The following is a 72,089-nucleotide window of genomic DNA, read 5'->3' as shown; positions in this document are numbered from 1 at the left end:
CCTCTAACAAGCTTAGTGGGCTTCAGTTCTATATTAAATTTGATTAACTTCGCGATCCATTTAGCCCTTCTTCCATCAGCATCAGGTTGTGTTAAGACATCTTTTATTGCAGCAGAGGGTACATATGCAACTATTTTGGAATGCAGAATATAAACTCTGAAAGCTTTCAAAGACTTGATAAGAGCGTATGCTTGTTTCTCAATAATATCATACCTCAGCGCAGCATCCCTTAAGGTTTTACTGAAAAATGCCACTGGATGCTCTGAGCCTTCTTCATCTGCTTGCAATAAGACTGCTGCAAGGGTGTCGTCAGAGGCAAAAGAAAATATGTGGAACTCCTTGTTGTAATTTGGACTGATTAAAGTGGGAGCCTCCATAATTGCCTTTTTAATGGACTCAAATGATTTTCTTGCTACACCATTCAATTTGATCTCTGACCCCTTCTTCAACATCGAGGTAGTATGCTTCACAAGTTCTGCAAAATTTGGGACAAACCTCCTTACAAAATTAATCTTGACCAGAAAGGACTGGATGTCCTTCTTCGATCTCGGGACAGACAAGGTTTGTATTACTTTTACTCTTTTTGGGTCAATTCGGACACCTGCAGCAGAAACAATATGTCCCAACAACTTGCCTTCTTCTAAAGCAAACTGTGACTTCTTAGGATTTACTGAAATCCCAAACCTTCTGCACCGCAAAAACACTTTCTTCGAATGTTGCACATGGTCTTGGGGGTTGCTGGAGTATATTGTTATATCATCAAGGTAGATAGGGATGAATTTATCCTTCTCTCCCACAAATGCTATATCCATAGCTCTCTAAAAGGTGGCTCCAGCATTCATCAACCCAAAAGGCATCTTGGAATACATAAAGGTGCCCCAAGGAGTGGTAAATGTAGTCTTCTCCTAATCATCTGGATGCACAGCAACCTGATTATACTCTGAAAATCCATCCAGGAAAGACATCACTTCGGCTCCTGAGACCTTCTGCAGCAACTGCTCCATCTTGGGTAGAGGATAATTGTCTTTCTTGGAGTATTTATTTATGTTTCTGAAATCAACACAAAGTCTGATTTCTCCACTTTTCTTCCTCACCACTACTAGGTTGGCTACCCACTTGGAATATCTGAGAGGGACTATGATTTTGGCAGCTAGAAACTTTTTTATTTCTCTTTCAATCAGAGGGAGGAGCATAGGATTTATTGGTCTCAGCTTCTGTTTGAAAGGTTTGGTGTCTTTCTCTATAGGGATTTTATGTTGGATGATCTTCTTGTCATATGTTTTCAGGTCACCATATTCCCAGGCAAAGACATCAGCAAATTGCTTCATTAAATTGCAATACTCAGCACTTTGGTCAGCAGATAGATGGGCGGACAGATTTATGTATCTTGGCTGACCTGGACTCCCTACATCATGCTTACAGACTGCAGACTGATCTTCATTTTGGGCAGCCTTATAGGGTACATCATTTTGGTCAAACAGTGTTTCTATAGGAATTAGACCCTTAGGAATATGATTGTTGGGAAGCTGGACAATGCTATCTTTTCCAATTTTGTTTCTAAGCTGGGATTGGGGGGTCTCTTGCAAGGCTTCATTTTCTTGGTCAATTTGCATTTCAGAAAATTCGTCAATGACTTGCAAAAACCTATTTATCTCATCATCATCATCAAAAACTTTCCAATTCTGGACATTATCAGGCACGGATGGTCTATATTTCATTTGGACTTCATAAACTAGTCTGGGAGGCATGGGAGGGATAAATAGATTAGCAGACACACCAAGGGAATCAACAAGCTGATTTTGGGCTCCAAGAATATATGAAATACAGAAATAATCAAAAGAATCTTTGACCCTCCATACCTCATCTCTGTATGCTTTCAGCCTTGGGTGCTTTTCTTGAAATGTTTTATTTACTTACTGAATCATCAAATCAGCATCTCTAAATACCTTCAGATTCTGGATTCCTCTTTCTTTTGTTGCATTAAGGCCTAGTATCAGAGCTTCATACTCTACTATATTATTGGTGACTTGGAAGGCTAGCTTAAAAGACAGTTGTGTGCTTTCTTGTTTTGGAGATATCAGCACCACCCCTGCTCCTGCAGTCTCCCTGGAACATGATCCATCAAATAACATCTCCCAAACACGATTTTCTTGCTCCCCCTCAGCCTGAACAATTGGTTTCTTGAGCTGCAACGAGGCCTTCTGAGATTCTTCAATTTGGAGGATCCATGCTCCAAAATCAGTGTCCACCGCATAAATGGGATGATTAGAAGGATTCTTTTCATCACTGATGATATATGCTAGCTGTGCTTCTCTATACAATCTCCTGATTTCTCCTCCGAAAACTGGGACAGTGGCATAAGATAGGTCATTCTGCAATGTCCCACCTAGTCTCTTAATCCACCCTCTGGACAATAGCATGCCAAACTTAGGAGGGACATCTGCCACCACAATATCCATCATTATGCTCTTCATGGGTAGCTGGGTTAGGGTAATGGCAAAATCTTTAATCAATCCTAGACATTTCACCTTTCTTCAATCAAATGAGAATAGGTCATGATATGGTCTGGTGATGTCAAGGCCTAACTCTTCCATGACAGTTTTAGGCATCAGATTGTGACTGGCACCTGTATCTAGGAGGCAGTTGTGGAGAATTTTTTCATGAATGGTCAAGGAGACATAAAAAGATGGAGAATTATCATTGGCAGGTTCATTCATTGGGCTTAGCACAACTTCAAGCCTATCGTCTTGCAAATTGACAAAGTCAGTGGAGGTTTGTGTGGTTTTCAACTCAAGAGCTTCAAGGATAGGCTTTATAAACACTTCACTCTTCACCAGTTCTATCAAAGGCACAGATATTTTTATCTTCTGAAATTTTGATTCAAAGCTGAAAGAGAGAGGTAACTTGTCATAACCTCTCACCTCTTGAGCTGGTGCTTTGAGGATGACTGGATCAGCTACTGGTCTTCTCTGTCTGCTATTCTGGGTCTTTGCTTGGACGGCAGCATTTTGGGCAGGATTCTCCTTGACATTATTTGCATTTGACCTTAGATTATATCTTTGCTACTCCTCAGTTTGTGGAATAGCCTCTCTGTCCCACCTTTGACTGTCTTTCTCCTGTAGCAAAGACTCTTCATATGCAGCCAATGTCAAAAAGGCATCACTGCCTTTATCTTCTATACAGTGAATTTCATCCTCATCTTCAATTTGTTCCTCCTCCATGAATACATTTTGGAAAGGAGCTTTAACTCTTTGATCCTTGTTAGTTTCTTTACCCCTCTGAATGATTTGCAATTGTTCGTTTGTTCTTCTAAATGGATTCGGATTTCTTGGAGGAAATGTGCCTGAGAGCCTTGTCTTCCCAGAGTTCTTCTCAACCTCCAACTTAGATATTTTAGCAGCTAATGACTCGATCATTCTAGTCATTTTATCAAGTTTGGTATCTGAAGATGAAGCAGAGGAAGAAGAATCCTCACCTCTCTGCCTCCTTCTATCAACATGACTTTTGAGCTTTTCTGCAGCCATAATGTTAGATTCTACCTCTAGTGGTGCATCCTGCATTTCAGCTAGGGTAGCGCATCTTCTTTCTCTCAGCAGCAAACAGAAATCAGAGTCAAAGGCACTGGCGTAGGCAATTTTGGCAGAGGTGGTGGTAGGCTTTACCTCAACTGGTATCTTACTATACATACTATTGAATATTTTATTAAAATCAGGCAAGGATTCCCCATTTTCCCTTTTCAGGTTCCCAAACTCCGTATGATAGTATAGAAAGTCCTTTTTATCTCCCCAATGTTTTAGGAATGTATCATCTAAAGCTTCGATAGCCACTATAGATCTTGTGGCTTGTTCTTTGAACCATTTCCTACCCTCCCCATCTAGGCTTTGGACAAAGACTCTCATCCACACATCATCTTCACTAATATCCAGATTATCAGCATAGCTATGAAATGATCCAAGGTGTTCTTCAGCAGTGACACCTTCAGTCCCAGTGAACTTAGGCATATACTTCTGATATTCTCCAGTGGGCATAGCATTCAAAGGAATGGGCAGCATTAGAGGTCCATACCTAGCGGCTATGATTCTTTCCATTTTTTTGGATGCTTGCGGACCTGCCATAAATGTGGTGATTAAAAGAGTACTAGAAGTCTGAATGACAGAAGGCAGAGGAGTGATTGACGATGCCAAAGGAGTATGGTTAATAGGAGGTGAGGTTCCCTTTGGGCTAACAACGAAAGGAGAAACTAAAGAATAAGGAGCTTTATGAATTTCTGGGGGTTTTTCTTCACTGCTAGTATTAGAATCTGTACTCTCAACATGTATTTGTTCTATTCAAGGACCTTCTTGAAGGGATATAGAATATTCTTTAGGTTTACCTGAACCTGATGCTCCTTTCTGCGATACTTTCTTCTCATTGATGGTCTTTTCTGGGTCAGGTACTAGGTCAGCTTGCAATTTCTGAGGATTTCTCCGAGTATACCTCACAAACTGAGCCAGAATTATGAAGTGGAGTCGCCAAGAGGTTCGGCCTCTAGTAGAGTCACCATATAGATGATTACAACCAAAAATGTGCCTGGACTTTGTCTATCATCAAAGTTGGGTCTATGTCGTTTCCCAGGGAAGCTGAGCTTCAGTTTCCATTCCCCAGCAACGACGCCAATTATGTTATCACTCCAAGAAACTCTCTGAGGTTGTAAATCAAAGATGCTTAGTAACATATGATCTTTAATATTGTTTTCTGAAATATTGAATAAATGATGGTTTGGATCAAGCTAGATAACCATTTCAACTATTTTTTTACCCAAGACATGCATGAACACCCCCAATAACACAAGGCTTTAGACTGCTAATGTTCAATAGTTTGTAGATTTAATGGATAGATGGAGAACACTGACTATGCTAGCAGATTGCATACATGAACCTATATGAATGGCTAGCTACAGGCAGCAAATGAACTTACTAACTATACTGGCAGATGCATATATAATCACACATATAAATGGCTAGCCATAGGCAGCAGAGAAGCTTGCAAATCTAATGTATCAAAGCAGAGATAAGATGACAGTTATCTGGCCTTAAACACACAGAAAACCTGAACAAATTGTTCAAGTGAAAGCATAGAATAGGAAAGAAATGGACATTAAACATGTAACAGAAAAATAAGCTTGTATTGCTAAAAATGAAGATGAGAAGCTTGAGTAGCAAAGCCTCATGAGTTTCCAGAAGTTGAACCCTTGTTACATGTAATTTTCTACATTTTATAGGCCCTTTACAATGCTCCTGAGCTTTCTAGAAGGCTCAGAGTCTTAGACTTGTCTGATGTGTCCCTTAATTGTTTGATTCCCTCAATAGGCAGGCATGGCTCAGAGGTTTTCCTCTTCTCACAGAGGAATGACCATACTCAGATATTTTGGGCAGCCTGCTATGATGCGTGGGAGCTCTCTCATGCCAAAGATGCCCCATTATGTTCCATCATTTCGTTTAATTTGGGTTGAGGCATGCAGTGGCCCTTCTCCTTCCCTTTCCGAGCTCTATTTGTCGGTCGTCGTCTTTCTACCGAATTGTTCTTCTAGTATGTAACATGACTTCAAGACTCCTCTAAGGATGGCTTGCCACCTGAACCAGCAATGGAGTGGCTATCGTGCCTATGAAATACCTGTACCGGTCCCTTTCAAATGACAGTCGTGAATGTTTTTCTGTTGTTGTGGTTGTTCGGGTCATAAATAGCGAAAATGATGCAGTACTGCTGAATCCCGCCCATCGTTGTCCTTTTCAGACTTCAAAGGTCCATAAACATGACCAATTCCTTTATCAGGTTTGCCCTTCACGTCGCTGTCACATGTCGCACTGCCCCAAGGTTCCTTCGTATTTTGTTTATACAATGAAAATGCACTGAAAACCATTGAAAACGGCTTTAGCGCGGACCTGAAATAACATGCAATAGAGTGTTATATAACTGTCAGGTCTAGCTATCGCGTCGCAAATACATATGTGCCCTCTAGCCCTTGGTGAAGCGTCACATGCGATCCGTCGATTTGCGATCATGCGATGTGAAGTGGGAGCTTCGATAGTGGTCCTTCATCATGATCGCACTTGATCCATGTTTACCCCGCCAGCTTACCTCTGACAATGCAATACTGCGATGCGATCTAATCGCAATTGCATATTGCTATATGTAAAGGCCCTGCCCCCTGGCCTTCCTGATCTGCGATCCACCGATTAGATCTGGGCCATTGATCGGTGAGATCGAACGACTGTCGTGCATCCATTGTTTAAGCCTGCGCCTATGGGTTTTTTTGTGGTTTTAGAGTGTTTTAGGCCTCCCGATAGTGTATTTCCACCCTTTCAAGGGCTCTCCTCTTGCGATGGTTTTTACTTTGAATGATCCTCAAGAGGATTTTGAAGACTTTTGGGGCATACTTGGATCCTTTTTTATCCCTTTGTCAGTGGAGCTAACATACCTATACTTCCTTCTTGAGTAGGTGGAACTTTCCCATCTATTCAGTCGATGCCTCACGGTTTGTGGAATTTTAGAGACATTGTTGATCCTCTACCACTTCCCCAGTCGACGGTCATCACAACATCGTTAATGTGGAATCCCGATGTCCCGTTTGTCCCAGGTATGACAACTCACATAACACCCTCTATAAGTGGAACCAAGTAGATGCCACGTCCCACTCCTATGGTGCCACAATGATACCTTCGACTAGTGCCACATATAGTGCTCCATAAAACACTCAATGCGGCACTATGGGCGCAATTCCCATTTACCAACAATGAGGTCAACTGCCAATGTATAGTTCCAACCCCCAGATTTAGATATATGGGGGGGTTCCCAATATGCACATGCCGATGGGGAATGTCACAGTTCCCCCTCCATTCGCAGGTATACATGGACAATCGTTGATTTACATGAGTGTTCCCTCTATCAATCAAAGCCACATGGTTAGTTCTGTGTCGGTTGGGAATCCACAAGGGATACCCAACCAATCCATGGGGGCACCCTACTCACAAACTCAAATGAGTCAAGGGGGCACCGCTTATACTAGGGGCAATTTCATAACCCAATATCAAAATCCTCATGGAAATCCACTCTACAACACCATACCACAAAGCAACTGCTACACCACGCAACCCATGTAAACTATGGGAAGCCAAACAATGGGAGGAGCACAAAGCTCCTCAGGTCATCTGTCATCACCATGGTCCGAGTCGGGGGCACCCAACAATCTTCCCTTTTTGGCAACATTGGATATTCCCGACTTATACAAGTTGACAAACGACCCCATCTACCACAACTTACAATGGTCATCGATCCCACATAAAATACCCACAGACATTTCAAAGTTTGAAGGAAAACAAGGGGAGGTTCTGGGCACCCATATCACCACCTACCATCTTTGGAGTGTTTCTAACTCCATGGTGGATGATAGTGTCCGATTACGTCTTTTTCCCCGCACTCTTACTAGCAATGCAGCAAAGTGGTATATCGAGTTACCATGCATGTCAGTAAATACCTTCGATAATTTAGTGATGGAATTCTTGAAGCACTTCCAGCTACCTATCCGCTACGAGAATGGGACAGAGCTCCTTACTTCATTTCATCAGGATACCAACCCCCACATCTCCTATCATATACATGAATGGAGACGTAGGCGGAGGTTAGTCAAAGCTCCCCTCCCAAACTTTCTCTTAACGGACTGGTTCTGTAGGTCATTACTTCCACAAATCGCTAGAGATGTCGCTCTAGGTGGTGCGGTCATGGAAGACCAATCCATACGTCATTCCCAGCACTTAGATTTGATTTATTCATAGTCTGGCACTCTCTACGACATAATCCCCCATGCTCCCGGTAACCCCAATCCTCCCACCACTCAACACCCTGGAGTACACGCTGACGGGATTGTCAGCGCAACCTCTGGGGTCGCTATAAAACAACTTAGTGGTTCCATTGCCAAGTTGGCAATGGACCCCTCTACTAAAGCATCTGCTCTTCCTGCCACTGCAATAAACTCTGTGCAGTCTACACAGAAATGCAGTGGCAAGAACAAGAAGAATAAGAACAAGACCACTCCTTCTGAAGAGCAGTCATCTATGCAACCCAATCCAAAACAGAACGTCGTTGCGCCTACCAATGAGGAAAAGGACAAAGGCCCCAAATATCTATGCAAAATCTATCTTAAATACCACGTAACCTGGCATTATCCACGTCTTCAAGAATGCACAGGTTAGCTTGCCAAAAGAGATTCTGGTAAGGCACCTGTTGTCCTTAGAAATCATTTTCCTACTCAACAGCAGCAAAATCTCGTTGCTAACCAACTGCACCCCACGTTAGGGGGTAGTGATAGTTCGCAAAATCCTTCAGCTGGTGAAGGAAGCCCTACTGTTTACACATTTGAAATGGTAGAACTCACCACAAGAGCCAACTCTTATGGAGCTCCTATCACTCCGGCAGCATAACCATCCTCAGGTCAAAACCCATCACCACCCAACAACATGCATATTGAAAGGCTGGTTGAGGACTTTGTAATTCGACCCCCCAAGGGGGCACTTCGACACACAATGCACAATACATCTACACATGCCACCCAACACTACAACCTCATAGAGGATTTGCCGCAAGCGTCGTTGGCTATGTTGGTTCTTGAAGTATTACAAACATGCCCCAACCAACGGAAATCTTTGCTTTCAGCTATCAGAGGTATTGACCCTACAGATTCCATGCTTGCTATTTTCGACATGGACAAGTGTAAACCTCCCCTTTCCCACCAACTTTCATTTCAAGTGCATGTCACTTCGAAAGGTAAAGGTATACACCGAACTATTATCGACGAAAGTGCTTCAACCTACATCATGTCGGCTGCATGTTGGCTCACCCTGGGTTCTCCAACCCTAACCCTACCATCGAACTCCCTGAAAGCTTTCAATGGCCACACCTTTATCCCAAAAGGATACCTAGCTAGTTTTCCCATCACTTTGGCTGGAAAAATAGTAACGGTGGATGTAGAAGTCGTGGACAAGAAACTCGACTATAATTTGTTGTTAGGTCACAGTTGGACATATGCCATGATGTCCATCGTATCCACTACCTTTTGCATCATCATATTTCCATTGGATGGAAAGTTCATTACAGTGGATCAGTTGTCTTTCTGCACCCCAATTATTCACCATTACCAAGTGGCTCCGTACCCCTACTAGGAGGTGGAACTGACTCTTATGTCAGTTTAGGTACCGGTCTACTGAAGGCTTCTTCCCTGATGGGTTGTTTTCCTCTTCAGCCACCCCAAGTTTCACAATCAGTCAACATGCTTTCATCAATTCCTCATGAATTGACCAATCCCTGGATCCTCACGGCTCCTTCATATGTTGACACATTCAGAGACCAAATGATGCTGTCACCAGTTGAATCAGCCGACCAAGCCATTCAACCCGCATCTCCAGTCATGTTGGTTACGGCCGATGATACCACAGATCCTCCCATAACAGCTCCTCCTTTAGATCCGCTCGATCAACTCCCATCTACGGACGAAGCTATTCAAGAAATCATGAGTTTTGGAGAGCAACATTGGGAGGATTGGCATCTTTGTGTTCCGACATCTGATTTGAACATGATGCCTTTTCAAGTCTTATCCTTTGACATAAACGAAATAATTTCCCAACCCTATACAAGCAACCAAACTTTTGGGGCAGAAGGAAATATGGGCGACACTTCCAGGTCATTGCCCATAGATATTCTGGTCATGACAGGCATCGTGGAGGACACCCAGATGTGAGCAGATTACAGTCTTGAGGAAATTTCAAGCTCCACCTACCTACATGAGAAATTCCATGATAAATTTGTTTGGTCTCACGAGGAAATGCCCAACTTTAATCTGTCATTTGTCGCGCATGAGATCCAACTTTACGACGAGGCAAAACGAAATGGGTGGCCAATCCCTTCCCTAGAAATAGTCGTTGAACCCATGCCCGGCCCTACTGCCAAAAAAGAATGCCTACTATACCTTAAAAAACTGGATAAAACCCGTCGAAATGCTAATTTGGCACTTGTAGCTCACAAGGAGCGGGTACAAACCCAATTTTCGAAAGCAGTTAGGTTTTGTTCTTTCCAAGAAGGAAACTTCCTATCGCTCTATCACTCAAAAGATAACCTCTTGGAGGCATGCACGCTTCGACCCCTTTGGCTAGGTCCTTATGTCATAACGAAATTCCTCCCCATGGGGACATATGAACTGTAGGACTGGGACGGAATCCCACTCAAGGAGCCCAAATATGGGCTCTATCTGAAAAAGTATTATGCCTAGTATTGCACTGGGCATGTGCTTTGTAATTTTATGTATTCATAAGTTTTTCTTACTTTTTTTGATGTGATTGGATTGTTTATTATTCAGTGGAGTACTTGTCTCATGCATTCTTCTCGTAATGCAGATATTGTCGTTGCCCTTAGCATACGTAGGATACACAGATTGTGTCAGTGGTCACACACAGCACATTGCATCAGCTTCATGGGTCATCTATACACCCGAGTTGGAACTATTTTTCTCCGGGGGGATCTTTCTTAGTACTGCCACCAACAATATTGCCGAGTACATGTCCGTCGTTTCGCTTCTCATGGAAGCATCATCAAGGGGCATCTCCAATCTGGTGGTTAGGTTAGACTCCCAACTAGTCATTATGCAATTGACAAACCATTATCATGTTTGTAATCCAACCTTGTTACGTAACTATCTAAGGGTGCGACTCTTGGAACGTCGATTTGAAATAATCACATATGATCATGCTCCTCGAGAATTAAATACAGTCGCTGATTCGTTAGCTAACTATGTATTGGAATTGCATTTGTCTCATTCTTTATAGCAGCATACATGAGAAGTAAAACATTTACTAAAGTTAAAAATTTGTTACAAAAAATATTTAAAAACACATTTACACCACCAAAATACCAAAAATATCTGTGTATATATATAGATCATAATCCAATTTTTTACATCAAAATATTCCAAAACTTGGATGATTTAAGTACAAAATGGCTCAAAACCTAGCTACAAGCACTCATATGGCTACGCCAGAACACCTGCTAAAAAGAGCCTATTGCTCTAGAAAAGCTAAAACAGCTCTAGCTACCCTCCGAAGAGGAACCAGAAACCACTCAGGTACACCAACGGTGTGTCGCTGCATATGAGCGGGAATCTCCCTCATAGGAAGGGGGGGACACCCATAGTTAAACTCTCTAGGTTCCTCAGAACCTTGTGGAGACTATCAGCATGGCCCCTGTTACACTAAAATTTGTCACCATGACTATTTGCAGTTAGTATGGCTCCATCAACTGTCATACTATCCTCCTTGGCAAGTCTCATACCTCTGCTCTCCATGTCAAACTCCAAGAAAGAGAGAAAGTCTTTAAAAATCTATATATCTCTGGGTACGCAGTTTCTATTAGCCTTACCTGCGTGTACGCACCTCAAGTTCACAATACCTGCGTACTTGTACGCTCTGTCTGTAAAGGGCTGGGTGCGTACTCCTGTAAAGGTCAAAAGGCACAAGTTTCACTCCAAAAAAGTTACTTGTGGTCATTTCTAGAGCATTCTAGAAGCTTGTTTGACGTGTATTGAGCGCCTCCAGATGGTTCATGTATCCCTATGAAAGAGGAACTTATCCCATCAAGAGGGGAGCTATCCCATCCAAAGAGGGGCTTATCCCATTAATGGTGGACCTGATTAACTTCCTCTAGAGCACTATAAATACAGGCATTGGGCCAGAGGGAGGGGAGGTTGAAAGCTGAACATTCCTAAGGGTAGATGTTGCTGGAATTTGGACTCCCTTGTAAAGCTTGAGAGGAGAGATTCCCATCCTTTCCTAGCCTTATTTGGAAGTCGGTGAGCTGATCAAAGTAAAGGAAAACTCTTGCTAGACCCTAGGAGGGACCTGCACAACACCAAGGCTCAGGTTGTAATGGTTTCTTTTGTTTCCACTTAATACAAATGAACTCATTTTTCTCAACAGATTGTTCTTCATGATTTGTTTCATATACTCCTTGGTCTGTATGATGGATATGTGTTATTTTATAAGTTTTTCAGGTGCTATTTAATATTTTGGCTTGTTAGTGAATGCAGGTTTCGAAGAGAAGGAGGAGCTCATCCAGATCAGCGAGGCTGGACTACTACAAAGCATTGGACTAAAGGTATGTTATAATCACCTGATCACTTGTATTCTAAATGCATGTTTAGAGAAAGGTAGTGTTTATTTGTCTTGTTTGTCACTAGAAAGCCTTAGCTTCTAGGGAGGTCGGTTTTGTCCACAAAATTGACTCTTTCCGCATGACAAAATGGCGACTCCACTGGGAAATCCATTGATGTGAATGATTTTTCCTTTGTGTGAAACTTTGATCTGAGAAAAGTCATTTGTTTTCTGGTTTTTGGCTGTTTGACTGTGTATTTGGGTGGGCTAGCTTAGGGTTAAATTAGATTTTAGTTTTTCTTAGTTTTGCTAGCAGTACACACCCTCTAAGTTAAGCACAGTGCGTACCTGTACGCACTGCAGCTTTGTGCACAGAGCGTACACGCGCCTGTGCAAATAGGTTGCCTGCGTACCCTGTCAAAATTGAGAAAATTTCAATTTTCTTCTTTTTGCCTTTTAGATTTTGTTTTTAATTTTTTTTTGCTGCCCAGATCCACTGGTTATCTGCCATAAATCTTCACCTAAGCTTGTTTCGTCAGTGTCAAGAGTTTTAGTGAAATTCATAGAGATTTTGCCCTAGGGTTTGATTTTTGCACTGGTCCTGTAGTGACTTTGGCTTTAGAAGCTGAAAAACCTTGGATCTCCCTGGTCTTTTCAGTCTTCTTAGGAGTCGGACCTGTCATAGAATCCACCCTTGTGAGAAACCTACCTTTGTGTTGTCTCTTTGCCGAATCTCGAAAAAATTTGTTGATTGAACTTTGAATTTTATTATTAAGAAAAAGAACAAAAGATTTTGATTTTTGTTTTTGACTGGTTTTTGATTCTGCATTAACTAGTCCTTAGTTAAATTTTGACTGAGTAAAACATCCTGGAATCATACTTGGTAGGCTTTTGCCTCATTAGATTTACTTTTAGGTGCATTTCTCTTAGATTTGCTTTTGTGTGAAATTGAGTTGATTTGATTGCCATAGATTTTTTAACTTTGATTTCTGTTAAAGTAAGTTTTACATGCTTTATTAATATAGGGAAAAATACAAAAAAAAACTCTTTTGAAGAAAAGTTTGCTTTGGTAGCATTTGAGTCTTTGAAAAGAAAAGGAATTTTCGTGAAGTAATTAGTGGTCATGTGTTGTATGTTTTGGAAAAGATAAAGAGTTTGTTTCTTTGATTTTCATTGCCAAGAAAGTTGTCTTTATATCAATTTTGCATTCTCCAACTCTCTTAGCTAGGGAATTCATTGAAAAAGGAAAATTAGTATAAATCATCCTAAGTGCATCTTTTTAGTGGATTTGAGTCGAGTCTACACACCATCAGTTTCATCTCCACTACCTTTTGTCTTAAAGAAAAGCCATAAAAATTAACGCTTAAAGTAAAATCTACTTAGTAACTTTTTATTTACTAGGGCTCTGAAACACCAATATAGATCAGGCTAGTGTCCTGGAGTAGGAGAGTAATTAGCTCTCCAAGACAGTAAAACCAAACAAGTAGCTCATCTTGTGGTAGGATAAATCCAACTGTTTCATTTGTACTCTGGGAAAGCTCCTCTTAAAGGAGAAGCACGAGACCGTGTCCGAACCAGTGAGGGAATCAATCCTCCTTCATTGGGAAAGACGTCAGATACGCACGTACTACAAACGGTAAACCTCGGATTTTTGTCGAGGAGCCTGGGGTCACTTGTCGGTAAACCTTGGACAAGGAGCCGGCAAGGGGATTGAGCTTGTTACTCTGCCCTTGTGTGCTATCGGGTCGTAGACTGTTCCCCCAGGTATATTTGTTGTTGTTGGTAACCTTAGTGACCATTATCTTTAGGATTCTACCGAGGTGACGGTGGAGGGAAGATCCCACTGTACCTGGAGCAGACGTCAGCTAGACTCACTTGGATTTTCCGGGGGGTTCACTTCACTCGAGATGGTTAAAGTGGAGGAACTTGTGCCGGTCTATTCATTAAGCAGGTTGTCGGGGTAACTGTTCCACCCACCACTTCTGTACTGAATTCGGCGATGTTGGGTTTCATCTCCAACTAGTGTTTTCGGTCCAGAAGGCTACTGTTTGTGTATGGTTTGACGCCCTAGATTCTTTAGGCGTGTGATTCGAATTTGTTTGGTTCTTTAGAGACTTTAGGTGGTTTTCTTTGAGATTTTACTTTGTTTGCGTGTGCAGTAGTTAAAAGTTTTTAACTGTGGCTGAATTACCGAGACAGTCCCGTAGACTTCGGGGCAAGTCTCCTGAGATTGTTACCGTGGCCGATTTGTTGAGGAAGTCCCGTAGACTTCGGGGCAAACCTCCTAAAGACGTCCCGGGTCATTACAAAGGTTTGAAAGTCCTTGTAACTCCTAGTGGCAGTAAAGTAGGTTCACCTGAAGAAGGAGAGTCGTCATTGGTAGTCCATCCAGATTACCAAAGTCTAGAAACAGGTTATAATCCCGAAACTGTTGCAGTTTCTGAGCTTGCTGGTAGTTTTTCATCTACTAGTGATATAGGCGAAGAACCTGAAATATCTGAACCTGTTACTCCAACTTCTAGTGCTCCTGATTCACCTAGGGTAGAAAGAGTAATCACCGAAAATCTTCCTGCGGGTTTAATAGCTATTGAAGAACTTGCTCCAGAAGAAGAATTTGACGTCTCTATCCTTGAAGATCAACCTACTATTGATCTAAGGGAGCGTGAATCCATCTTTTACAGTCCTCCTAGAAGCACTACTTGGTATCTTTCTTTAACCAATTATTTGGACAACTCAGGGTTAAGTTTTTCTCCACCTCGTACTCCTTATCCACTTGGAGGTATTTATACTCCTGTAAATATGTCTAGTCAGTCATCCATGTTCACTCAATCTCCTGAATCTTTCTTGTATGGCAGTCCTTCTGTTCCCTCTGGGTATCAGTCACTTTCTGGTACTTTTGCGGGAGCATCTCCTCAACCCATTGAACATGGGTTATTAGCTGGAAACAATGGTAATAAACCGTTGGGTGTAGGAGACATTTACATGATGTCAGGTTCAGTTCTCGGTTCTCAACCTCAAGGTGGCCAGTTACCGCCTAGGGGGCAGCCTCAATTAACGCCTGGGGGGCAACCTCAAGGTACACAAATTGCATCTGGGGGGCAACCTCAAGGACAGTATGTACCCATAGTACAATACATTCCTCAAGGTCAACCCCAGCCTCAATATGTACCCCAAGGTCAACCTCAGTATCAATTTATAGCTCAAGGTCAACCCCAGTATCAGTACTTACCTCAAGGGTATCTACCTCAAGGTTAGTACTCGAGTCAAGGTTATCAACCACCCCAAGGTCAATCTTATGTTCAAGGTATGGGAAATGTACCTTTCAATTATCAATCCTACCCTCAATCCGGTTATGGATCTCAATATCCCCAACCTGTCATGGGTCAATACCCCGGAATGAACATAGTGTGGGATCCATCGTAAGTTCAACAGGTATTGCAGCCAAGTATACAGTTGTCATCTCAAGCTGGACAACCCTTAGTTTCTGGTTCACCCCAGCAACCAGTCCAGTCTAATGTTCAAACTTCTGTACCTTCGGTAGTTACTCAGTCACCCATTGCACCTAGTACTCCATCTCAAACGACTGCTGCAACTACCGCAACATCTGTTCCTTCCACCACACTTACTTCTGGAGTATCGACAGCTTCGGTTTCTACTGTCTCTGCAACTACTCCTCAGACATCTTTACCATTGTCTGGATCTACGATTCAAACTACGGTTCAGATGCCTGTAGGACAGCCTGGTTTAAGTACGGTTGTCACTAGTCAACCACAATTCGTTTATCAACCGTACCAGGGACAGTACCAATACGGGCGTGTTGTCCAATAGCCAGTTTACCAGTATCAACCATATCCTGGGTACACTTATCAACAACCTCAGCAACCCCAGTATGGTCCGGTTAATCCTGGTTTTCCAGGAGGATACAATATCCCGAATGCGATTCCTATTCCAAGTTATCCTGGATATCCTCCTCATGGGATTGGTCTTGTGACCCAGAGTTTTAGGGATCCTAATCGGCAATTACCGTTTATCGCAACTTTGGATTTACCAGACTTGTCGCGCCTAACGAACGATCCAATAAATTATCTTCTGTTTTGACCGCCAATGCCAAATAAGTTGCCCAGTGATATAACCAAGTTTGAGGGTAAGTCTGGAGAGGATCCGTCAAATCATGTGATGACTTACCACCTCTGGTGTGCTTCAAATTCCATCTCGGATGATTCGATCCACTTACATCTTTTCCAGCGTACGCTCATTGGTCTCGCGGCCAAGTGGTACATTGAGTTACCACGGGCCTCTTTTTACAATTTTAGTCAGTTAGCTACCTCGTTCCTAACTCATTTTCAGTTGCCGGTCAGATATGATAATGGCACGGATTTACTAACTTCATTAAAACAGTCGACGTCCACTTATATTTCTGATCATATACATGAATGGAGACGTCGAAGGTGATTAGTGAAAGTTTTTATCCCGGACCAAATCTTAGCTGAATGGTTTGTTAAATCATTATTACCGAAGATTACTGAAGACGTAGCTAAGGCCGGAGTAGTTACTGAGGAGCAAGTGATTGCTCAAGCGTAGTACCTTGACTTGGTTTACACTCAGTCAGGTACGTTACACGAAAAGATCCTAGATCTTCCAAAGTCAAATCAAATCGTTGCTGCTCCTTTGGGATCTCATGCTGCTGATGGCATGATTGGTACGGTAAATACTAAAAACAAGAAGAAGTCTTCAAAGAATTCTTCGCCCATTATAACCTTACCAGATTCCCCGACAGGAGAATATTCTCCTGAAGTTTCCGCTGATATTCACGTTGTAGAGTCATCTACGGCTAAATCAAAAAACGGTGGGAAGAAGAAAGGCAAGAAGAAGAATAAAGCAAACAAGACTCCAAAGGAGAAAACAGAAAAGTCGGAAACCAATGACGAAAAGCGCAAACCTCGATATCCTTGTCTTATTTGTGAAGAGGATCATTTTACAAGAGATTTCCCTCATCGGGCCGAGGTTGTGAAAATCGTCAAGGGTTCCCCAACTCTTGCTGTTTTGAAAGATCCATTTCCAAAGCAGGAGAGTAAGATGATAGGTTCTTCCTCGAGTGCCAGTGAAGAACCCATATTGATGATGTCTCATGTAAGGATTGCGACTCGATCGCAAGATTATGGTAGTAAAAGTCCTGTTGATGGATCGAAAGAAGCAGAATCTTCTCATTCAAATCCATCAACCTCAGCTCCCGGTTCCGATCCACTACAGATCGAGAAACCTAACCCTGACTTAGTAATCAAACCGCCCACTAAGGGTGTACTTCGAAGGTCTGCTTTTAATCCACATGCGAGAGCGGCCCAGAATTACAACATTGTTGAGGATTTAACTGTTTCACCCTCAGCAATGTCAGCTTTAGAAGTGCTGCAATCATGCCCAGCACAGCGAAAATTAGTTTTGTCGGCTATAGGAGCTGTTGATGTTCAGGACCCGAACCTAATAATCTTTGATCTAGAAAATAGTACACCGCGTTTGCCTCATCAGATGGCTTTCCAGATCCCAGTGATAGTAAAAAACAGGCCTATTCATCGGACTGTAATTGATGAGGGAGCTTCCACGTGTATTATGTCGATACAGTGTTGGAGATCGCTTGGTTCTCCTTCACTAAATCAATCCTCGACAATTCTTAAGGCCTTTGATGGCCGTGGGTTCCATCCGTTTGGCATTCTCCAGGATTTGCCTATAGGGGTTGAAGGAAAAACCGTTAGTCTTGATGTGGAGGTGGTTGATGCCCCTCTAGACTACAACCTTCTCTTGGGTCGAAGTTGGTCTTACGCTATGACAGCGGTCATTTCATCGGTCTTTAGAGTAATAACGTTTCCACATAATGGCAAGATCGTAACCATAGACCAGCTGGCTTACTTTTCATCCGACCCAGCCTCTTCAGAGAGTATCCAGCATGTCGGTAAAACGACTATCCCTTATAAGGATGTTGACGTAGGATTAGTTAAAGATGCCGGTTTATTGGGAACTTTTCCTTTTCCTCCAATCAACGTCGTGTCTTCGTTTGCATCTATTCATATGATTATTTCAGACACCATTATTTATGACGATCCTTGGATCGTTCCTTCTGAATCTGAGATAGACTCATTTGGTGATGCAATGCCTTTGAGTCCATATGAAATTGCCTATGAAGCCGTGCAGTCTTTTTCCGACCCAAGTTCAACCAAAATCGACCAAAAGAATGTGGTCCGTGAGGAATCCCTTTTCGCGTCAACCTCGGAGTTAATAACGTTTCCCGAAGTTGTGTCATCTGACGAACAACTTTGTGAAGTCCTGTGCGTAGACGATTTACCATGGGAAGATCTCCATCATAGATCTTCATTTTTACCTGAGGATGATCGTTTTGAAAACGATTTCTCATCAATATTTACAGCTGAATATGTCAAAGAAGCTCAGAGTCCAATGAAACATCCTAATTCAGAGCTGAATTTGGGAAACATTTCTCGCACTATTCCCATTGACATTTCAGTCAAGCCCGGAATTGTTGAGCACATTCATATAGGTGCCTCATGTTCAGATAACGAAATTCAGACATACAAGGCCTTATTTCAAGAATTTCGTGACGTGTTTGCCTGGTCTTACGAGGAAATGCCAGGAATTGATCCCGCAATTGTTGTCCATGAGATCAAGACTTACCCGGATGCTAAACCCATCCGGCAACATTTGCGTCAGATTCATCCACGAAAAGCGGTTGCAATTAAAGCAGAAGTTGAGAAGCTGTTGAAAGCAGGTTTCATTTATCCGATCCCGTTAACGGATTGGGTAGCGAATATTGTTTTGGTTAACAAAAAACAGGGAACAATAAGAATATGTATCGACTATAGGGATATCAATCGCGCTTGTCCCAAGGACAACTATCCAACACCCTATATCGATCAAATAATTGATGATTGTGCCGGCAGTGAAATATTTTCCTTTATGGACGGTTTTTCCGGTTACAACCAAATCAATATTCTACCTGCCGATCAACCAAAAATGGATTTCATTTGTCCATGGGGGACATTTTCTTATTGAAAATTACCTTTTGGGCTTAAGAATGCCGGAGCCACTTTTCAAAGGGCGATGTCTTATGCATTTCATGACATCAAGCACATTGTGCAACCGTATCTCGATGATTTGCCCGCTCACTCCTTACATCGAGCTGATCACCTTGTCCATTTACGAGCAATTTTTATGAGGTGTAGGCATTATCGTATACGGTTGAACCCACACAAATGTGTCTTCTGTATAGAAGTGGGATGATTGCTAGGATTTGTAGTTTCAAAAGCCGGCATCCGCGTCGATCCCTCGAAGGTAGAAGCTATCATCAAATTGCCTCCTCCTTCGAGTCTTCGCCAACTCCAAAGTTTGCAGGGGAAAGCAAACTTTTTACGCTGATTCATTCCTAACTACGCCGAGATTACCAAGGGTTTGACCTGGTTGTTAAAACAGAACGCTCAATTCTCTTGGGATGAGATAGCTCAGAAATCTTTTGATGCACTCAAGCACGCGTTGACCCATGCACCGTTGCTGCATCCTCCCAACTACAACCAGGATTACTTTTTGTACCTCGTCACCGCTCATTCCACCATTGGAATGGTCTTAGTCCAGGAAGATGAATTCGGAACAGAACATGTGATCTATTACCTTAGTCAGACGTTAAATCCCACTGAGCTCAAATATTCACATGTGGAGAAATTGGCCTTGGCAGCCGTTCAAGCTGTCCAATGTTTTCGTCACTACATTCTTCTCCGTAAAACTACAGTCATTTCAGATTGTAACCCTATGATCTACATTTTGACTAAACAATTGCTAGGGGGCAAGTACTCTAAATGGATCGTTTTCCTGTAAGAGTTCGACTTGGAGTTTGAAAAATCTAAGTCTAAGAAATCTTTAGTTTTTGCAGAGTTGATGTGTGACTTCCCGCGTGCTGACACAGAAACTGTGGCAGAGGAACCCATTGCAGACGAATCTTTGTTTCTCATCAGCACTTTAGATCCGTGGTATGGAGATATAATTGTCTATCTCCAGACCTAATCCTTTCGGCCCGCAATTTCAAAGTCGGAACGTCGGAAAATTCGATTCCAGTCCCAACAGTACAAAATTATTGGAGATACTCTTTATCACCGTGGGGCAGACTTGGTTTTTCGTCGTTGCTTAACTCATGAGGAAGCTGAAAGGGTTTTGAATAACTGTCACTCTGGAGCATGTGGTGGTCATATGTCTGGGTATGCCACAACCCAAAAGATATTGCGCGCTGGCTACTTCTGGTCGTCCTTGTTTAAAGACTGTATTATTGATCGCAAGATGTCAAGTGTTTGATCACAAGATGCGCGCACCACCTGCTCCTCTCCACCCTATAATTGCCGTTGGTCCTTTTGCTAAATGGGGTATCGATTTTATTACATGTAACCCTCACTCGGCCGGGGGGCATGCGTATATCATCCTTGCGGTTGATTATTTTACTAAGTGGGCCGAGGAGATGCCTACATTCGAGGCAAACGGCAAGACAGCTGCAATTTTCGTATTCAATCACATTATTGCTAGGTTTGGTGTCCCACAAGCGATAATCACTAACCATGGGCGCCATTTTCGAAACGTTATGATGACAGAACTTACAGGCCAGCTTGGTTTGCGTCACGATAGCTCAACTCCTTATTATCCACAAGCCAATGGCCTGGTTGAGTCTATCAACAAAGTTTTAGTTATCATGATCCGACGAATCATTGGTATTCATCGGTCGAATTGGCACAACATGTTATTTTCCGCGCTGTGGGCGTACCGAACCTCAGTGAAAACATCAACAGGGTTCACTCCTTTCCAACTAGTTTATGGTTTGGAAGCAGTGCTGCCCATTGAATGCGAAATCCCGTCACTTCAAATGGCTATCGAATTACTTCCAGCTACTTCCGAAGAGGAGAAGCGTCTATTATACTTAGCTCAATTAGATGAGACTCGACGTGACGCTGCATTGGCAATCGAGACTCACGCAAAACGGATAAAAGCTCAGTATGATCGCAACGTGACCCCTCGAAATTTTTCGGAAGGAAACCTAGTGCTATTATATGATCAAGCTAACGATAAATTAGGTGCTGGAAAATTCGTTCCTATGTGGCATGGGCCCTACATTGTCAAGCGAAAGCTAGCAAAAGGGGCTTATGAGCTGGTAGATTTTGATGGGGACTCTTTGGGTAAGCCCAGGAATGGACTTTACCTAAATAGGTATTATGCTTAAATGATGGGTATGGAGATTTAGTTAGGTTAGTTTTTTCTTTCTAGCTGGTGTGTTTGTTAATATAGACAGTGTGATTAGCTTAGAGAGTGTGTTTTTCGTCGTTATTCTGGCTTATCTTGGTTTTACTCTTGATATTGCAGATGTCAACGCCTCTCGAAACGTACATTGGATTCGCTGATGGTGCTTGTCGTAGTACACGAAATATCTCTTCCGCAGCTTGGGTTATCTATTCGCCCTCTGACGAGTTAGTTTCTATGCATGGGGTGAGCCTCGGTCAAACAAAAAACAACATTGCAGAATACAGTGCAGTGATTGAGTTATTGTCTGAATCTATTTCGTTTGGGATTCGGAGTTTGATAGTGAGGTTAGATTCTGAACTCGTTGTATTACAGCTTAATAGAGTTTATACCATTAGAAATCCAGTGTTATTAAGGTTATTTTTGAGAGTGCGTCTCTTGGAACGTGAATTTGATTACATTGAATATCAGCATATTCCAAGGTCTTTAAATACATTAGCAGATGTAATTGCTTCTCGAATGTTAGACAGACAGTTGCGATAATCATACATGTAAATTTAAAAACATTTCATCACACATGTTTAACAAGATAAGCCGGTAATAATGATATATATAGATAGGAGTGTGTCAAAAAATATATCAACTTCGATCATAGGTTGAAAAACACCTTATGATCGGCAAAAATGATCAGTACAAAAAACCAAAATGTCACATGTGTCTACAAAAGTGACCATCCAATCACTGGTGGTGCTCTCTATACGACACCACTGCACGGGCTACCCTACACAAGAACCTCCTAAAAGGTCCTGGGACTGCGACCACATAACGCTGAAGTCTGATAGGAATATCATCTATAGTCGTCTTTGGTATGTCTGCCATAATACGCTCTAGGTCTTGTTCCAACTCAGCTAAGGTCTCTGCGGCCGCGTCCTGTGGGGCCGGTGCCGGTGCAACTGGTACTCTCCTCTCGAAAGGCCGAAGATTGGCCGGATGCAGTGGGCCTACATCTGCATTTTTAAAATTGTCACTGTCAGTTTTGAGACGATATAAAAACAAAAAAAGTAAATAATTTAAAAACTTGTGGAAAATGAAGTACCTGTGTCATCCCATTGTTCTCCTGGTGGAAGAATCATGTCCGGATCTCCACGAAAATCAACTCCGGCATACGGAAAATCCTGTATCGAGAAGACCTGGTTCTCTAACCAGTGAAAATACTCCGGTCTAAATCGGACAACCTCCGTGCCCTCGTCAGGATGACGGGCCATCACCGCAACCCATCGCATCAACTTAGGCTCTCGGGGAGGCCTAACCTCAACAGTGAGCTGCTGTGGGATCAGCATCGGAACCCTCTCTAGGGCAAAACTCACAACTAAAGGCCCATAACCAAAAGTCTTCAGTTGTCCGTTTTTGGTCCTAGTCAGTTGGCCCTTTAAGTTGGCCAACACAGCATCGCACCAGTTGAAAATGGTGCCCCGATAGCAATCAATCGCCATCCGCATCTGGGATCCAGTGGCAATGTGCAAAGCGGCAGCCCCGCAAAGTCTGGTAACTGTAAAGGCAATTACCATAAGTTCAGGTCGGGATATCTTTTTGATTTCTATCCCCTTATCCTGGTTTTGATTATTGCACCACTCTAGTCGGAGACTAGCAATGGACTGGCCACCCGGCCTAGTCCCAGACAGAGTCAATTGTTCGCCCCTCTTGGGCAAACCAGTGAGAAAGTAAATATAAGTGGGCTCTATCTCGAGCTGGTGCCCTCCAATGTAAAAGCACTGATCCTGAACGTTACACCTTTCAACCAGCCACTCTAGAAAGTGCACCTGGGCCCTCATGCCAGGTATGGCCCAGTATTTGTAAAGATCGCATGCCTTCAAAGCATCAATGGAAGGTTGGCGATTAATCACGGCCAAATCAACATCTTCGTGTTCTCTCTCGCGCTAATCAAGCATGCTGGGCAATCTACACACCATAAAACATCTGTTAGAGTCCATAAAATTGAAATTTTTTGGTTCATTTTGGAGAAATTGGAGTTTAAAAATCCACTCCGCGGTGTACGCAGCCCGCCTTTAGAGACAGGGCGTATGTACGCAGGTTCTCTTAAGGCAAGATGCATATGCCCAGCATTTTCCCAACTGAGAAAATGTCGAGGTATGCGGGTCACCCATGGGGCACCTGCGTACCCCGAAAAGCGGACCTTGAAACCCCCAAGGCCTCCAAAAAATAAAACTAAAGCTTAAAAACAAATTCTAAACGGATGGAAATGCAAGGGAGGATGTTGTAGAATACCTGATGAGACGGCGTTCGATTCTGACGGTCAGATTCTCCGCAATGACCACGGGATGTTTCTTGCCAAAAACCCTTTTTCTCTCCTCAATAGTAAAATGGTAAAAGCCCTTTTTATAGGTTTTTTGAGTAAATGAATGTCAAATTTGTTTATTTTCCACCATGAAAAGGTATTTTTCAAGTATTTTTATCTATTTTTAAACAGGTATGAGTAATGTGTTGGTTTTTGCGCAGGATAAAAGGATTTTCAGGGAAAATGTCATTTTTCACAAACAAAAACATCAGAGTCATCTTTTAAGCCCTTTTCTGACTCCTAAAACATGAAAAGATTGCCGAGTGTTTCTTTTACACTCGTTAAAACGGAATTAAAAGACGGTCCTCTTATAGCCCTTTTCTGACCGTAAAAACAGGAAAAGATTGCCAGATTTTTGTCATTTCAAATTCGATACTGGAAATAAAACGACGTGTCCTTGATCGCTTTTTACTTTTCAGGTCAAAGACACTAATCATGAAAGTACTCCTTGGTCGCAAGATCAAGCAGTTCTCTCAAGTATTATTTTATACTTTTTCGGGCTTGGGAGACACAAATTTACGAAAAAGTTCAACCTGGAGTCTTCTTAACTTTTTCAGACTATCTAAAATTGAAAAACACCGAGTTTCTCCTATACTGGACTTGTTAAAATTTCACAGTAAAGGACCTGTTCGATTACAAACAGGAACGGACCAGTCCTTCTTACGGTTCGAATCAAAACTAAGTTGGACTCATCCGAAGGATGAGCTTATAATCAATCATATGTTATCCTCCTCAAGCTTGTAAAAAATAAAGAGGTACTTGCCAGAAATGGTGGGGGAAAAGAGAGAAAAATGAGCCTATTTGTTATCCTTTGTCTCAGAAGAAGCCTTATCACCGCTCTTGAACACGACACTTTTCATTCACCTGGGTTGGGAAATCCTTTGCCTCACAGTTGATCAAACCACATTGAAAGTCTTCAGCCGGGTATTAACTTTGGGTCAAATGTCACCAAGCCATCTGTTGTGTCGTTATGTGTTCAAGAGGTCACTGCAAATAAACCATTCATCTGCAAAATACCCGTCATCCATCTCGACCATCCCTGAGTCAGTCCTTACAGCTACATTTCTTCAACTTGATCTATGATTTCGTGTTGTGGGCTTGCCTGCAACGGGTCGCTTTCTATCGACATCAACACATTATCTAGAAAGATGACCTAGAAATCGTCAGTACCTTGAAATCTGCATGCATCAATGGCAGGTTTCTCGCCTTTGATGACAGTTTACATCATTGACTTTCGATCAAAGGATTCCGTGAAATGTTCGACATCAACTCATTCATTCACATCTCATGGATTGTACTGGGTACTTTGAGAACCATTGACATCACTGGTGGTCTCTCTCACGCTTGTTAACAGTTTACATCATTGACTGGTAATCAAGTGGTTTCTACCATGTTCGACATCAACTCATTTATTCGCATGGATAGAATCGTACCTGTTCGGGAAGTAGAAATGAAGACCCTGGATCTAGTTTCCACCATCCAGGCTGCGAGGAGTTTTGTATTCATTATACAGTAGACCAACTATAAACATATGGTTGCGTCCATACTGTGTCTACACAAGTCTATGATTATGATGTATTGCAAAATCATTCCTGTATCAAAGCAGTAGTTAGTTTCTTAGTTAAAGTTTTCAATCTGAGTATGGGAATGCCTACCTCAGCGATGATATGATCTTATATATGTATTTTGTGTTGAATACTTGCAGGTTCCGACTGGGCTCTCCACAAGATAATCCTTGAAATGATAAAGTACTTCACCCTTCCTAGATGATATGAAACCCTAATCTACTACAGGCTTCGCACTTTAGGGGGCAATCTGTTACACTAAAATTTGTCACCATGACTATTTGCAGTTAGTATGGCTCCATCAACTGTCATACTATCCTCCTTGGCAAGTCTCATACCTCTGCTCTCCATGTCAAACTCCAAGAAAGAGAGAAAGTCTTTAAAAATCTATATATCTCTGGGTACGCAGTTTCTCTTAGCCTTACCTGCGTGTACGCACCTCAAGTTCACAATACCTGCGTACTTGTACGCTCTGTCTGTAAAGGGCTGGGTGCGTACTCCTGTAAAGGTCAAAAGGCGCAAGTTTCACTCCAAAAAAGTTACTTGTGGTCATTTCTAGAGCATTCTAGAAGCTTGTTTGACGTGTATTGAGCGCCTCCAGATGGTTCATGTATCCCTATGAAAGAGGAACTTATCCCATCAAGAGGGGAGCTATCCCATCCAAAGAGGGGCTTATCCCATTGATGGTGGACCTGATTAACTTCCTCTAGAGCACTATAAATACAGGCATTGGGCCAGAGGGAGGGGAGGTTGAAAGCTGAACATTCCTAAGGGTAGATGCTGCTGGAATTAGGACTCCCTTGTAAAGCTTGAGAGGAGAGATTCCCATCCTTTCCTAGCCTTATTTGGAAGTGGGTGAGCTGATCAAAGTAAAGGAAAACTCTTGCTGGACCCTAGGAGGGACCTGCACAACACCAAGGCTCAGGTTGTAATGGTTTCTTTTGTTTCCACTTAATACAAATGAACTCATTTTTCTCAACAGATTGTTCTTCATGATTTGTTTCATATACTCCTTGGTCTGTATGATGGATATGTGTTATTTTATAGGTTTGTCAGGTGCTATTTAATCTTTTGGCTTGTTAGTGAATGTAGGTTTCAAAGAGAAGGAGGAGCTCATCCGGATCAACGAGGCTGGACTACTACAAAGCGTTGGAATAAAGGTATGTTATAATCACCTGATTACTTGTATTCTAAATGCATGTTTAGAGAAAGGTAGTGTTTATTTGTCTTGTTTGTCACTAGAAAGCCTTAGCTTCTAGGGAGGTTGGTTTTGTCCGTAAAATTGACTCTTTCCGCATGACAACCCCCTCAGCAAGTAGTTGGCCACCTCACCGCACATAACGAGGTTCGCCTATAGGTCGTACTGGTGCCACATCTGTGTTAAGCATAAAATTTTCATGTCAGATCTTATTTCACCTTTAAAAAACATTACATATACATTCAAAAGTGAAAAAATACTTAAGTACTATCAAAACTATTCTCACCTTGAGGACCCTAGTTGGTCCCGAGTGGTAGCATCAAGTCTGGGTCACTAGTAAAGTCCATGCCTTCATAGGCATAGTCATCAACAATCACAATCTAGCTACGGAGCCACTAGAAGAAGTCTTCTTCAAAGAAGTGTCGAAGTGATCCTCCACCTGTGCGAGGATCGAATGATGACCAGCGACCCTGCCTTCGCTCCCTCGGATCAAAGGGACCTAAGCTCACTCATGGGCACATGACAGGTGCACTCTCAAGGAAAAATGAGACTATGATAGTACCGTACCCAAAATTGTGTTGGGTACGGGTCTTGCGTGCTGTCAATTCCGCCTTCAACTGGAAAAGCACTGCTTCACACCAGTTGAACATCTGTGGCTAGACACAGTCAATCGCAAGTAACAGTTGAGCCTTTGTCACTACGTGGGGACTTTTTGACCCTGCCAACTATACAATCAACCATAAAACGTTCGTCATAGACTGCGATCGAATCCTCTCTATAAGGAATCTGTTGCTGACAAGTCCACTCTTAGGGATGTAGTAGATTTGTACCAACTCTGAAGTAGATCATGGATCTGACCTACCACCGGTAAGGTTTGCTTGTGCCCCACGGCATAACAAACCAGTAAAAAAGTAAATGTCATCCTAGTCAATCGCCAGCACCTAATCTCCAATCCTGAACACTTGCTCGTGTTCATCCCAGCGCTGTATGATCCATCTCAGTAAATCCTCCTATCCTTTCATCAGCTCTAGCTTTGCATACTTCAATAAACCACAGTGGTGCAATGCAAGTATGCATGCTGGATCGTTTTACATCAGCAATTCCTCATTTTCATGGGCCCGTTCTCTCGATAGGTCAGTCATTTCAGCCTGAAACCTGCACAAAATAACCCTAAAAACAGTTAAAATGAGGCAAAATCACTTAAGGAACCCATTCATAAGGGTTTTAACTGCTTCCTACAGCCCTAATGCCATGCCCAGTGCTACACAGGGAGGATTAACGCCCTCCAGTGGCTCGTACAGAGCGTTTAACGCTCCCTACTGGCCATCTAGAGGGCGTTAGTGTGCAAATAAGGCTCTAGGGCACCTTAGATCTGCAAAATTCCACCCATAAAATTGTTAAGAAAGGTTTAGTAAGGCATAGAGCAAGGTTTTAGCTCTCACTTTGGATTAACGGCACATCGAATGGTTGCTTGGATCTCCTGCAATGGTCCATGAAAAATCTGCTCCTCTTTAGCTCTAGCAAAGCTCTCACAAACTTCAAAATAGTGAAAATGATGCATGTGAAAGCTCAAAGCATCTCCTTATATAAATTTTAGAGACATGATTTTTTGAAAATCATTAAAGAGGAAGTATTCCTTACATGATTTTTTATCATGCATGAATGCAAATAATAGGAATTGCTACTTTTTTATACTTTTTACCACTTTTTGATGAAAGTAATTTCAGGAATGAAAAGCAGTAAACGCTGCATGCAATTCTAAATAGAGCACTTTTGAAGATATTTTATTGCTCTTTAAAAAATATAAACTTCTCTGAGTTTTTTTGTTGTGGGGCTCATTAAACATATACTGCGATCAATAGAGCACTTTTAGGGATATTTTATTGCGCTTTAAAAAATATAAACATCTTTGAGTTTTCAACGTTAAGCTCGTTAAATCTTTGCAACGATGGTTAGAGCACCTTTTGTGATATTTTATTTCTCTTTAAAAAATATAAACATCTCCAAGTTTTCATCATTGCAGTCGTTAAATATATGCAACGATGCTCTGAGCAACTCTTTTTTTATCTTTTTCCAGCTCATAAACTGAAAAAGGCTAAAGGAGCATTATTTTTAGGCACTTTTTTCTCTCTCTTTAAACTGAAAAAAAATCTTGAGCTATGTCTTGCAGCTTGTTAAACTTGCTAAAGATAACCCAAGAATTCTTTTAGGTACTTTTCTTGCTCATTAAAACTGAAAAATCCCGAGTTTTTGTTACTAGGCTCGTTAAAAATAGACAGCAGTAGCAAGAGCACTTTCTTTTTTGGGACAGTTTCTCGCTCTTAAATCGAAAAATCCCCAAGTTTTTCCCCTCCTTCGAGCTTGTAAAACTATGAAGAAGGGATGAGTCGTTCTTTTCCCTCTTTTTCTCGCTCATTAAACTGAAAAAGATACCCTGAGTTTTCTTCATCTAACTCATTAAAAATTTTGATGAAGGTATTGAGTTTGTCATCGCGTGACTCATTAAAAATTCACGACGAAACACGAGTTTAGTCTGTTGCCTCGTACTCGTAACAAAATGAGTTCGACATCTATTGGAAGAAGGTTTCTCTTTATTCAGGTTCAATAGATTAAAATATGGAAAAGTAATTGATTCGGGTGTACTATTAACATTTTGTCGCACTTGGTTAACAACTATGACAAAAGGACCACCATGGAGTCTCTCTTTACAATCTTTTCAGACTCTCTAAATATGAAAATACTACTGAGTTGTCTAGTCTGGACTCTTTAAATTACACAGACAAGATATGGAGTCGTTCTTTTTAAGATACTTTTTAGACTCTTAAAGCATGAAAAAATTGACAAGTTTTCCTATCTGGACTCATTAAACTTATCAGATAGGGCAAAGAGTCATTCTTTTTGTGATCCTTTTCAGACTCTTTAAACATGAAAAGATCGATGAGTTTACCAGTCTGGACTCATTAAAAAAATCAGATGGGAAAAGTGTACAATACAATTGTATTCTGTATTAGAAAGTGTGGTTTGGCAGCAATCATTCCCTTGAACATGGCACTCCCTCAGATAAACCTTCATTTTGATGGTCTCTTAATATTTACCCTACAATCCTATGAGTTTTAGCCTATATACCCTATTGTAATTTCATCTCCATATCTTAACACTCTGTAGTGTTCATGAGTCTAGTGCTGTCTGGTTAAAACCGTTGTCATGCCTTCTATTGTTCAAGGGTCTCCATTTGTTTCCTATATCAACCGCTCCTACATATCCTTTCATCATGCCCTCCGTTGTTTAGACCCAAATTCTCAAAAGATTCCTCAAAAAACAAAATCATTCTTGTCCAGTTTCGGGTTGACTGATGTAGGATACGTCATTGTCTACCTCTCGATAGGTTTCTTCCTATCGACTTCAACACTCTATCTAGGAAGATAACCCAGAAACACATTCAGTGCCTTGGTACTTGCAGACATTAGTGGTAGGTTAACTTGTGTTTTATCATGGGTTTTCATTATTGGCTCCTAGTTAAGTGATTCTACGAGTGTTAGATGACAAAGAAATTCTTCAAACTCACTAGTCTGCACTGTGCATCTTGGAGACCATCACCATTATCGGTGGCCTTCCTCACATCTGTTAACGGTCTCCATTATTGGCTGGTAATCAGATGATTTTGTGCATGTTTGACATCAACACATCTTATCACATGTACCGATCTATGTTGTTCGATGAAGCGGAAATCAAGACCTTGGGTAGAGGCTTGCATCATTCAACCTTGTTTCCTCTCCCAAGCTGCGGATATTGTTCTTTGGAGACAACTATTTCAGGATGATCTATTATGACACTAGATCCGCTCTGTGCCATATTGGCGACCAACATTGTTATATCACAGATGAGAAAATTACTCTGACATAGCTACTGAGCATGGGAATGCCCGACTCAGGACATGATTTTAGTAGTTTATATATATGTATCTATGTTGTATTAGGTTTTCCTTACCGCCCGAAACTTCTCTCTCTCTCTACAAAGATTTTGACAGCAAATTACAATTTGTTTTTCATAAAGTATTTCGGCCATCGTCTCTGCCTTTGATCTCATACTTTAGGGGGAGTCTATTATAGGAAAAATTGACCTCCTCATCAACTCAGAGGTGAAAGACAAGATGACTGAAGCAAAGACCACAATTGCAGGCTTGGAATCCACACTAACGCTCTCTATACACTATCAACCTACTTTATAAAGTTTGTTACCAAGCATAAAGGAGCGTTAGTCACCCTGCTAACTCATGTTGTTAGACTAGGGGGAGCGTTAGTGAACCTAAGGGATGGTCAAAAGATCATGCCAACGAATCTACTCATAAATATCTAGATATTAAATCCCCAAATTTTCTCAAGAAAAGCAAGGAAACTCCAAAAATCAAGATATTTGGGAAAAAACTTGTAAATAGGGCAGATTCATGGCTTTTTCCCTAATGAACTCTAGGAGGAGCTTGGCAACCCCAAATTGATTGCTATATAAGCATTGAGAGGGCCATTGCAAAGGTGTTAGAGCATTTGGAAGGATAGCCCATAGAGCTATTGTGAACTGTCATATTCTTGAAGAAGCTAGCTGAAAGAGAGAGAGAGAGAGAGAGAGGAAGGAGGGGTAAGGAAAGCTGATACAATGGATGGTTGTAATCACTCTTTCATTCGGAATATAGAACTGCAGTTTTGTTCCCTACTCCATAGTGTTGGTAATGTTGTTCATTTATTTATTCATTCTGATGCTTGTCGAGATGAGTAGTTAAGTTATACACTAATACATGTTTTTTGTGCATTCTTACATTAGTTTTCATAAGTGTATGTTGTGATTGGTTTCCCTTGTCCTTCATGTAGGAATTATCTTCTTGCCGCATAGAGATCCCCAAGAAAATCTAGAAAGAGCTAAGGGTAATCCTCTTTCCATACCCTATCAATTTATGTTTGATAGATGAACATGTGTGTAACTTGGTAGCTTTTGTAGATAATCTTACGGTCTATCAAAGGTCTCAAGAAGACCTTTGAGGGTAGTTTTTACCCCATAGCACACTGCACATGGTTTGTGGCGTCTTTGACACCACACCTGAGGACGACACTGTCACAACAGAAGCTCTCAACCCAGGCAGAGGCATTGGAAATGGCAATGAGGTTGCACGAAACACCGATACAAGATCTGGGGTTGGGAGTCCAACAAATCCACACGCAACTACAAAACCTATGCTTAGAGATGCAAAGTTTGAAGCAGGATAGGGTGCCCCGGCCAGAGGCATGTGAAGAAGTGTGGTGTATAAAATGCAAAGGCTAGGGTCATGATAAGGATCATTGTCTTGTATTCGCAAACTATTTGGCAGGAGTGGGACCGATGCCATTGAGACCAGAGGCACAAGCAGGGCCGAGTGTGCCTACTACACTCTAGTGCGCGATTTGTTAGGTGGGAGGAAAGCATGCAATGGACAACTATCACATGTTGCCAAAATATACCCAGACTCTGCAACAACTGTACTATAATTTCTGTAGATCAGTGGGTCATGATGAGCGAACATGTCGGAGCTATGAACTAATGATGGATAGGACCCCAACTTATCAAATGCAGAAAAAAATGCGAGGCCTCAATCCAGCTACAATAATAGCACGGGGTGGCTTCCAAGGGCGAGGCCGAGGTCGCAGGGGAATGCGGCCCATGAGGGGCCACGGACAGCTAATTTGTTACAATTGCGGAGAACTTGGGCACTACGCTTGTGATTGCACCAACCCGATGAGACTATATTTCCCATACTATGAATAGTTTGATCATGAAATGATAGATTGTCCAACGTTGATCGCACAAATGCATGAAAAATGGGTGCTGTAGCCCACTCCGATGCAAAATATCCAAATGATGAGGTCCGAACTACACGAAGAGGACCCCAACGTAAACATGATGCTCAGAAGTGGCATGACCATGGGGGAAGATAAGGGGAAGCAGTCTGAAGAGGATACTTGGGTACAAAAGGCTCCTGGAAAGGCACCTAAGTTTGACTTGAACCATGTAAAAGAAATGTTTATCGAAGCTAAGAAGAGCTTTGTGGAGGTCTCTACTCCAAGTAGTAGGGATCAACCAGAGATGGGCCTGGATCCCTCTATGCTAACTACCTTTTTAGATACATGTATGAAACTGCTGCATGATAACAATGCAGTTAAAAGACTACAAGAGTTGATCATTAGGTGCGCAGGGTCAGGGGAGCCACGCGTAGTTCGAAAAATGGGGAAGCATGCTCTGCGCACCAAATGGGAAATGCAGTTGAAAACACAAATTGGCAAATATGAGATGGATCAAGTAATCTTACACCTAGGTTCAGACGCAAACGTATTACCAAAGTAGACTTGGGAATGCATGGGTAGGCCCGCACTATAGTGGTCTCCTATTTAATTACGGATGGCGAACCAACAAAAGATCTTGCCAATGGGAAGATTAACAAGAGTAACAGTGGATATCGACAGTGCGAGCATGCAAACAGATTTCGAGGTAATAGAGATTGTAGATGATAGTAAGAATTACCCCGTATTACTTGGAATAGACTAAGCAATGGATATGAATGGAGTCATCAACCTAAAGAAGTGGAAAATGATTTTTGAGAAAAAGTCCCTACATGTGATAGTTCAGAAGGATCTCGCCGAAGGAGAGTGCTAAACTGAACCTATGCACGAAGATGACAACGACGATGAGCTGGACTGCATTTACCAGATAACAGTGTAAGATCAGGATAGGGTAAACCCGATTGAAGATGGGAGAATCTCATGGGAGCGTGATACTTCCTGTATGTCGGATTCCGATGAAGAAATAGAACGCTGGCAGAACAAGTTGTATGAAGTAACCACATTGAATTGCAACCTGATGATTTGCTCACTATGACACATGACAACCGAAGCAAGGGAAATGCTAACAGATGATGGGATAACAATATTGGATGAAGCCTTAGACAAAATTGAAAGTACTATACCAGAACAAACCGTTCAGACGTGCGATAGTATTACAAGCATAGGATTTAATAGGATGCAATGGCGGCTCACAGTGCCAAGTACGAAGTGGGGAGAGTTTGCCAAAATATGCAAAGTCATGAATAAGGGTTAACGATACAATATAAAAAGGGGGCTATGCACATCCCACGGGTCAGATGGGCACATCCAGTGCGCTGCACAAACATGGCCGCAAAGTTGAGGCTACAGAATGGTACCAAAACTGAGGTCTCTGAAGCACCTCTGTAGAAGGCCATGGATGTAGTAATATCAGAGAAAAGAATAGTGTGCGAAGTCTATGCTGAAGGGCTCATACAACCAAGAGAAGAGGAGTATGAATGGATTCAGGAAGCCATTCGGCAAGGAAATGTGCAACTTCATGAATTGGAAAAAAATAGAGTACTTCTCAAAAGGTAGAATATGATGATGGACGTAGAAATTAAACAGTGGGAAAAAGAACTATGTGACTACCAGGTAATTGGTTGAATATTGTGGTTAAGGTTGTGCCTCAGTCTTAAGAGAAATTAGGAGAACGCTTCGCATCCAACAATGTGCATAGCGATAATGAAAGAAACCATGTCGAGGGTTGTTCGCCAGGACGTGTAACAGTGCACCAAAAGGGTGTGACCACCTAACTAACTGAAGAGGGGACAATCTACTCCAAGCAGTTGAAAGAGAGTGCGGGACTATAAACATTCTGTTAGGAAGCTGCGCGACAACAAGAGTACACGCAGGGTCGGTATGTCCCACAGATTGCGGTCGCGCAGAATGGGCAACGCTACTACACAGATAAACAAGGAAGTTACCATTGGTGGCACTGTTCATGACAAGACATATGAGTTAAGGAAAAAAGAAGGGGGCAGTGGACATTTAAGACATAAAGTCAGAAATCGATTCGAATGATCTGCCACTAGTATAGCATTAATGAGGGGAGGGTTGAGTTGGAATTACAATGGGCCTATAAATCACAGATGACCCCCTATCAAGAAACCCTTGGCTTACAGTTATTGCATTATCAAGTGGGCATGCATCTAATGAATGAGGAGGTTGTAAGAGTGAGTCTGTGGTTTGAAGCCTTGCCGAAGGATACACAGGAGTGCCTTATCAAACTCATGTCAACAACCAAGGGAGCCCTGTAGAGTCCTACGCCACTGGGAGGGGATGCACCAAAAATCCCTAAATCACCACGGACATCGAGGCCCAAAAAGGATCCGTAGGTAGCAGGACCGGTCTGTATGTCTCCATGAAACCCACGTTTTGGTAAATTGTCGATGGAAGAAAAGGGAAAAACAGTTAATATTGAGAGCGATGATGAGGAGGAGGATCCTCCAACCTTTGTCGAAGAAATGGAACCAGAAGAAGAGACGGACGAAGACATCCAACCAATATGGGCCACAGCAAAACTGCCCAAGTATGTCCCTCCTTGGAAAGGGAGGGTAAAGGTACCTAAATATTTGGACACCATTAACAGCATGTTTAACACTCCATCCCTCCCTGAAGGGGTTTTGTTTGAAGGAACGGCTGTGGGCCACATTCCCTCTATGAAATTTGAAGACTGGGACCTTGCAGACAGCGAGAAGTTTCCCCATTTAGAAACTAGCGAGCTGATGGAACTAAGCATGGAAGGGGTCGTTACAACATTGCAACCACAGACATGGCTGCGCGAGGTGGGCGAGGCTGGGATACTCCACCTCCTATCAATTCCGCACTTTCATCGGGCACCGATCACCATATTTGTCATTAGGCAACTGCTTTGCTTAGTGCATGATGGGTACTTATGGCTGGAAGAGCCCATTCCTATCACGGCAGAGCTCATTCATCAGATTTCTCAGCTTCCCTATGCAGGAAGGGACCCCACAAAAATAGCTAGCACAAGTGGAGACTTGATGCTTGTGGAGGCCATCAAAAAGAAATATAAGTTGGAGAAAAAGCAGAGGGGTACGTTATTACTAGTATTCAGAACAAAGGGGTCCGTGTCACCACCCAGTTGTTGGCAGGAAAGGTGATGAGAAAATGTAGGGGCAACAAGGTACCAACAACGGTCATTGCACTAGCCGAGCAATGTGCAAATGGGGTACAGATCAACTGGGTGCAATTCCTTCACGATGAGTTCTTGACAAACTGTAGGGAGGCCCGAGGTTAGGGTAAGACCTTCCACTACACGTGGTTACTCTTATCCATACTACTGGTTACAAGCGAATTGCCAGAAGATAGTCAGTTTCCTCCCCTTGACCAGAATTAGCTAGAGGCAGCAAAATATGCATCGCTATGGGCGACAAAGGATGCCACGCAAATCCGTGAAACCAATATCTTCTGGACACTGATGGAGGCAAGCATACGAGTGTGGATCACTAAACGACCAGGCCTGTCCGCCATGGTCTACGACAATGTGAATAGTTTCACAGAATTTGAAGCAAATATGCACCATGTGTATATTAGGGCATGAAAGGACCAAGAGCAGAAGTGGACCACACTCCCCTTCATCGTAATAGATGACGCTGCGTTTTCAATACTCGATATGTGGCCACCAGAATGGTGCACACCATATTTGGTGGTGCGCAATGAGATAGAGATTCAAAGTCAGAAGGCTGCTGTCAAGAGTCTGGCACAAAAAAAGCGGAACGAATAGCTAGCCAAAGAAGTACGGGCGTCTCGGGAGGCAACAAAGGCCACCATGGAAAAGACAGCAACAGTAGGGGGCATTTCGACACAGGATGAAAGAGGCCCAAACTTGACTGTAGGGCAAAGGGCAGATAATACGACAAAAGGCACGAACCCGCACACCACCTCTACACCCTTAAAAACGCCACGTGTGATAGAACAAATAGGGCCTCGGAAGAAGACCAAGGCGTCCAAGTTGGATGGGGAGCCTATCACACTGACTGAGGGTGACCTATGCGACATTGGTGATACAGTTCGTGAAGTCACCTGGGAGGTTCTCCAGGAGGCAATGATGGAGCAACAGACTGTGTTGGGGGCACTCATAATGCAACTACAAGAATTTCAAGTATGACCTCCACAGTAGGGAAGGGTAGCCGCTTATGGGGATACAGGTACATCAGAGACCCAGCAGTTGTTGCAGGCCAAAATGGCTAACACTGTCACGCTACTGGAAGGAGCACTGATGGCAAATAATGTAGAGGACAGAGCCGCAATAGGCCAGCTCAAGGGACTTGGGTTAAACTTGGTTGCCCTCCCACGAGAAATACTATATCAATTATAGGATGGAGAAACGAGAGAGATCCACGCTAGGGAAGGACGTGCAATATAGATGCTCAACGAACAGCGAATCAACATTGAGCAACTAAGCCTTCAACACGACGAAGTAGTAGCATGGATTCAACAGTTGGAACAAACTGTCGAGGAAGCAAGTCGTCGCGCCCCGAGCTTGAGATTGCACTGGACTTACCAGTAGGCATATGAATCCATAAATTGGCTAGTGGATTCCGTGAGGCAAAGGAGGAAGCCACGAGGATCCAGTTGGACCTCGACTTATAGATTACAAAACTAAGGTTGAAGGCACAACCCTCTACACTGTCGGAGGTCCGCGAGCAGTGGCACCGGGCCATTCAAGCAGGGTTGGAATAAATAAAGTACGCCATACAGGAATGCACTAGTTTGCTAGACCAGTCACTTGTCACTCTTAGTTCACTACAGGAATACCCGACACTCCAATGGATAGAGGGAGAAGTGCAAGAGTTGAAATAGGCTTATGAAAACATCAGGGGGACAGTGCAGATGGTTGCCCTTACTCAACAATTGGCTAAGATGAAGGATGCCCGTGCTCTGAAAGCCCAGGTGGACGCTGTGCATCAGAAGGAAGCAGTTCTTAAAGAATGCATCTAGCCTTGGCTCGAGGAAGCATTCACGGTCACCGCCAAGATCGAGGGAAAGCTGGCACACATGTAGGCTGTATATGCACTCAGGCAGGCACTTGGGCCTCCTGACGAAATGTCTGAGATACATGTACAATGGATACAACGGACAACATAGGAATGTATTGTAGACGTAAGTGAAGTGCAGAGATTACTAGATGATATTCGCACAAAGATTACTACACTAGTGAGGTGTCTCGGGATGAGTCACGATGATTGTGTTGGGGGCCTGTTGGGCAGCGAATCCCCCGCATAAGGGTTTTTGGGGGCCTGTACACATGTTGTTCTAAGACAGTTTTTGGATAGTTAAGTCATGGATCAACAGGGTTGGTGATAATGTTGGAGGCATCATAAAGGTCAAATACATGGATTAGAAGTTGTCAAAGAATGTATTTAAGTCTTAGATAAGGTTGTTGAAACATGTTTTAGGAGTTTTACTCCTATTTGTATTAGGACTCCTAAAAGACAGTTAGCTGTAAGTTTGTAATTAAGAGTTTGTTTTATGAGTAGATAGGTGTCAATTTTAGAAATTCAAATTCTCCTAAGGATGGATCATAGAATCCAAGGTTGTAAAGACTCTATATGAAGCATGAGGTTGAATTCCTCAGGGTTGGCATTAGTATTAGCAAAAGAAAGTTGTGTTATTGTAAGAAACTGTGGTTTTTCAAACTTAATACAGAGATCAGTTTTACTACTCAAGATTCACAAGGGGTTTATGTGTTTGATGTTTTTATGGCCTTTTTCAATTACTTATTTGCATTTGTATGAGCTTTTGATACTTAGAATTCATTGGAAAATGCTCTAATTTCCTTCACATGCTTGTAAACTGTGTTGATTCATTGTGTTACTATTTTACTTATAAACCTAAACTCCAAGTGCCTTGACTTCCATGTTTTGCTGATCATGATGTTTTGTTGAAGACTATCTTGACTACATAGCCCAATAGATGTTTACTAATCTTTGATTCAACCAGTTATATATTTTTGTTCATTTTTATTCCTAGAGTTAGCCATCTAATCATTAATCAAAAATCTTAAACCTATTGAGAGAGCCCTCTCAGGTTGAGGAGGCTAAGCCTAAATCAAAAGATTGGTTTAAAAGAGTTACTCAGAGTCTACTTGATCAGCGGCATATCAGGGTTAAATTTTGTGATAAAAACTTACATTAACCAACCAACTTTCGTATCTAATCTAAAATGTCACATGATTGAAGCAGCCTTGGATAATGAAATTGAAGATCCCTTAAAAGATATCAATGACCAAACAATACAAACAACAACTGTTTATAACAACAAACCCATTGAAATTGAGCGAGGGAAATTGCTAAACATTAACGAAAACCTAATTGATGACCAACAGTAGAGGCTTATCCAACTCCTTAGAAAATATAAAGAGGCTTTCACTTGGGATTACCCATATATGAAACGGATTGACCCCCAATTATGTATGCACCACATCTACACTGAGAAATATCCGAGACCCATTAGAAAACCTCAATGAAGATTAAACCCTCACCTAAAGGATATTGTTAAAGACGAACTATAGAAACTGTTAGATGTAAATTTCATCTATCCTATATCTGATAGCAAATGGGTGTCTCCATTAGTTGTGGTTCCTAAAAAGAATGGGAAGTGGCATATATGTGTTAATTACAGAGAGCTTTATAAAGAAATGCAAAAATATCATTTTCCCCTCTCATTCATCGACCAGGTTCTAGACACATTGGCAAAGGAAAAAAATCTTCTCTTTCTTAGACGGCTTCAGTGGCAACAACCAAATCCAAATTGCCCCTGAAGACCAAGATAAGACTACCTTCACCTGCCCCTCAGGGACATTTGCTTACAGGGTATTACCTTTTGGACTGTGCAATGCACCTGCCACATTCCAGAGAGCCATACTCAGCATCTTTGCAGACTTGATAAATGAGGGACTCGAGGTGTACATGGATTATTTTACACCCTATGGAGATGACTTCGAGCCGACATTACAAACACTAGAGAAAGTCTTGGAAAGATGCATTGTTACTAGGCTCTACTTAAGCCACGAGAAATGCCACATGATGATGACCGAAGGCCTGATCCTGGGTCATTACATCTCAGCAGCTAGAATTCAGGTAGATCCAACAAAAATTCAGATAATCCTCTTAATACCTACCCCCTGCACTCAAATTGAGGTACATAGTTTTTTGGGATTCTCTAGATATTATCGAAGATTTATAAATAAATTCTCCCAAATTGTTGCACCATTATATGCTTTGACAAGAAATATCAATTTTATATGGACTGATAAATGTGACATTGCCTTTGAAGAATTGAAATGGCTAGTATCAACAGCTCCAGTATTACGAGGCCCGAACTGGGATTTACCATTCTAGATTTCATCCAATGCATCAGATATGGCCATTGGAGCAGTTCTCGACCAAGAGGAAGACAAGAAACCCTATGCGATATACTACATCAGCAAAAATTTAACTCCTGCTGAGTTGAATTACACCATGACCGAGAAAGAGTTTCTAGCTGTAATCTATGCTATTAACAAATTCAGACACTATATAACAGGATACCCTGTGGTTTTGTATACTGATCACTCTGCTATCAAATATTTAGCTAATAAACCTATTACGAATGGAAGAGTGACACGATGGTTAATCCTTTTGCAGGAATTTGACATAACAATCAAGGATCGACCAGGAAAGGAAAATTTGGTGGCAGACTTCCTCTCATGTGTGCCAAAAACAGATGATGCAATGGCAGTAGAAGATCAGTTCCCTGACAAGCACCTATTTGTTGTAACTGTGAAAGCACCTTGGTACATGGATGTTGCGAATTACCTAGCAGTGGGAAAATTACCCAAGCACCTGACACCTAGAGAAAGAAAACTAATAGTGCAACACTCGATTCTCCTAGATCGGAGGATACCTCTTTCACACATGAGCTGATATGCATATCCGCAGGTGTGTCAGGGAAGACGAAATCTACGATATCCTAAAATCCTGCCACGATGGACCTTGCGATGGACACTTTGCAGACTGTAGGACTGGACATAAAGTCTTACAGATGGGCTATTATTGGCCCACCATTTTTAAGGACGCCAAGAAATTTGTCCAGGCATGCAATAGCTACCAAGGCATGGGTTGCCTTGGCCAGTCTGACAAGATGCCCCTACATCCACAGTTAGTCATTGAACCTTTTGAACACTAGGCGTTAGATTTCATTGGCCCGATAAACCAATCATTTAATAAAAAGACATATATACTGGTTGCAATGGAATATGTAACTAAATGGGTGGAGGAAAAAGCATTACCAAGGAAAACAGAGGACACAGTAATCCATTTTATTTTCCAAATTTTCATGCTGTATGGCTTGCCCAGAGAAATAATTACGGATGGAGGGCCACAATTTATAGGCTATAATATTTCTTCTACATTAAAAAATCATCACATTTTGCACATAATTACATCTACATACCACGCGCAGGAAAATGTCCAGACAGAAAGTACCAACAAAGTAATCGAGGCCATTCTAACAAAGATAGTCGCCTCGCATAGACGTGACTAGGCTACCCGATTGCCAGAATCCCTGTGGGCATGTTGCACGACTTGGAGGAATACCACAGGATACTCCCCATATCAGCTAGTGTTTGGAAAAGAACCTATCTTCCCCATAGAATTTGAAATTCAGACATTGATAATATCCCAAGAAGTAGAGCTGGATTTGAATGAAGCACAGGTTAACACACTACATCAAATCAATGAATTGGATGAAATCCAGCTATCAACTCTTCAACATACTGCACTGATTCAACAACAAATATCAAAATGGCATGATGCCCTCATCAAGGAAAAGATATTCCATGAAGGTGACTGGGCACTTCTGTAGGATTCTAGGTTCTATGGTTTCCCAGGCAAACTCTAGACCAGATGGTTAGGACCCTACGAGATAAAGGAGGTGTGCGATAATGGCACCCTTACATTAGCCACCATTGATGGTTCTGGCTACACTTTTAAAGCAAATGGGCATCGAGTACGCCTCTACCACAAACCACTTACAACGGAATCCTTTTTCCAACAAATACGTGAAGATTCCACGATACAAATTCTCGTTGAAGAAGGCAACTCTTCGACAGCACCAGTCCAATGAAGAATTTATTTTTGAAACTTGTACATAAATTGATTTTTTGTTTTCTTTCTATTTGATTGTATTTTCTTAGAACAGTAGAGATGATTGTTTATTAGTTTTTTTCCTATTTTTATTTGTTGTTCCCTATAGGGAACAATACTTTTCCATGTGCATTTTCCTTTGTTGTTCCCTACAAGGAATAGCTTTTGTTCCCTATAGGGAACAACACTTTTTGTGTGTATTTTTCTTTGTTGTTCCCTATAGGGAACAGCTATTATTCCCTATAGGGAACAACAATTTTTGTGCGTATTTCCCTTGTTGTTCCCTATAGGGAACAGTTGTTGTTCCCTATAGGGAACAGTTGTTGTTCCCTATAAGGAATAGCAATTTTTGTGTTTATTTTGCTTTGTTGTTCCCTACAGGGAACAGCTGTTGTTTCCTATAAGGAACAACACTTTTGCGTGTATTTTTTTTTTGTTCCCTACAGGGAACAACTGTTTTTCCCTATAAGGAACAACACCTTTTTTGTGTGTTTTTATTTGTTGTTCCCTACAGGGAACAGCTGTTGTTCCCTATAGGGAACAACACTTTTTGTGTGGGTTTTCTTTTGCTATTCCCTTCAGGGGACAACACCTTGTGAGTATTTTTAGAACACCCTTTCTCCCCCTCACATGATCATCCCTAGACCATCCCAGTCCACTCTTTATGATCCTGTTTATGGCATAAAAGTACAATACATATTTAAGGACAACAAGTATGGAGTCTATTAGAACAGGAAAATATCTTGAATATTATCATCTTTAACAAGATTTCTTGTGATGTTCGAAAAACAAAGGACACAATTATCTATATCACTTCACTGTCCTCATTTTCACTATAAATCAAATTGATCGATTATATGTACCATGCTGGTTCTCCCCTGTCCCATATAACTCTCTCTGTTTATTATCAATAAGACGATGGGTATATTATTTTTTATTGATATGTTCAAACTTCTTCCGCCATCCCTACTCTTAAGGAGTACTGAGCCACCCTCTATATATAAAATGGGGAGTGTTTAATATATATATATATATATATATATTCACTAACAATTTTATGATTGTTTTCCACAGATGGAGGATAGGGGGTCTCATCACGAGCCAGCCTACCATGATCATAAGGAAGGAGCGAAGTGGCATTCCCACTATGGCCACCACACCAGGATATGATCCAATGTATGCATCAAGAAACAAAGTCCTTGGAACAGGAGGTCTCATCACGAGCTGGCCTGACCACTTTCGCTACTTCCCAGTGAATGGCAATGTGTTCATTTGGTTACCATGTCAGCACATTGGTCTCTACTATGGATATCATAATGCACTTACACAATTATACATAGAGGACCATGGTTCCCAAGGGATAGAAAGCAACTTTGTCGAGGCTATGGATGCTTGCAAGCAAAAAAAGCTCTGTTGATGGCATTGAAGTTTTATTTTCTACATCAATAATTATTATAATACCCTCTTCTTATGTTTCTATTTGCTCTATGGAGAGATTATGTCCCTAACTTACCTTGAACCTTTATGCATGAGTTAATCTTTTAAACTCAATCACAACAGTTTTAAGTGGAATAACGACAGTAAAGTGTTATTTTCTGCATATGCTATCCTTTTTATTTATCGCATCACCTCACAACATCTTATCACTTATTGATAATTCTCGTTACGTGCCTTTTTTTCATTACTCCAATATCCTTTATGATCTTTTCATTAATATATTTACCATGCCACTTTCATTACCCAATCCATCACCCCTGTACTTCGCTGCCAGCGCATCATCCTTTCATTCATTCAGACATAGGTGGCCTATCATTTCGACAGGGGGCGAGGACCTCTAGTATAATTATGCATGCGTTGTCATCTTTTTATTTGATTTTACAGAACAATACGACATCCCATGATCACAAAGCATGTGGCATTATAACAATCCTCGATAACGGTATTTATGTTTATAAAGTATCACTTGATAGAGCCATTACAACCATTTTTTGTTCCATCACTTGGTTATATTCATTGATGTGCTTTCCCCACTACACTAATCGTTTGCAGAATTCAAGCATTATGGGAGGAAGAATAGTGCACCGAGAACCTTTAACACTAGTTGTCTCCAATGAAGCCAGGGAAATTCTAGCTCACGCAGGATGGATAGCATATTTTACAAGATTTCAACCCCCCAATGAGGAAATCACCATCGAATTTTTATGGCATCTACAGAATGGAAAATCTGTGGTAAGAGGTAGACAAATCACTGTAACAGATGTTGTGATAGCAGAAGTGTCTAGGTTGCCGGCAGAAGGACCAGTATGGGTTGGCAAGTGATTAAAGCTACATGACACTATGGAGGCTTTTAGGGATGAAGGATAGGATCTAATAAATAAGGGAAAAGGAATTTGGCCATCTTCTCTTGGAGAGCCATGGGGATAATTGGCACAAACTGTCCCGAACTATATTACCTACGATGGGTGTAAAGACGTGGTAAGGCCGCAGCAACTCAAACTTTTAGCAATTTTAAAACAAAAATGCTTTGTTAATTTTCCTGAACTGTTGAATTCATTACTGCATGACACTTTCGAGAGGCTGAGATGATCCCAACACATAAAAATAGTAGTTAGCCACCATTGTGTAATCAGGTTAATAGTTAGCCATAACCTTGCTAACAACAATCAACCTAGGATGATCTAATATTGGCCCTCGAAAGAGGTGTAGCCCTGCCAGAACCTAACCCTGTTACAAAAAGAAAGAAGACTACCCTTTCAGGAAGCATACCTCACAAACGCAAACGATCCACAAGGTTGAGGTCAAAATAGGGAGCGTCTGAAAATCCTCAAGGCAGTACTAGTCAACCCATAGAACTATCCAGCACAGTAAGGGAACAATACATGTAGCTAGAGTTAGAAGGACAAGATAACCATGAATCAGAACCTGAGGAAGGAACAGGGCATTCTGAAGATGAACAAAGAAATGAATTGGTACCTCCTTCAACACCAAATATGAGTTCTCAAGACGATTTGTTGCACAATTTCGAGACAGGAATGGCCTAGGTCCTGGCCAACATGAATGTCTACATGCAGCCTGAAGGACTGCCCAATCTTAACTTAGGAGAAACCCAATCTCCTGAGAATTTTGGTGATACCAGAATTCTATCTCCCTCAAAAGATGCAAACCATGAAGCGAAAACAGATGCAGAAGCCATTCAAGAATTAGAAAACCAATTTGGTGACACACTCCTAGTGGAAAACAGCCATGAAGGTCTAGACCCAGAAAACATAGACCAAGAAGAACAAGTAGAGACAGATATTATTTGGGAAGCTGATAATCAATATGGAGACACAGTCTTATTGGAACAGAGCCAAGGTGAACAACCAGGCTCTTTACAGATAGGATCTATTAACGAGACTATTAGCAGACCAATTACTCCTCTGAAAAGGTATAGAGCCAAATTGAAGAAGCTAAGAAAAGAATAGCAGAAGCTTCGCAAGACGGTCAAAAGACTCCAAAGGAAAATAAAAGAAATCACAATGGGAAAGGTTCCGAACGATACCCCGGAGATAGTAAATGTGGCTGTGCAAACAGAATTATATGAAGAAAGGGCTACAGGAACTCAAACTGAGCCCATACCTACTCAAACAGTCATCACCCAAGAGGAACAACATGAAAATTTAGTAGACGTAGCTACTCAGACAGAGGTTTGGACCTCCCACAACAAAGAAGTACAGACAGAAGATGTATCCTCTTATAGCATGGGCACTCAGACGAAGGTTTGGACCTCCTGCAATAAAGAAACACAAACAGAAGATACCCCTTCTCATAGCATAAGCACTCAGACAGGCATACAAGCCAAAGACATCATGACACACAATGACCCCATTATACTGAATCTTCAAGAAGAATTGGCACAAGCTCGGCTCGCATTAGAACGACTTGAACAAGAAACCATTTCCCAGCAGAAATATCAAGAGATGCAGAGACAGCTTCGGGAAATGAATGCAATAGAGAGCAAGACTTTCGACAGATGTAGAAAGGCAGAAGAGAAAATAGAGAAGATCAAGCTCAAACTAGACAAAGTCATAGGTCAGACAAACACCATCTGCTCACTTTATACAGATGTCCTGCCATGCAAGTCTCTCACCACCAATTATGCCTTGTTTTTGTTAGAACGATACCTGTTGTTGAAAATTAAAGCCATGAGAGCTAGAAAACCAATTGAATTAAGAACAATTGAAGATTTTATAAATTGCTGCAAACAACATGGTGTAAAGGTCCAAAGGCTTCTTTTTTATTTTTACCTGCACAATTTTGTATTAGATAACGAGGTGGAAAAGAACCTGAACCCTTTTGAAGGAGATGTTAAATTCCAGGCCTTTATTTCATTTGCAGTTAACCAACTCAAATGGTTTAAAGCTTATAATGCATTCCAAAGATAGGAACATGGATTAGATCTGTGGGTAAGAAGTGAACCTAAGCACCCTTTTCAAATGTTTGCCAACCATAAGAGTCTGATGACATGAGAAGGGGTGATTAAAATTTTAGAGCCCATTCATAATGAGATTTTATAGAAAGGATTATCATATTTCCTCTCCATTCAAGAGAGCTCTCTGTCTGCATCCAAGCTCAGGTGGACGGTCTCCACTAGTAGTGTGCAAGATAGGGAGCCATTTAATTACAAAAATTTTAAAGCAGTTGTGGCCCGTTTGGTCATCTATAGAAATCTTATTTTTAGAGAAGGACGTTATTGGTTAGGATGTTGGTTTCGGAGCCCCATTATTTGGTATCCTCCTGAAGGTTATCGGGCTATCTACAAATTTCCTGAAGGAAAGGAAGGGCTCGCCTTTGCGCTCCTAGCTCAACATCATGGTTTTAGACCAATTTTCAATGCTCCCTCTCCAGCCTACTCTTTAACTACACTACATAAGAACTACTTACTTTTCATGAGGACATGAAACAAGGTAAGCAGGGGAGTATGTTGAGTTACGAAATGGGTATGTATTTACTCTTAATTCCATCACCTTTTTCCTCTTTTATTATCTCTTTCATATCTTAATACACTAACATATCGATGGATTATGATAAGAAACGGATGAACTACTCACAGTTAAGATTTAGCTATCATAACTAACTTTTACTCCCCTTTATGCAGAAAAACAATGAAAGGAACAGTTGTTGTTCCCTAGCGACGGGACAGCATAACGCAACAAAGGGAGAATGGAGAGCGTCGGTTGCAGACAGGTCGGAGGACGAATCAGGAGGATCAGTGCAAAATAGGAAGGGTTTCTGAGGATAGCGTTCAGTTGTGAACCCCTCTTTACCTCTTTCTGACTATAAAAGCAAACGATTGTAGGAAGAAAGGGGATCAATCTCTGTTATTTCAATTGTAATTTTAATTTACAAACTCGTGATGTTGGAGAACGCGACAATGTTGTAACACTACTTAAGTTCAATGATTAATATAGAATTGAAGTTTTTGTACATTCGTATTCTCTGAAGTAGCTCAGCAGTGTTTGCTGGTGGCTAAGGGCCCGACCTCTGGTGGATTAAACTGCTTCCTTGTGTTATATATTTCTGATTCTCGCAAGTTTGATTGGTTTGATAATTTTCTTGTTTTTTGTGAATTTATCCTATTCGCTATTTACCGCTTTCTTGTATTTAGTAGTATATTTTGTTTATATAATTTACAGCACTGTCACTTTATTTGATTTATGCTTATTGTAGATTAAATTATTTAGATAGTGAATCGCATCGATTCAATCAGCTGTAAGAGTTTGGTTATTGCTATTGAACTCTCAAATTGATATCATTTCCATTTGGATTGCTTCGTAAAGATTGAATATGATCTAGATTGAATCAGCTAAGAAGAGATTGGTTATTGCTACTATGCTCTCGGCTAACACTATTGTTGATTGAATTGCTTGTGTGAGATTTGATTACGATTTCAGTAGAGGATTGAGTCTTGAAGATTAGATGTTATAGTTCCTTTAATAATTACAATTTGAGCTTTATAAATGCATCCGTTTACTCTTGTATCAAAGGTTTATACTTCATTTTAAGAAACATTACTCTCTGGATTCATAGCATGCACATATTGTGTACACTCTTGGAATAAAAGGACCTGCCTGGGTTGATGATTGATGTGGGGTAATTAGGAGTTTTAAAAGACACCTTTTATCAACCAACACCCCTCAGGCTTTTCCCTTTGTCAAACAAAACCTTTCAATTCCTTCATGTACCTCTCTGAGAAGAACATCCAACAACAAGAAACCACCCTAACTAATTCAAACTCATCTACTAGGTGAATTAGAAGAAGAACCTGCAAGTCCATGAAACTCGTTGGAAGTTCCTTCTCAAACATACAAAAAGTATCATTTATCTCTTGACACCACCGTAGAATGTTAGCCATATGAATATCCTTCGATGTGATCTAGCGTAGAAATGCAGATAATTTAGATATGGCATGGCGTAGGTCCTGGGGGAATACATGGTTCACATACCCATGTTTGGGTTGAGGATAATGACATTGCACAGTAAATTGTACATTATAAAAATAATAATTATAAAATATCCCATTGCATAAAAATAAAAATAAAAATAATAAAATCATGTTTTTGACAAATGCACTATTAGAAGGTCAAATGGTCATGTAATTTCAACCCCAAAAAATGGTCTTCCACAATGAAGCAATGCCATAGTGAAGACCCATATAAAGAAGGCACCCTCACACTCATTATAACTTCCTTTCCCAAAGAAAGATCATCTTTCTTTAAAATCCATGGGACATTACCTTCTTTGAAAGACCAAGAGGGACCAGCCTCTCCTCTAGTTTATTGTCTTCGCCAATATTTATTTTTAGTTTTTGAAGAAATAAGATCTCTCCTAATAGCCATTGTGTCATTTTCTTTTGATGATATGTGTCTCCAAAAAGAAGATGAAACATTTTTAAATAAATGCATGGGATCTAGTAAGTGGGAAACCTTAGGATGCTCCCAATATGGGAGCTCATAAAAATATAGATTTCCTTTTCATCTCAATGGGAAATTTCTCAACATACGTGTCGAAGATTTCTAGATCATCGAACATAGGCTCCCCATTTGAATCAATTTTTTATTGCAAACTCCTTCTCCTTCTCCCTCTCATATGATCTAAGTCATTTAGCTTGTGTCATTATTGTATACCTTTGGGTTCTCTTTGGTTTACCATTGAAAGTGGATGTTGCTCTTCTGTAAGGATGTTCTTCTAGGAGGAATACCCTGGAGCAATCATACACTGGCTTTCGTAGGTGGTCAAACCACATAGCCTTCAGAGAAGTCCCACAACATTTACATCCATGATACCCTTTTGTTACAAGACCTATGAAATTATTATATACAAGTTGGCACGTTAGCAACCATGAATATCATAACAAGTTTAGAAAATTAAATTAATGTGTGAAACAATATTGTTACATATATAAAAAAATCAATAAAAATGTAATTTACCAAAGAAAACTCCTAAGCTTGGATAATCATGTATGGTGTAAGAACATACGACATGCAATGTAAAACTCCTCTCTGTTGTGATGGGCCTCAATACATCATACATATGTATCCCTTGCCATAATTCCTTCAATTCATCTATGAATGGTTGTAAGTAGACATCCATATTCTTCACTGTCTTCTACTAGGGACTATTAGAACCAACATAGGATGTTCATTCTTCACGGAAAACCATGGGGGGATATTTTTATTGATCACTATTACAATCCAAATAGAATACTTGGTGTTTTTGAGGAAATATGGGTTGATTCCATCCACGATTGTGCTGATTTATAGACTTCGTACTTCATCCTTGAATTTTTCAGGCCATCTATCCTCTATATGCTTCATGGCTATTGAATTTGTTGGGATTCGCATAACTCCTGACCCACTTTTGTGTGAGGCATGTCGTCCCTCCATCATAGCTAATTATTTGCAACGAAAGAACCTTTGAATCCTTGGGATTATAGGAATGTTCCTCAATATCTTATGAGAAGGACCGTGTGATTTACTTCTTCTTCTTTTTATGATACATGTCATGCCCGCATTTCAAACATATATATTTTTCTACATATTCTCCTCTATATAGAATACAATCATTCATACATGCATGATATGATATGTACTCAACACCCAGCATTTTCAATAATTGGTTTGCCTCTTTGCAACTACTCGACAAGACATTATCACTTGGAAGAACCTTATCCTTGAATAATCTGTAGTTGGTGGGGAATATAATTTTATAATGTCAATATTTAATGTTCATAAAATTGAACATTTTTAACATTGATTGTGTGATAATATTTCTCAAAATATAAGGGACTTGATCGCAGGTGAATTACCTCAGTATTGTCAAAAAACATGCATTTAGCATTCCAAAATTTTCTTTCAAGTTGTATAACTGTTACTGGGAAAAGTGTCTATTTAGAACTGCTCTATCCCACTAAGGTGTGATAGCTGCCTTAGAAACAAACAGAGAAAAACTACTTTTGTATTTCCTTTATGAACTATAGATAGAGAGGAATAGAAAGAACCAACCTGTGTCTTGCGCTAATCCTTTGATCCAATTCCTCTCTTCTTTGACAGCTTCCAGCTACCTTCTCCCTTACTTGCCCAGCTTCACCAAGTACCTATAAGATCACAGAAGAAGAACACTATACAAAGACATGGATCTATATTCATAAACAACTTAGGATCAGATTTAAGTTAACCATACAAATGTAACAAGAATCAATGATACATAAGCATGGAGGAAAAACTCAAATAGTTTTTATTGATAAACAAGAAAAGATCCAGGAGGAGTTACAACTGATGGTTCCTAACCCAGCATCAACCTCCCAGCAAAGAAGCCCCTCTTCACCTCCAACAAAGCATAGATCACCCAATACTCTGATGTTTGTCTCAAAACCAACAGCAATTCCTTACAATGTGAAAAATTCCAGCCTTCGGATCTCTGGGATGAGGGATCCATATATAGATATGTGTAAGGAGGATGAGTCAGCTTGTGATTTGATTAGTGTATTCTCTCTGTCAGTTCTTGCTTCCACTTGGAGACTGAAGGCCTCTTACTCATCCTTGGTCGAATTCAGTGAGGCAAGTGTCACAGGAGAAGATTCTGGAAGCTTCCATTGTCTTTCCACCTCGCGGAATGACACTGCCATTTGTCATTTCTCACCCAACGCACCCTCATAGTGTATTTAGGTGCATTGCAACGCACCTAGCCAGTGTATTTAGGTGCAATGAAACGCACCTAGCCAGTGGAGCAGCTGAAATGATCCTGTTTTGACTTATTCTGAGCAGTTTCAGGTGGAGAACTTCTAGGAGAAGCTGTAATCTGTCGACCTTTGTTCCTTTAGGGGTTAGAACAACACTTTTAGGGACTTAGGAGCCCTTGGTTTATGGACATTTCATGCTTGGAGTTGTAAGGCACAAAAATGTCTATAACAGTTGCCCCCTAAAGTATGAGGCCGTTAACCTTTTGGTGTCGGGTGAAATGCTTTATTTTGAGGATCCGAAGTTCTTTCAATGCTGGGAGGAGCCCTGTAATAAGATACAATACAATACATTATCTTCATACTATTTTTCATGATCTAGCTGAGGCGGGCATTCCCATGCTCAGCTTTATAAATTCATTTTCATGTACATAGGATAGACAATCGTCTGAGTGTAGACTGATGATTCTGATAGAGCCATCATCCTTTTGGTAGGATGATTATCTGTGCTGCAGTGCTTGTACATTTAATGTCTTTATTTCCATGAATATATATCACAGCCCAGATGGATCAAACTAGATCCGGGGTATTCAATCTCGTCTGATCTTCACCCGAAGTACAAGTCGATCCATGTGAGAAATGTTTTGAAGTCGAACATGGAAAGACATCGCTTGACTACCAGTCAATGATGTAAATTGTTAACAAGCGCGAGAGGAATCACCGATAATGATAATGACCCTCAAGGTACTACAGTACAATTCACGTGGTGTGAATAAAGGACTTGGCGTCGAACACCACGCAAAATCTTTCGGTCGAAGGCCATTGATCTAAACCTGTCGCCGGAAGTGAGAAACTTTCCATTAAGGTATGCAAGCTTCAAAGTACTGAATGGGGTGTTCCTAGACCAACTTCTTGGATAATGTGCTGATGTCGACAAGAAGTGATCCGTCAAAGGAGGGCCTTAATGAATCCCACATCAATGACACGGAACAGAGCAAATGATTTTGATGGAGGTGAAAACGATCTGATGATATACGGTTCAGGGTGGCGGTCATGAAAGAATGGAGTATAATGTATGGTAGTGGGTGAGACACAGGTGGCTTCTCTGGATGACTTCTCTTGAACATGTCGGTGACACTGATGTGATGGATTGGTAGCATTAATCCCAAATGTGGATGGTATGGTGTGACCATGGCGATGTGACCGGTGAATGAAACAACCCAACCCGACTCGGACACGGAGTGGAAGTGTCATGTTCAAGAGCGACTTGCTATCGATAAAGATTCTTTGAGTTTTCTTCCCAATTTTTCCCCAGTCATTGCTGACCAGTACCTCTTTATTTTTGTCAAGCTTGAGGAGGATTGCTTGTTCTATAATTTGCCCTTCGGGCAAACCCATCGCTATGTTTTAACGAGCCTAGCGATAGTGAAACTCGTTCTCGTCTAAAGACAAGTTTGTCGCTATTAATCTTTTTAACGAGTCTAACGACAAAGATAACTTGGTCCTTTTCAATTTTAGAGAGTCTGAAAAGGTATGTAAAGGTAACTCCAAAATTCCTTTTTCGTCATCTAATCCCTTAAGTTCGAAAAAGTATAAAACAATACAGAAGGGATGAATTTTCGATAGTTTTAACGAGCCGAACAAAACAAGCGCTAGATCTTTTCGTGTAATAATCCCTCGGGTCCAAAAAGATTAAAATTTAGAGGAGGGATAGCACTTCCTGTCCCTTTAACGAGCTGGAGAGGCCAATGGCTCGGAAATCTTTTCATATTTTACGAGTCAGTTGAAAAGAGCTTAAAGGAGACTCGTCTTTTGAGGAACGAGTGATAAAATGGGTAGCAGCTGATTCCAGGTAAGGTTTGGAATTTTCCAATCACGGCAGTGTTACAAGGATGGCTAGTGAGATCACTCTTCGCAGCTGTTCCTCAAAATGGGTAAATAATCAAATAGAGGTGAATGATCGGCCAATGAAAAAGTGGAGGTGACGGTGCAAACAAGACCAGGGCTTTAAAGGCTGAAGTATTACATTCACGATGGTTATTTACCGGAAATTGGTTCATTTTTTAATGAGCTTAAACTCTGCAGGAACATGTGCTCATTGCTTATGTTTATTTTTTAACGAGCATGAAGTCCGCGCTAAAACTGCTTGATGTGGGTTTATTTTTTAATGAGCTTGAACCCTGCAGTAACACTGCTCGTGATAAGTTTGCATGCCCCCAGCATAATAACGCAAATCGAGGTGCATGCCCCCCAAGCTTCATTGCATTCAACTCGGTGGTTGGAATGAAGGCTTACCTTTGAGATTTTCGAAAGACTCGACTTTGATTTTACGAGATTATAATCAAAGACTCGATTTGGAAAGGGAGTCATTTCATTTTTTAATGAGGTTGACACAGTAAAAGAACTATCCTCAGTACTCCTTGTTTCATTTTTAACGAGGTCGACATGAGATAAGAACCGTCCTCAGAATCCACCATATTTACAGTATTTGATAGAAAATAAAAAACTGAAGGATGATTAAGGTTGCTGGAATAATCTTCGTGGTAATCCGGAAGATGGGAGCGATAGTGGTAATCTTCCCATGGTGCCTCTCCTATCATCATTGATTGAATGATTCCTTTGTCTGTAGAATGTACATGTGACCAAGGATCTGAAGAGGTACCATATTCCTTAGACCTATCTATCCAAACACTCGATGATCATTGATTTGGGTTTGCCCCCCAAGCCAAGAAAATTGATTGCTACAATATTTCTAAAATGGCGATGATCCATGCTGACAAAATGTCTAGGAATCTTCTAAATCCATTAGATATAGAATATTTCATATTGTAGGTTTCCACTGTGGCCACTGCCGCCAAATTACTCGGAGGCGATAGGGAAAAAGTACCCATCAAGGTAGGGTCTTTTAGGAGGCCTACTCCAATATTTTGAAGCGAATGATTGCTTCCATGGATCATTGGAATGCTTCCCGTAACTTGTGAACTGTTGTGGAGAATTGTTTGTTGGTCGACGATTGCAATTCCTCCTTGGAAGGGAAATGCAATCTTCCTAAAATAGGTCGACACAACAGCAGCCATAGCATATATCCATGGTCTTCCCAGTAGGATGTTGTAATCAAGGTTTCCGTCGATTACTTCAACATCAATTTCTACTGTTTTGCCCCCCAGTTCAACTTGCAAGTTACTTAAAATCCCGTATGGAGTGTATGATCGTCCATCAAATGCTTTTAACGTCGTTGATGATCTCAACAAGGGTGGTGAGCCTAAATTTTTCCAGCAACTCATCGACATAATACATGTAGATGCCCCCTCGTCAATAATTGTTCGATGAACAGTTTTGTTGAGGGCTTTCACTTGAATAAGGAAAGCTAGTTGAGCTGGTAACTGAAGGTCATATCCTTTATGATCAAAGGCCACAAGATTGGAATCCATTGGGCCAATCCCACATATTGCCGATAATAAAGCTTGCTTTTGGGAGTGGAAATTTTGTGGTACCTCAAGTGTCGACATAGCGGACGACGATTGGGCCAGGTCCTCTATTATATTATAATTCTGTGCTACTTTGGCACGAGGATTAAATGTCGATTTGCGTACTACTCCCTTTGGCGGCTTTATCATTGGTTCAGGAATGATGGGTGGCACAACTTCGGTCAAAGTTGTTTTCGAACTACTAGGTTGTTCATTAGCCTTATTATTCGACAGTCGTGGATTCCGGTAATCTTTATTCCTTGTCAAAGCATCATTTTGCTGCTTTGAGATAGACAACATAAGCACTTGGGATCAGGAAGCATTTTGATTAGCAACCAGTTTAGTTCTCGTGTTTGGAAACGGATTATTCAATACTGCTAAGGTTTTTGAACTCTTAAAGAGTTTCTTAATTTCAGCTTTATGTGGACAATCTCTCGTCCGATGATCCTCATCGCATATATGACACCCCGCAGGGGGTTTCCTTTGCCCAGAAGGGTTTGCAGAAGGTTTTCCAGGAGATGACTCACCCTGCTTCTTTTTCCTCCCTTTCTTTTTCTTCTTGCCCCCTGGTTGCTTCAGTTGTTTGCCCTTGTCAGTCGACATGGCATTTACTTCCGAGGCAAGAAGTTCCTCTTTTGCATTTTGACCAGAAAATCTTACGGGCCTTTTTAGATGTAGCCTTTGTCAATTTCGTGTCTGTTGCGCCAATCACGCCATCGTCGAAATGAGAGTCATTGTTTGATTTAGGAGGAGGAGGAACTGAGAATTCCGATCTAGGGGTGTCAGGTATTTTATCGTAGAGTGTGCTGGACTGAGTGTAAATCAAATCCAAATATTGTGCACGAGCAATAACTTGCTCTTTAGTGATGACTCCTCCCTTTGCCACATCTTATGTGATAGAAGGTAATAATGACTTGATAAACCATTCAGCTAGCAGTTGATCAGGAACATATGTTTTTACCATTCTGCGACGACATCGCCACTCATGAATATGATCAGATATGTGAGTGGTTGTTGTCTGTTTGAAATTGGTAAGAAGCTCTGTTCCTGTTTCATACCTTATTGGTAACTGAAAATGGGTTAAAAAGGTTGTGGCTAGGGTGCTGAAGTTATCAAATGAAGCTCTAGGCAATTCGATATACCATTTTGCCGCCGGACCCATTAACGTCCTCTGAAAGAGGCGAAGTCTTATCGAATCATCATTTAAGGTGTTTGATGAACACCATAGATGAAAGGTCATCTCGTGATTCGATGGATCTTCACCCGGATTTCCATTAAATTTAGGAATATCTGACGGAAGTTTATGCGGAATCGCTGGCCACCAAGGGGCATAAGCAATTGGATCATTCGTCAGCTGATTTGGATCTGGTAATTCTAGAGTTGCTACAAAGGGCAACTGTTGATTCAGGTTAGGCGAAGCATACCCAGGATAAGATGGAATTGCCTGAGCAATGGGTCTTTGCATACCAACATAATGTATTTGATGCTGGCAACTTTGACAAGGTTGATGGGCATAACCATTATAATATGGTTGTTGATAACCACTTTGGGAATGCGGTTGCCCATTACTTACAAAGACTTGTTGCTCAGGTCCTTGATATGATTGCTGGAATGGCGGTTGTTGAGATTGAATCAGCCATGGTTGTTGGACCATTTGCTATTGCCCAATACTAGATGATTGACCAAGATGAGAAGTCATAGTACTTGTTTGAGCCTGAGTCGCTCTAGATAAGGAGGCACTAACCTGAGGTTGTGATTGAGTCGTTGAGACAAGAGGCTGTTGTATTGCAATTTGAGAAACTTGGGGTTGACATACAACAGGTAGCGCTTGTACTTGTGACGCAGTCACCATAGCAGGTATAGTGGGAATATTCAACACAGGGTGGACTGGTTGCATTGAATATACAACCCTTGGTTGCCGAGGCAGTATTGGTACCCAACCGCTGGATGTAGTTCCAGTTTGACCTGAACTTTGTTGTAAACTCCCATATGGTTGTTCTCCGGGAGGGAACAATGAAAAGGCATACTGCCCTCCATATGGTGGAAATCCAGTACTTAAAGGGTAAATTGGCCTTTGAAGACACATTCGATCCATTTGTTGAGTTTCAACATAAGAAATACTAGATGATAATCCAGGTGAAGAAATAGGAACTGACCATGTCGTCGAAACAGTCCCTGATTGGACTCCGGCTTGTTGTTGATAACTTGCCGGGACAGATGGTATACCATCGAACATCGTTGGAGTAGCAGCAGGAGGCTCTGCCACTGCTGCGTCGGATGACACAGTCCTGGATGTCGACGGTTGTTCAGACATATCTAGTCTATCCAAAATATTTTCTAGCGATTCTACAAGAAATTTGCGATGAAGGGAGACTAACTTCTAAGACCAACGAGGGAACAGTGACGTTATTCCGATTAAAATAAATTTTAGACGCTTTGACACAACTTGTTTTTTCAATTTTTAAGAGTCGAGAAAAAACAAAAGATGACTCTAGTCGCCTTCGATTTTTAATGAGCCTGAAGTGACAAGTGCTCAGATGGACCTTTTCTGTTAAAGAGTCTGAAAAGGAACGAAAGGGACTACTCTGGAAATCTAGGTAGAGGGATTACCAAACCAATCGCAAAACTGCAGAATACTTTTTACGGTACGGAAGTCAATCTTCCCGAATGTTGTGTTCAGTGCATTGTGATCGATAGGGCGGCAGACACGGCTTCCTATGGATAAAGGATTAAGCCTATTGGGGTCTCCCAAAATATACTCGATGGTACGTGGGAGCACAAGTCCGTACTGGCACTTATCGTCTCAAAGTGGAGGAATCACCCAACCATCAGTGAGGACAACAGTTACCAGGCTTTACGACGCCGGAATATGTCTCTAGCCTAGACCTCTAAATGTTGTGCGTTAAGTTCCAAAGCATTGTTAGATTCATTGAATTTATTTTAAGTTGATCTTGCTTATGAAGTTTTCCTTTTGGGTTCACCACGAGATGTAGATGTAATTCCTAAAATGCAATCTAAAAGATGATAAACAAACTTTTATCTCTTTTGCACAATGAAAATCCTAGCTACTAGAGGAAAAGAAAGACACAATCTTTTCACAAAGAGAAAAGAGCACACTGTAAATGCACTTTCCTACATCAAGCCAAACAGACTGTCTATATGCAAATGCACATGCATGACATATTTGTTTTCGACTTTCTTAGTATTTATGCTAAAATAAATTTGATGTACAAATCTGAATTTGCTTTCAAGCGAAAAAAACAAACAAGCTTCTTTTCGAAATCAAAAGATAGAGACGATTACGACACTTTACGATTTTGAAATGAATACTCGTTTTGACACTAGAAAATCACAAATTCAGACCAAAGGCAATATTAAAAGTATAATCGACCAACAATCAGCAACCAAACTTTCTCCTATGATCGAAATCGACACTTGCGACAGATCTAAATCAAAGGACGACAGTACGACTATTCTACTTTTGCAATGGAAAAGTGTAAATGACTCAACAAACACACAAAAACATCTACAGTTCTTTTGTACAAAGGAGGCGGAATAACAGCAAGGAAAAGGGGTTTTAAACAGACATATACTGATCACAGGCAGCAAAATTCAGAGATAGAACTGGAAAGAATGAAGCACAAGAACCACAGCTGCACAGGGCTAGTCTGATCAGTGCACCTGTAACACAGAGAAACTGCAATGTAGCGCAGGTTGCCCTTTTGGGAAGTGCGTTGAAATGCAGGATCTCTTAACAGTACCTGCGCTGGGCCAGAAACAAGAATCTGTCCGGGTTCTGGGTCACAGTTTGCAGTTCAGTCTTTGGTTTTTGGCCGAGTAAAAGCAATCAGTAATGCACAATCAGGGGTAGATCTAAGGAGGGTCTAAGAGCTATCACAAGGGAAATCAGATAGTTTGTGAATCAGCTGTTCAAATCATAAACAAATCCAGTGAATGGATTGAAGCAATAGATGTCTACTTTGCATTTGTTATGGAAAATGCAGTTCGAATGCTACTTATAAGTTTATGAAACAAACAACAAAGAGATACACAAACAAACTAATTAGACACTCTCCCCAGTGGAGTCGCCATTTTGTTACCAGGAGAAGTGTCTATTTAGAACTGCTCTATCCCACTAAGGTGTGACAGCTGCCTTAGAAACAAATAGAGAAAAACTACTTTTGTATTTCCTTTATGAACTATAGATAGAGAGGAATAGAAAGAACCAACCTGTGTCTTGCGCTAATCCTTTGATCCAATTCCTCTCTTCTTTGACAGCTTTCAGCTACCTGCTCCCTTACTTGCCCAGCTTCACCAAGTACCTGTAAGATCACAGAAGAAGAACACTATACAAAGACATGGATCTATATTCATAAACAACTTAGGATCATATTTAAGTTAACCATACAAATGTAACAAGCATCAATGATACACAAGCATGGAGGAAAAACTCAAATAGTTTTTATTGATAAACAAGAAAAGATCCATGAGGAGTTACAACCGATGGTTCCTGACCTAGCATGAACCTCCCAGCAAAGAAGCCCCTCTTCACCTCCAACAAAGCATAGATCACCCAATACTCTGATGTTTGTCTCAAAACCAACAGCAATTCCTTACAATGTGCAAAATTCCAGCCTCCGGATCTCTGGGATGAGGGATCCATATATAGATATGTGTAAGGAGGATGAGTCAGCTTGTGACTTGATTGGTGTCTTCTCTCTGTCAGTTCTTGCTTCCACTTGGAGACTGAAGGCCTCTTACTCATCCTTGGTCGAATTCAGTGAGGCAAGTGTCACAGGAGAAGATTCTGGAAGCTTCCATTGTCTTTCCACCTCGCGGAATGACACTGCCATTTGTCATTTCTCGCCCAACGCACCCTCACAGTGTATTTAGGTGCATTGCAACACACCTAGCCAGTGTATTTAGGTGCAATGCAATGCACCTAGCCAGTGGAGCAGCTGAAATGATCCTGTTTTGACTTATTCTGAGCAGTTTCAGGTGGAGAACTTCTGGGAGAAGCTGTAATCTGTTGACCTTGTTCCTTTAGGGGTTAGAACAACACTTTTAGGGACTTAGGAGCCCTTGGTTTATGGACATTTCATGCTTGGAGTTGTAAGGCACAAAAATGTCTATAACAATAATAGCATCGGTGTCCCTATCTAAGTAGACTTTGAATTTCCATTAGGCCTAAAGAGAGGGATTGCAGAAGAAAATTTCAGCCTTTCGAATAAGGTATCAGTGATATGAGCATCATCCCCTATCTCATCATTCTAGAATACATCTAATAAAATTTTGTCCATGGAGGTCATATCCCATAAGTAATCATCCATAAAAACCTCTATTTGATTGCTTCCATTGCCAACTTGTGATGAAGAACTACTATTCTTGTAGTCATTCCTAATTGGTGAATCGGGACATAGTTGGAATTGAATAGGTGGTTGATTCAACCATTCTTTGTATGCTTCCTCTCTGAGTTTTTCTCTTAATGCAACCTTCTCTCAATTTGACGTTGTAGTGGGGTGCACTGGAAGATCGTAGGTGGGTCGCTCATCATCACTAGGATCATAACTTCAAAAAATATTAAATGTCATTAGTACAATATCAATGATATTAATAAGCACATCAATGCAATTGGTTTTTTAAAATTACATTACACCAAACCACTATTACCATCATTGGCATTTGGTTAAATATGGATTGTGAGTATATTTTGAGATATCAAAAATTAGTTGTGGCATTTGAAAGTATATATGTTGTTTAACTTCTCTGATTTTATAATTAATAAAACAAAAAAATCCTTTATATTAAATCCATGATTTATAATGGGGTTTAAAGCATGCAGGAAACAAATTATGGAACTACACCAGTAGAAGACTTGTTGCAACAAGGCATGAGACTTCATTTTGAAAACATGTGTATAGTTTATGAGTCACTCCTTGCTATGGTATATTTTTATTCAATTTACAATGATGTATATTATTTATTTCAATTTTCATTATTCTCAAAAATGTATGTACACTCATTACACTTGATTTTTATGTTTGTAGATGGAACAAGATCAAGAAGAAGAAAAAAATCAATGCAATCAACAAAGCATTCATCCAAATAATCGAAGTCATGGAAGCGGCTCGAGCACTGACAGAAATTACAAAGGAGAATGATGATCTATTTGGATATCAATGCAATTTGTTGTATTTTTTGAAATAATTGTTTGTGAAAATTAGACATTTTATTTAATGTAATGGACATAGTGTCTCAATTGAAATACAATGGGTAACCAATAACAATCCCATTTTGTATGGCAAAGAGCCTCTTATTTATATATAATAAAATAAATTTTAACTTATTACACCATTGATTAAATATATGGATGATTCAATATTATAATGAAGAGAAGTGAAATATGATAATATAAAAAATTAATCCAAACATCATATAAAAATTAACTAATCAAATTTTAATTTATATGAATATTTTTCTAAGATATATGTCAATTTCTTTATGAATAAAAAAATTTAAAATCACAATAATTGCACTATCACAGGTCGATGTTTCCAAAAAAGATAAAATATCATACAAGAAACCAGTGTGTCCATAACATAAACATGCACTGGTGTTTTATGTTATATAAAAGCACTATTACGGCTCTTTTCTACATGATCGTGCCTTTTCGAAAACTGACAGCAGCGGGGCATTTAGTTCTTCAAGAACCGATATTGTTTACAATTAACACCCCAGTGCATTGTAATTCTTAAAGCACTAGTGCTTTCATAGAACTAATTCCCTGGTGCTACAAAATGTTTTTTTTAGCCCCGATGCATTATTAAAATTAACAACATCGGTTCTTTTACATACGTAGTGCACATGTGCATTTATACAAATCATACGCATCGATGTTGCGAGTTTAAATATTATCATTGGGTCTGTAATTTTTTTTTCCTTCCCCGGTGTCGTTCCTTAAAATAATTCCTTGGGGTGTTTTTTGATATATACACACCATTGCAGTATACATTTCAGGCGCCAGTGTTTTTTCATTCAACACCTTGGTGATTTTACTTATGTATGTAGCCCCGGTGCTTTTATATATGTAGTGCATTGGTGCTACTTTTTTCATGAAGGGCACCGCTAAAAGACATCTGCTAAAATCTTAGGCTGCCCAAATATTTTCAGTTATGATGAAGTTCTATTATAATATCTGCTAAAACATCCACTACTGCAAACAAATGTTTTAGAAAATGTGCTTTTGACAATTTTTTCTGATTTTATAGGACTAAAATATTTCATTATAACCTCCGCTAGAAGGTATTTTACTTGTAGTGATATATTTTTTCAAGAGATATTTTTTCCCAAGAAATAAATGTCGGGAGCTAGAGAATGGGCCAGCAAAATGTTCTATACCAATAGTGGGCCCATTTGTTATTTGTGGTTTTATATAAGTGTTTGATCCTATATTGAAGACTTTACATGAACGGGCTAGCAACACTTAAATTTGGAATTGATGCCATATCAAGCAGAGGACTAAAGTTTTAAATCAAAGGCATGAATGAGTTGGCATCAAGTTTAGTGGCAGTGGACATATTTATCAGTTTATTTGGCAGATTGGAAAAATTTGGAATCAACTAAATTTCAAAAGATCTTCTAAAGTCTAATAACAATTCCAAAATAGAAAAATTGAGCAATTAAACTCATATTTTCTTGTAGTAACAGGTGAACAGTGTTTGAAGCTTGAAGATCACATTTAGAAGACATGTTTGAAGCAGTGCAAAGGAAAAAATAAATGTTTATGCATGTTGATGAGTTGAAGATGATAAGTCCCTATAGTACTAGTGATTACCCCATTACTATTGTAGTCGTATCCCTTATTAATATTGTTGTGCCCATATTGTCCCCATATTTTTATTATTGTGCCCCATGGAATCCCTCTATTGTTATTTTTGTCACTTTATATTATTATTGTTAGGTCGGCTGGGTTATATTGTGACTCCTTAGACTCCTATATATAGAAAGGAGGTTTTGTTATTTGTATCATCCAAGAATTGCTCATTTATGTAATGTAAAGGAGGTTGTCCCCTCGAAGAGGCTGATTTCTGAGGCGTTGATCTATCTTTTCCATATTTTTCTTGAGCTGGTTTCATAATAGAAGATAACTAAAGTTCTAATTCCAGAACTATCAGCTCAAATAAAAGTATGGTCAAATTTTCAAGATTTGAAAGTTGTGTGAGTATGTTGGTCAATTTTAGTGGATTTAACATTGAGCAGAGAATGTTGAAGGTGTGTTGTGATGAGTGTTTGAAGAGAGAAATTATTTGTTTATGTAAGGAAGTGTAATTAATTATTTGAGTTTGAAAATGGCATGAAAGATGAATCATTGAGGTCACGAAAGTGCTATCTTGAAGATCAAGGGTTGCATCGCATTCCAGTAGTTGTTGGTAAACAATTAGCGGTTGGAGATACTTTCACTGGTAGCTATAAAATTAGGGGTTGTAGCTCCTTTCAATTGTAGCTAATAAATAAGGGAGTAGTAGCTTATTTCTGGTTGTAAACAGAGAACCTTGTAACAAGTAGAAGCTTGCCTTTGTGAATTAATTTGAATAAATTTTAAAGAATCTATGTGTTCCATTTTATTGAAAATGCAACAAGAAAATCTCAGTTTGGCTTTGCCTTGGTAAAACCAGAGAAAATTTGAATTTCTATTTTAGCAGAAATCTTAGAGGTATTAAACTGAGGTGACATGGCACTTGTCACTTAGTTAATTCAATTTGGGGAAGTTTTATTTCAGTTCAGTATGATTAATTTCTAATTTATACCAATTTATTTCAATTAAATTGAGTTATGGTCAATTAAAGTAGTTCTAACTGTTAGAGGAACTAGTGGAGGTCAAATTGTGGAAGCGAAACTTCAACCACACTCAGTGATAAACCAGTTAACTAATAAATCAGCCCAAAATAATTGATGCATAAAGAGAATTCGAGTTACCTAGTTGAGATGGAGATTCCAAGGCATTGTACTATCAGTTGTACACTATTCCAATGTGTACTGGTGGTGCATGCAGTCAGAGGAAGAACCTAGAGGAATTGCACAATCCAATTGAGGGATTTTCCTAAATAATAGTGGTTAATCTCCTCAAGGAACAACACAAGGAAAAAAGGAGTTTTCAAGGCTTGAAATTTTCCTAAGTGTTGGCAAGAGTCATTCATTCAAGAAGATAGATAGACTATACACTTGCAAGTTGTGCTCAGGCTTTAGCAAGCATATGTATTCATCTCTATTCTTTGATTAATGCAATACAAATAGGAAGGGGTTTTGAGCAGTTTCTTTCCTTAGATAAATCTTTGTGTATGTGTGAAAATTATTCTTGCATGTTTATCATTTATGTTCTCAATCGTGAATTCAATTCCATAGAATAGTAGAGCATATTTGCATCTTGTGTTTTAGTAAATTCCATGAGTAGTTTCAAATCTACATAATAATATATACATGGTATTAGAGCAAGATTCACAATAGAGAATAAATTTTGAAGTTGTTATTGCAGTAGGATCATATTTATAGGGTCAATTCTTCAAAGCTAGAAGGATGGATGTCTATGGACTAAGACTCGAGTATGCCCTAGAGGGAAGCTTTAATTATGTTGCTTGGAAGGACCACATAGAGGTAGCACTACAAGATAATTGATTGAAGGAATTCATCGATAATGACATCTCAAAACCACCAATAGTTGACACTCAGGATCTAGCAGAATGGAAGAAGTGTGTAGCCAAGGTGAGGAGAATCATATTGGAAGGAGTAAGAGACCACATTGTCTCAAATCTCCATGGGAAAGATACTTTGTATGTAATGTGGCAAGCACTGACAAATTTGTTCCAAAATAGTAGTGACCACCAGAAGCTGGTGCTCAAGGATAAACTTTGAAAAATAAAGATATAGAAGAATGAGACTATTACGCAATACCTAAGTAGGTTCACACAATGTCATGATGAACTTGGTCAAGTTGGTGTTGCTGTTGTAGAATATGATTTGATAAGCCTAGAATTTCTAATCCTTCCCAAGAGCTAGCACATTTACCAAGATTTGTTGAATGGGAGGGAGAAACTACCAAATTGGGAACGCTTGTGGTTTGATTTGGTACAAGAGGAAATAAAGCGAAATACCAAAGATGGGATTTCATCCAAGGGCAAGGATGAATAAATTTGTGCCTTGGCTAGAAAGGAAAAAAAGGGGAAAGGTAATAAATCCCAATCCAAACTAAAATCTAGACAAGGGGGCAAGAAGAAATATTTTTCTAGAATCAAGTGCTTTCACTGTCATGAATTTGGGCACTATGCCACGAAGTTTCCACAGAAGAGGACAAGAAAGAATACCTTGAGTGGAGCAACAGGTGAAGCTTTGGATTCATAGTTCAATCTTGACTTTACCCTCATTGCATGCATGGCTAGCATAGTGATGGGGAGTGTGTGATACTTGGACTCTGGTGCCTCGTTCCATATGACGGGGAATAGAGAATTTCTTAGTGACCTAGAGAAAAAATACTTACAAATGCACATTGAGATGGGAGATTATGGAAGGTGCAGCACGATCAGATCAATGATTTCATGTTCATTCTGGTCCTAAATAAAAATCTCGACTTTGTTGCAAGTTTGGAAGACTGTAGTTATGATGTGATCTTCAAAAAAGGAAAGGCATTCCTATGACACATAGCCATGGGATAGGTGAAGCAGGTAAGGATTCGTGTGAAGAAATTTTACAAGCTAGATGTGGAGGATTGTGTTGCATTGAGCACAAAGGTGGAGAAGGTGAAGAGCCATGATGTTGGTGAAATTTGGCATAGAAGACTTGGCCATTTGCCTCATGGCACTTTGAAGACTATGCAGCAGATAGCCATGGGCCTCCCCAAAGGAGCACTAGAGAAGAAAGATATATGCAAAGGGTGTACCTTGGGGAAGTACACAAAATCCACATTCCATTATCAGGATAGCAGAGCACATGCAGTCCTTGAAAGGATCCACTCTGATGTTTTTGGACATTTCTTGACAGCCTCCACTGTCAGACACAAATATTTTTTCATTTTTGTTGATGACTTCTCATGGAATTGTTGGATCTTCTTCATGCGGAAGAAGGATGAGACATTCTCCAAGTTCATAGAATTCAAGGCACTAGTTGAGAAAGAAATGGGCAATAAGGTGAAGGCTCTTAGGAGCGATAATGGAGGTGAGTATGTGTCAAATGAATTTAAAAATTTATGTGAAAAAGAAGGCATTCGATAAGAGTTGACAACACCCGACAACCCACAGAAAAATGGGGTGGCTAAGAGGAAGAACCATAGCATTATGGATAAGCAAGGGTGATGTTGCATGACCAAAGAATACCTCTGCACTTGTGGGCCGAAGCATGCAACACAACGGTGTCACGCGGAAAGAGTCGTTAGTGCGGACACAACCGACCTTCCTAGAAAGCCTAAGACTCTCTAATGACAAACAAGACAAATAAGAGAAATCCTTCCCTAAATATGCTTTTACAATATGAGAAATCAAGTGTTTAGATCCTACCTGTAATCCAACGCTGTTGTAGTAGTCCAGCCTCGTTGATCTGGATGAGCTCCTCCTTCCCTTCGAAACCTGCATTCACCAACAATCAAATGATTAAATAGCACCTGAATATCACATAAAATAAAACATATTTAACATGTAGACCAAGGAGTACATGAAACAACTCATTAATAACAAATTGTTGAGAAGAATGGACTAATTTGTATTAAAAGGTAACAAAAGGAACCATTACAACCTGAGCCTTGGTGTTGTGCAAGCTCCTCCCAGGGTCCACAAGAGTTCTCCCTTACTCTGATCAGCTCACCCACCTCCCAATGGAAACAAGTAAAGATGGTAATCTCTCCTCACAAGCTTCCACAAGCTTTCAACCTCCCCTCCCTTTGGCCCAATGCCTGTATTTATAGTGCTCTAGAGGAAGTTATTCAGGTCCACCATCAATGGGATAAGTCCCTCTTTGGATGGGATAGCTCCCCTATTGATGGGATAAGTTCCTCTTTGGTAGGGATACCTGAACCATCTGGAGGCGCTTCATACACGTCAAACATGCTTCTAGAAGACTCTAGAAATGACCACAAGTAACTTTTTTGGAGTGAAACTTGCGCCTTTTGACCTTTACAGGAGTACGCACCCATCCCTTTACATACAGAGCGTACAAGTACGCAGGTATTGTGAACTTGGGTTGCGTACCCGCAGGTAAGGCTAAGAGAAACTGCGTACCAGAGATAATTGACTTTAAATGACTTTTCTCTCTTTCTTGAAGTTTGACATGGAGAGCAGAGGCATGAGACTTGCCAAGGAGGATAGTATGACAGTGGATGGAGCCATACTAACTGCAAATAGTCATGGTGACATTTTTAAGTGTAACAGATTGCCCCCTAAAGTGCGAATCCTGTAGTAGATTAGGGTTTTTATGATCTAGGAAGGGTGAAGTACTTTATCACTTCAAGGAGTATCTTGTGGAGGACCTGGTCAGAACCTGCAAATGTTCAACACAAAATAAATATATAAGATGATATCATCGCTGAGGTAGGCATTCCCATACTCAGATTGAAAACTTTAACTAATGATCTAACTACTGCTCTGATACAAGAATGATTTTGCAGTACATCACAATCATAGACTTTTGTGGACACAGTATGGACGCAGCCATCTGTTTATGATTAGTCTACTGTATAATGAATACAAAACTCCTCGCAGCCTGGATGGTGGAAACTACATCCAGGGTCTTCATTTCTACTTCCCGAATTGGTATGATTCTATCCATGCGAATAAATGAGTTGATGTCGAGCATGGTAGAAACCACTTGATTACCAGTCAATGATGTAAATTGTTAACAAGTGTGAGAGAGACCACCAGTGATGTCAATGGTTCTCAAAGTACCTAGTACAATCCATGAAATGTGAATGAATCAGTTGATGTCGAACACGTCACGGAATCCTTCAATCGAAATTCAATGATGTACACTGTCGTCAAAGGCGAGAAACCTGCCATTGATGCATGCAGACTTCAAGGTACTGTCGATTTCTAAGCCATATTTCTAGATAATGTGCTGATGTCGATAGAAAGTGACTCGTTGCAGGCAAGCCCACAACACGAAATCATTGTTCAAGTTGAAGAAATGTTGCTGTAAGGACTGACTCAGGGATGGTCAAATGGATGACAAGTATTTTGCATATGAATGGTTTATTTGCAGAGACCTCTTGAACACATAACGACACGACAGATGGTTTGGTGATGATTGACCCAAAGTTAATACCCGGAAACAGTTGAAGACTTTCAAAGTGGTTTGATCAACTTTTAAGGCAAAGGATTTCCCAACCCAAGTGAATGAAAAGTGTCGTGTTCAAGAGCGGTGATAAGGTTCTTCTGTAACAAAGGATGACAAATCGGTTCATTCTTCTCTCTTTTCCCCCACCATTTCTGGCAAGTACCTCTTTATTTTTTACAAGCTTGAGGAGGATAACATATGCTTGATTATAAGCTCATCCTTCAGGTGAGTCCAACTTAGTTTAAATTCGGACCCTAAGAAGGAGTGGTCCATTCCTGTTTGTAATCGAACAGGTCCTTTACTGTGAAATTTTAACGAGTCCAGTATAGGAGAAACACGGCGTTTTTCATTTTTAGAGAGTCTGAAAAAACTAAAGAAGACTCCACGGTGAACTTTTTCGTAAATTTGTGTCTCCCAAGCCCGAAAAAGTATAAAATAATACCTGAGAGAACCGCTTGATCTCACGACCAAGGAGTACTTTCATGATTAGTGTCTCTGACCTGAAAAGTAAAAAGCGATCAAGGACACGTCGTTTTATTTCCGTATCGAGTTTGAAACGACAAAAACCCGGCAATCTTTTCTTGTTTTTACGGTCAGAAAAGAGCTATAAGGGGACCGTCTTTCAGTTTCGTTTTAACGAGTGTAAAAGAAACGCTCGGCAATCTTTTCATGTTTTAGGAGTCAGAAAAGAGCTTAAAAGATGACTCTGATGTTTTGGTTCGTGAAAAATGATGATTTTACTCTAAAGTCCTTTTGTCCTGCACAAAAACGACACATTACTCATACCTGTTTAAGATGGGTAAAAATACATTGAAAAATGTCCTTTCATGGTGAAAAATAAACAAACTTAACATTCATTCATCCAAAAAACCTATAAAAAGACTTTTTACCATGTCATTTTTACCATTTTACTGCTGAGGTTGAGAAAAGGGCTTTTGACAAGAAAACTTCCCGTGGACTTTGCGGAGAATCCGACCGTCAGAATCGAGCGCCGTCTCTTTCAGGTATTTCACAACATCCTCCTCTTCAATTTCATATGTTTAGAATTTCATTTGAAGTTTTAGTTTGATTTTTTGGAGGGTTTAGGGTTTTAAAATGCGCTTCTCGGGGGACGCAGGTGCCCCATGGGCGACCTGCGTACCCCGACTTTTTTGTATATGGGAAAAAGGTCGGGGTACGCAGCCCACCTTCAGACCAGCTGCGTACCGCCGCTCTGTGTTCTGAACGCGGGGTGCGTACCCCGTGAAACGCGGTTTTTTAAACCCCAAACTCCAATTTTAACCAATCAAAATTTTATTTAATGAATTCTAACTATTGTTTTTTGGTGTGTAGGTCACTCACCATGCTGGATTGGCGTGAAAGAGAGCACGAAGATGTTGATTTGGCCGCAATAGGTCATCAACCTTCTATTGATGTGTTAAAGGCATGCGGTCTCTATAAGTACTGGGCCATACCTGGCATGAGGGCCCAGGTGCCATTCTTAGAGTGGCTGGTTGAAAGGTGGAACATTCAGGAGCAATGTTTTTACATCGGAGAACACCAGCTCGAGATAGAGTCCTCCGACATATACTTTCTCACTGGCTTGCCTAACAGGGGCGAGCAACTCTCTCTATTCGGGACTAGGCCGGGTGGCCAATCCCTTGCTAGTCTCCGACTAGAGTGGTGCAACAATCAAAACCAGGAGAAGGGGATAGAAATCAAATATTTATCTTGACCTGAACTTATGGTAATTGCCTTTACAGTTACCAGACTTTGTGGCACTGCTGCTTTGCACATGCCCACTGGATCCCAAATGCGGATGGCTATAGATTGCTTCCAAGGCACCATTTTCAACTGGTGCGATGCTGTGTTGGCCAATATGAAGGGCCAACTAACCAGGGCAAAGAGAGGACAACTGAAGACCTTTGGATACGGGCCTTTAGTTGTGAGCTTTGCCTTAGAGAGAGTTCCAATGCTGATCCCCCAGCATCTTACAGTTCCAGTTGGGGCTCCTCGGGAGCCTAAGTTGATGAGATGGGTCGCAGTAATGGCCCGGCATCCTGACGAGGGAGCAGCAGTTGTTTGATTTCCTGATGGTTACTTTCACTGGCTGGAGGGCCAGGTCTTTGCGATTCAGGACTTTCCGTATGCCGGAATGGATTTTCGCAATGATCCGGACATGGTTCTTCCACAGGGAGAACAATGGGACGACATAGGTACTTCATTCTTCACAAGTTTTTAAATTATGTATTTTTTTTGTTTTTTATATATCGTCTCAAAACTGACAGCACAAATTTTCAAAATGCAGATGTAGGTCCACGGCGTCCAGCCAACCTCCGGGCTTTTGAGAGGACAGTACCAACTGTACCAGCACCGGCCCCACAGGATGCGGCCGCAGAGACCTTAGCCGAGCTGGAACAGGATCTAGAGCATTTGACGGCGGATATACTAGAGACCACTATAGATGACATTCCTATCCGACTTCAGCGCTACGTGGTCGCAGTCCCAGGACCTTTCAGGAGGTTCCTGTGTAGGGTAGCGCGGGCAGTGGTCTCGTATAGAGAGCACCACCAGTGATTGGCTAGTCACTTTTGTAGACACATATGACATTTTTGGTTTTTTGTACTTATCATTTTTGCCGATCATAAGGTGTTTTTCAACCTATGATCGAAGACGATGTATATTTTTGACACACTCCTATCTATATATATCATTATTACCGGCTTATTTTGTTAAACATGTGTGATGAAATGTTTATAAATTTACATTTATGATTGTTACAAATGTCTATTTAACATTCGAGACGCCATTGCATCTGCTAATGTATTTAAAGACCTTGGAATATGCTGATATTCAATGTAATCAAATTCACGTTCCAAGAGACGCACCCTCAAAAACAATCTTAATAACACTGGATTTCTAATGGCATAGACTCTATTAAGCTGTAATACAACGAGTTCAGAATCTAACCTCACTATCAAACTTCGAATCCCAAATGAAATAGATTCAGATAATAATTCAATCACTGCACTGTATTCTGCAATGTTGTTTGTTGTTTGACCGAGGCTCACCCCATGCATAGAAACTAACTCGTCAGAGGGCGAATAGATAACCCAAGCTGCGGAAGAGATATTCCGTGTACTACGACAAGCACCATCAGCAAATCCAATGTACGTTTGGAGAGGCGTCGACATCTGCAATATCAAGAGTAAAACCAAGATAAGCCAGAATAACGACAAAAACACACTCTCTAAACTAAGCACACAGCCTAAACTAAGCAAACACACCAGCTAGAAAGAAAATTAACCTAACTAGAACTAACTAAATCTCCATACCCACCATTTAAGCATAATACCTCTTTAGGTAAAGTCCATTTCTGGGCTTACCCAAAGAGTCCCCATCAAAATCTACCAGCTCATAGGCCCCTTTTGCCAGCTTTCGCTTGACAATGTAGGGCCCATGCCACATGGGAACGAATTTTCCAGCACCTAATTTATCGTTAGCTTGATCATATAATAGCACTAGGTCTCCTTCCGAAAAATTACGAGGGGTCACGTTACGATCATACTGAGCTTTCATCCTTTTTGCGTGAGTCTCGATTGCCAAAGCAGCATCACGTCGAGTCTCATCTAATTTAGCTAAGTATAACAGACGCTTCTCCTCTTCGGAAGTAGCTGGGAGTAATTCGATAGCCATTTGAAGTGATGGGATTTCGCATTCAATGGGCAACACTGCTTCCAAACCATAAACTAGTTGGAAAGGAGTGAACCCTGTTGATGTTTTTACTGAGGTTCGATACGCCCAAAGCGCTGAAAATAACATGTTGTGCCAATTCGACCGATGAATACCAATGATTCGTCGGATCATGATAACTAGAACTTTGTTGATAGATTCAACCAAACCGTTTGCTTGGGGATAATAAGGAGTAGAACTATCATGGCGTAAACCAAGCTGGCTTGTAAGTTCTGTCATCATAATGTTTCGAAAATGGCGCCCATGGTCAGTGATTATCGCTTGTGGGACACCAAACCTAGCAATAATATGATTGAATACGAAAATCGTTGCTGTTTTGCCGCTTGCCTCGAATGTAGGCATCGCCTCGGCCCATTTAGTAAAATAATCAACCGCAAGGATGATATACGCATGCCCCCCGGCCGAGTGAGGGTTACAAGTAATAAAATCGATACCCCATTTCGCAAAAGGACCAACAGGGTGGAGAGGAGCAGGTGGTGCGCGCATCTTGCGATCAAACACTTGACAGTTGTGGCATTTTCGGACCGCAATGATACAATCTTTAAACATGGACGGCCAGAAATAGCCAGCACGCAACACCTTCTGAGCTGTGGCATACCCAGACATATGACCGCCACATGCTCCAGAATGACAGTCATTCAAAACCCTTTCTGCCTCTTCATGAGTTAAGCAACGACGAAAAACCAAGTCCGCCCCACGACGATAAAGAGTATCTCCAATAATTCTGTATTGTTGGGACTGGAATCGAATTTTCCGGCGTTCCGAC

This window comes from Pinus tabuliformis, chromosome 5_2 (assembly GCF_031772625.1).
Source record: "Pinus tabuliformis cultivar Carrire ecotype Pingquan chromosome 5_2, CPIR1, whole genome shotgun sequence".
NCBI lineage: Eukaryota > Viridiplantae > Streptophyta > Pinopsida > Pinales > Pinaceae > Pinus > Pinus tabuliformis.
Note: the sequence above shows the minus strand (reverse complement) of the source record.